This window comes from Bombus bifarius, unplaced genomic scaffold, assembly GCF_011952205.1.
Source record: "Bombus bifarius isolate JDL3187 unplaced genomic scaffold, Bbif_JDL3187 scf7180000008046, whole genome shotgun sequence".
In the NCBI taxonomy this organism is placed as follows: Eukaryota; Metazoa; Arthropoda; class Insecta; order Hymenoptera; family Apidae; genus Bombus; species Bombus bifarius.
In genome coordinates, this window is record NW_022884412.1 from 357,216 (window position 1) to 418,163 (window position 60,948).

The 60,948-nt window shown below is 35.3% G+C and overlaps 1 protein-coding gene and 1 long non-coding RNA gene across 4 annotated transcripts; one reads left to right on the top strand and one right to left on the bottom strand.

Annotated features, from left to right (window-relative positions):
- The first annotated feature begins 77 nt into the window (after positions 1-77).
- Positions 78-568, top strand: LOC117207823. The gene is made up of 2 exons (XR_004487597.1): positions 78-164; positions 291-568. It is a non-coding gene; the product is annotated as an uncharacterized LOC117207823 (long non-coding RNA).
- Positions 569-33,625: 33,057 nt separating this feature from the next.
- LOC117207838 lies at positions 33,626-59,670 on the bottom strand. 3 transcript variants are annotated; one of them, XM_033448460.1, is made up of 5 exons: positions 59,433-59,670; positions 55,163-55,677; positions 43,182-44,294; positions 36,420-37,100; positions 33,626-35,394 (listed from the first exon to the last, which is right to left on the bottom strand). In XM_033448460.1, the coding sequence occupies exons 2-5, from the start codon at positions 55,328-55,330 to the stop codon at positions 34,591-34,593; spliced, it is 2,766 nt and encodes a 921-aa protein (XP_033304351.1). In that variant the 5' UTR covers positions 55,331-55,677; positions 59,433-59,670; the 3' UTR covers positions 33,626-34,590. The 3 variants fall into 3 exon arrangements, with proteins under 3 accessions (XP_033304351.1, XP_033304352.1, XP_033304353.1); XM_033448461.1 differs by lacking the exon at positions 59,433-59,670 and having other exon boundaries at positions 55,163-55,879; XM_033448462.1 differs by lacking the exons at positions 55,163-55,677; positions 59,433-59,670 and adding an exon at positions 45,008-45,390.
- Positions 59,671-60,948: the final 1,278 nt, after the last annotated feature.

Genomic DNA, 60,948 nt, shown 5'->3' on the forward strand with positions numbered 1-60,948 from the left:
ACCTCCCACGGTAAGAGCGAGCGGATGTATAAAGGAGCCAGGCTACGGATGAAAGAATAGAAGGAGTTTAAAAGCGAATCAGTGCGTACTGTCATTCTGCCCGAATTTCTAACAAGTCTTTCGTTGTATACATCGTATACTTCTGCGGAAAGACAAGACTTATTGTTAGTACAAGATGTAACGCGCAGTTCGAATAAAATTAAAGGAAATAGCGAAGCAGAGATTTAGTTTGTTATTTCTCATTTATTTTCAACGTTAACGTTTTAACATACAACCTCTTTCCGCTACAGATTTAGTGCGTATAGCACCGGCAGTTCCTTATCATTTATCCTTGTGATTAAACACTGACAACATTCACGTACTTACGTAGCTACAGCGATTCCGCCCCATGGAAGATCGATTTTCTTTCTTACATCGCCGTTTCTTGCCTCGATTCGGACACGATTACGCCGCTAATCAATTACATGAGTTGTTAATGTAATGCAAAATATTTGCAGTCTTTTACTGGCAATATAACCCTCCATATTAAAAAAGTGTATTGGAAGTCATTAAAATTCATTTTTATGAAGATTAAAGATTAATTTATCGTTGGAACGAGGAATCGGCTATTCTTTATGACGCATGTCAGTTATCAAGACAGCTGTCCACTTAACTTTCTTGTATAATTTATACATTATGTTGGTTCTCTTTGACCTATCCTAATCCAACTTCATACGTAACTACGTATACGTTATACATACGCAGATGTAATTAACAAACATGATAAATGCAGCTTTTATCTTCGTCGTGCGTGCTGCTAAATTTGGACTGCTTTTCCTGCAATTAATCGTATTAATAATTTCAATTTAGATTAAGACAATCCGTCCGCAAATTTTAAATCTTTGCGACTGGCGGTCAGTATATCGATACAGTGCATGCTCAGAGACGTCTCTAAACTGTATGCGCTGGAAAGCAGTTTTAAAACGTATCCTTTATTGCAATTTGCACTAGTTTGCTAAATAATTCAGCAGATTTAGAAATAGCCGTATTTAGATAACAAGCAGTGAATCGAAAATATCATCATTATGATTCTTCATCGTGACTGTACATGTATAAGTTCTTTACTCGTGTAGTTGCTAATGATATAGACGTGCGTAGTTGACGTGACAATTCCATCTGCTTTTTATTACGTGCCCTGATTGAATTCGTACGTAACGCAACACGTTGCTATTTGACAGCTCTATCGCCGCACACAAATACGCTTCCTGTTAACTGGATTATTATTAATACCTTTTTAAAGAATCTGGTAGATTTAGTGGATTTCGATAACGTAATCTAAATCGGATCTTTTAAAATTATTGAATTCTACAATACACAACTATTAAAAAAGGAATACCAGAAATATTTTGGTGGAAGCTTTAAACGATCGATTCGGATTTGAACAGATGATAACGATATCCTTCGAGGGACGACAAATTTGGTCGTGTACTCGAAGATGGTATCACGCTAGGGTAGCCATCCACATGTTCGTTAGCAATTAAGCTAGAAAAATTTACCAAATGTCCAGCTGGACGAATTACATAATTAAAAAAAAAAAAAAAAATTTGGTCGTACATTTGCGTATGACGCATTCGCCACGCTTCGCTAGAAATGAAATGGTTTTTAATGACTAAGAACTAGCATTTTTTTTTATTTATTTATTTACATTTTACAATTTGTCCAGTAGGACATTTGGTAAAATATTATATATAATAATATAACATGTGGATGGCTACCCCCAGTGAGATACCATCTTCGAATTTGATTGATTTATTTCTTTAGTGAGGTGAGTGTTTGTTTGTTAGGTTATGTCCTTTGTGAGATCTGTTGGGTGTTTCCTTTTTAATCTTCTTTTTATGTTTGATGTGTCGACCGTTTCCGCTACCAGCCGGACTAAGAACTAGCATGACTATCAATCGTGAACAACCTAACGCAGTTTAGACTTAGATGCAATAAATATAATTGACACGACTAACGTCTATTGTGAAATTGGCGTCAAAACAATCCCGCGATCTTATCAGGGGATTACACGTATATAACGATTTTGATCGCGAGCATAGAAAATACTGCTGAACTGATAATTCGATCAAATGGTTCAACAAGGCAACAGGGAACAACTTAATCGCGCGAAATCGACTTGACCTTGGTACAAGATCTTGGATTCTCAACAAGGACAATATTATCTGGCTGGGGAAATTCCCTACTGCCGTCTGCCGAGACCGATTCGCTTTTTCAAGGGAAACCAGTCTTAGCCATGTTTCTGTATCGGTTTTCTACCCTCCATACAGATGTCGGTGTAAGGTCTTGCCATCGACCGGTTACCGACCAGTTATGTAGCCGTTTAAAACTTGAAAATCACAGCACGAGCGCAGCATTTCATTCGTTTCAAATCGTTTTCTAACCATTCATCTTCTTAGAATTGTCGGATCACTAACTGTTCATTCATGCTGAATCATACGGATCATTTACAATTTATAGTGAATTATTTACCTGTTGAAATTAATCGAATAGCAGTTAATTGACAAATGCTGGTAAGTTTGGTCTAAATGTCGATTACCGATTTACAGATAAAGCGGGATTTTCAAATTTCAAAGCTTTTCATATACCTATATATGTACTATGTATTTTTCTATGGCCATATGCGTACATGGTATGTCCACGCAAACCTACACAAATACAGAATGGTATGTGGTAAAAAAATAGCTTGCGACGTATACTTGATACAAGTATCGGTTTTCGATTACGTTACATTTCTTCTTTTTCTTTTTTCTCTATTCAGTAATAGATTAATATTAACTACGACGAAATATTGCGATTACATCGAACTTATTTACTGACAATATGAAAAAAACTTGCTTGTCATTCGTATTTTCCGCCTACCTTGCCATCATTTTCATTTGAAATTAGATCGAACAAGAAACGTGGTTTAATTCCTTTCCGATGTACCTTTCTAATATATCTACATTCTACGTCGTACTCAAATGACACTGAAAGCGCGGATGCAGAGAACTCCGACCGACCGAAATCAATACCACGTTGGCCTACTACGTCGTGGCCTTCTTTTCAGCTAAATCCATTTGCCGTGAAAGACAATAACGGACAACCGATACATCATTCCCCTTATTTTCCTTAGAATACAAAATATCTAATTGACGACATTTTTGCGCGTCTTCAAAGATAAGACTCCGTGTGTATAATCGATGCTAATTTCATCGTTGATATCTATTTAGAAAAACTATAATTATATTACCGTGTAAAATGAGAAAAATAATGAATAATAATGTTAACATTTAAAGCTAATAAATACAGAGAGGATTTGAAAACTTGCCTAAGGAGTAACTTATAGAAAGTGAGTAATTTATACATAAAGAAAGACGCGTTGTAGCATGCTAAGCAGATTTAACTCTTTGAGTCATTAGTGTAAGGTTTCTTTGGTGGAAGAGCGATTGAGCGCTCGTAGGAGGTCTCTCCTGAGCAAAGAAACGAGACAAGAAGTTTCAAATTTTCTAATGGAGACGATTGTTTGATCGGATTAGTACGAGTGCAGTTTAAGTCATTTTATTAAAATATTGGAACGGATGGTCACAAATGTTGGAAGATAACGGTAGGGTATAGGACTGATATATCTCTTTTTCATGTTATCGATCTTAGTCAAAGTTGTTGCGCCATCCTGGCGCCCGTGCCTGTGACTACGTCGTAGCCTTCTTCTATGATATTGGATCAGTCTTCATTTATCATTATTTATATAAATTTCAAACAGCTTACGTTGTTTTAAACGTCCATTTTTATCACATGGTTTAGCGTCTGTTTATATCGATCATATGTGGATAAAAAAAGGCTAAATTTTTATATTAATACCTAATTGGAGAGAGAGAGAGAGAGAGAGAGAGAGAGAGAGAGAGAGAGAGAGAGAATGATGTCCTTGCAATAGGTGATTAGTTCTTAATTAAAAACATTCCTGCAAATTGCATCATTTATTTTATTTAACCACCATATCAAACGAATGCCAATATCTTTTATCGAATAAAGTAGACGTATTAGATGATACACTCTGTATGTCTAGTTATATTTCATAACAACAAAGATATTATTAGAACATGGCGAATAATTGCGTTTATTGGTTGACACATTTGTTATTCACTAATTATCTTTTTAATCGAAGATATGTTTGTACATTTTCGTGTTAACCGACTGTTTTAGTAATCATAAGTAAGCAAAACTTTTCTTTAGAAAATTGTTAACTATAGATAGTGATATTCTATGAAAATTAAATGCTGCAAATTAAAAAGATAAACGCTTATTATTATTATATGTTACTAATATTATTATTTGTCGTTTCGGTCTCGAGCATGTCCTAAGATTCTTAGAAACCTTAACATTTTATTTATCAACTAACTGTTGCTTCGTTATCGCTTGTCAATTTTTTAAGGTCATTCTCTTATAGTCTTTACTGGATTTGAATGTTTCTTTTCTTTTTCATTAATTTTTTATCATAAGTCGACTATATTGTCGACGTCTATTATGACATTATATTGTCAGCTGAAAGCAATTAGCTTGATGACATCTATGAATGATTTTGAACTCTTCGACTTTGAAGTATTCGTTGATTACCGACCGAGGACTTAGGGTGTCGCTCGAACGATAAAACACGATGATCTTTGTGCTGGAAAGGAAAGAAACCCTTCTGCACGTTTTATCGTGCAGACTTGTACTTTCGAGTTCTTTCCGCACTCGTTCGCAATAGTTGTGGCTTCTGTTCGCTTATGAATTTTTCGTAGCTTTGTGCACAAAACCATGTATATTTAAACATTTGTGAAAAAATCGCAAAATTTGATAAATAGTGTAAGTACATTTAACATATATGGCAATATATAAAAATATACGATACATTGTTAACAACATTCGGTAGTTTTTAACTAGAATCTACCTGTATTATAAATTTTTTACCGCAATGGCGGTAATGTTTGTCGTAAATGTATACAATGATTAATTATAATGCGAATTGTTACAGTTTACGGTCTAATTTCATTCGATCTATTCAACTGTTTGATTTTGCATTTGCTCCATAGCATAGGTTAGATTGTTAAATGTAAATATGTATTTGTTTAATTTGTTCTCAATTATTTTAGACAATAATTTTTAACACACATGCGATGTATAGTAAACGAAATTAAATATTTGTATGTTTATATTCCACTTTTTGATTTGATTCATATTTTTGACACATACTTTTATGCGAAAATGCTGATTTGCAAAGTATATTAATACATGAATACTCATAATTCGTTTATGCAGGAGTATTATTTATTTTATCTAACTATATAATTATAAAGGAGTATTGCGTTACACATTGAGTTAGGTATGTTCATTGTTCACGTAGATAAAGCGCAATCTTTTTGTTTCTAAATAAAGAAATCTATATCAAAATATGGCCATTGTATGTGCATGTGTAACGGTTGTAGGAAATGGTGGTATTAAATATCGGTTGTGTTATTCGTATCTAAACGTGATCAACAATGGGAAGAATAATTTCCTCTTTGCCCGCATTCATGGGAGATATAAGCATTTGTGCATAGATAGATAGGTATTTAAAGATTCTCGCTGCATTCAGAATGTGTCACGTGACCGTTGGCTAGCTGCCGTTTCTTTGCCACAAGTACCTACGTCTACATACGTACGTAGCACATACTTACCTCCACGTATACACGCTGAATGTTGTGCTATGTAGAAAAAGAGAAATCTTCTATCTACAGGTCATTTCACGCGTCCATTTCGTTACATTTTGCAATTAATAAAAAAGATACGTGCTGATCGTCAGTTTTATTAAACGATGTTATAAGTTTAATTTTATTTCTATTGGCAAGATAAAGGCTCAACTGTTGCATTTCAGATGTGTTGCTGATCGAAGTATTAACGATTTATTTAAATATATTTGTCCCTTGGCATATAGAATGAATGATTACAGTGATTAATAGATCGGGAGTAGCTGGCGCCTGCTTGCCTGGTTATTAACCCGTGACCTTTATGCCACAATTAACAACGTGGTACTTTCCATTCAGTAAATTTCCACATTTATGATGCTTCCTGTGAACAAATGTAACAATGTTATGTATTAAAAGTTCAAATACAGGTCCTATATTTTTACCAATTTATGAAAACAAAATGACATACGACATACACGACATGCACGATTACAATCACATTCGTTTGTCATAGATTCTAGATGTAAGAGACACGACTATTAAATTATTCAACGGAAAAAGAGTTTAGTTTCTCTGTTTTCGATCTCGATTTCTGTGTGAAAATTAATATCGATAACTAGTCAAATTTATAGATTTCAATTTCGTTTCAATTCGAGATATCTCGTCGAGATGGTGCTACTATCGATTGGATACTCCTATCTATAATAAATAGTTCTTTTCTTTTAGTGGCGTAATGTACTTGCTACTAATTGATAGGAAATACGTAACAATGTGATAAATCACTGAATGGCAAGTTTTGCATATTTCTAGGTTAAATATGGTAATTATATTGTAACTAGATAGAGTAATTCATCTACTAGGTCTTATATAATTATCATTGATATCTAAATACGCAAGCATGTATGTACTTATGTTCTTCTCATTTGAAACTTCCTCTAGTTCGAGTGGTCCTTGTGTAGCACACGTTACAGCACGAAGAGAGTATTGACCGTCTCAGCGGGTACAGTGGAAATTTCCACTGCCCTACCCCAAGACTTTTAGTGACTACTACATACACTTTCTAGTCGCGGTCGTGGTGTATATGTAAGTAACTGAACCCTTAAGTCTACCGTCTAATTTAAAGATCTCTTCAATCTGTAGTGATTTTATGTTCCTCTATTGGATAACTATTTGATGTAGTATTATAAAATTTAATGATAAATAATTTCTCAGGTATTTAAATGTAAAATTTCATGTATATTTCGTAACTTACATAAAGTTTATAGACTGCACAAATTGATAGCAACATTGATGACAACAACAAAAATAAATAAGTTATGGTATTTTTTTATAATATTTGAAATATATGCAACGTTGCATTGTAAGACAATCACGAAATAATATTGCCTTTCGCATGATCAAATTACAATGAATTCAATGATATTTCATTAGTTAACTCTACAAGTATATAAGGAGTCGATTCGATCGATATTTAAATTTTTAACATTATGTATCTACAATCTATTTATGTACATATTTTGCCCACAATAATGCGTTTAGTGTTTTATCACCGTATTGATATACATATCGACTTTGGGTGTCAATGAGAACCACTGACAGGTATGTAACCATATAGCATTCGCTTCATTTGAAATGATGTTCAAGATAAGTTATATAATTTTTTTTTGATAGATTTTGATTTTAAATGAAATACTCCTGAAATATAATAAGTACAACATTGCGCATCTTTATGACTTTGCATATCTCTTAAGGCAGTAGTGTTAATCGCGGTAGAGAAAAAGGAAACCTAAGATTGGCGCTGATTCAATAAGTTAATCGAGAGAAATACAAGATACCAGTATGCGCCTATTTTTAGCTAAACACTGTCCTTCGGTTTTGCGCAACCACATAAAAAGAATGCTATTTGTTACACTCTGACTGCAACGTCATATTCAGATATCTATGCATGACAATATTTACATGCATATATTACAATACGTAAAATTATATTACGAGAAATATATGTATATATTACAGTTTTAAAGATATGTGTAGTAGCTCTTAAGATAATTTATATTATTTAAAATAACATGCCTAGTAAAAATAAAATTATTAAATTTTCTTTTTGTTCATCTATCATAAATATAATACATCAGTGGCAATAGAGGAGAACTATATAATGAATAGATTTCGTTTATATTTAAAGAAATTTAATATTTGTTACTGGCTACTGGTATTGTAGAATTCTCTTCACCAATATCTGCGATGGCATCATATTATAAATTGTAGAGGGCGTAAAAAACCTTTGAATGGTTGGCATTACAGAACATGAGACGCAATGTTCAGCAAGATGCCAAGTACAAATCACAGAGGGCGTAAGAATCACTTTAATGTTTCCCGAGATCGGTATTTTCAAAGGAACTTGCATATAATGTCAGAGACACGAGACAAAAAATAAAAATACTTTTGTGCTTTAATGAAAAATGAGGAAATTAAAATGTAAAAGCAATATTAGTAAAACGAAATTCATTTTATTTCTTTATATTATATTATACACATATTTACATCTATCAAGTTCCGTGTTATATTTTGTCCACGTCTGGCTAAAACTATATAATAAAATAATGAACAAATCTTTTTTACCATCAAACAACAAGTGAAAAGATAGTTGAATCGAACTAACAATCACTTTAATAAATAAGAACAAAGTCGATAAATAAGAACTGCCGAACTGATGGTTTTACTTTTACTTACAAACAGGATCCCGCATCTTACTTAATCCCCGTAGAAAATTGCCATTAGCGTCAGAGGATTGTCGGCTAATTGTTATTCTTTAACATTGTAATGAAAAATAGACAGGACTGTCTGCAATTTTGTTCGTGATTGGTATAGCGTATAAAAAGACACAGGAAAACGTAGGGTATTAAAGAATCATCAAAATAATCGAGTAATAATAAATATATCGCAAACGAGTGGAAAATGACGTGTTACATTATTTACTAAATTGCTCAACATGCATGGTGTGTCGAGCCACCTGCTCTCAAGCAGATGCTTTGGAGCACAGATTTTTTATTTATTTCCTCTGCTTAATGTCCAGATTACAGTAATGAGAATGTAGGGCGGAGAAATTTTGCTCTGTTTGTTCTCAATATTTTTGGTTACGTTCGTCCGACAAATTCATTTTACCAACATTTGCCAAGAAATTCTTAAGTTCATGACCCATTGATAATACACTTAACCATACCTCTGGTAATAAAAAAACAAAGGATGTATTACCAGATTGAGATTTTTATGATCTACGAACTATTCTCGCTTACATAAGGTACAAGTAAAACTGGTTTTCAGTTTCTTATTTTCACTACCGCCAATTTATACCACTGCAACGTTTAGTTTTATTTAACGCAAATGTAAACATAGACTTTTCCTTTTTTATCTCTAAATGTATTGCGGATTAACTCTCACCCCACGCACCTTTTCCTTTTCATACCATCGTTTTGTAATCGTATCAGCCACAATTTTATTTGCATATTTGTAAAAAAATAGCTTTTTTACTTTCTATCTAATATCGGATAATAATAAAGCGTCTAATGGCATCTCGTTGCTTTTAGATCTCTGAAATATAGGTATGTACTTGAGAGAAAATGTAGCTACCTTTTTCTTAACGAATTTCCCTTGACGATGGTCTTAAAGAATTAATCCTCTGTAAATTAATCAGAAGAAATAAGTAACAAGGTTTATTTTTCTTTTCATACCATCGTTTTGTAATCGTATCAGCCACAATTTTATTTGCATATTTGTAAAAAAAATAGCTTTTTTACTTTCTATCTAATATCGGATAATAATAAAGCGTCTAATGACATCTCGTTGCTTTTAGATCTCTGAAATATATGTACTTGAATGAAAACGTAGCTACCTTTTCCTTAACGAATTTCCTTTGGTCTTAAAGAATTAATCTTCTGTAAATTAATCAGAAGAAATAAGTAACAAGGTTTATTTTATCATACGTCTTCAATTGAAACACGTGATTTATAAGTCGATCTACATAGTTTGCTAGGATTGTTCTTGCACAACGATCGTTTCAAAACGCTAATAAAGAGGATCTTCGTGCTATTGGCTAGAGAAAAACCACCATACGAGTATAGAAATCGAAGTGAAGGTGAGATTGCAGTAACAATCGCTGCCGGATAAACATTTTCGTAATGACTCCGTGCATACTCCTTACGTATTGATATTTCGTTTGCATCAATATCTAGTGAATTGATAACGTTATCGTGTTTCTCGTTAATCGTGCCGTACATTTTATTCCATTGTCGTTTTCTAATCTTCTAAACGCACGTGAGATAAAAATACGAAAGAATTACAAGATAATTTTCATCTACATGAACATACCATTATAACATGGTTATATAATATTAGTTAAAATCCTGCACGATACTGTTTTTGGAATATAAAATGAAAGATATATTTGTACACACTATTGAACACGAAGAAAGAGCAGGAAGGACAATTTTTCTTGCAGACAAGTTGTATTAAATCATGCGATATTAGGTATTTCTAGATCATGTAATTCGTGTTAATATTGAATAATTGTAATTTTCAGAATAACTATCGGAATAGTTACTTAATACGTGCTTACTTCACTTATAATTATCCACTCTGTATGCTCATGACGAAATAAAATGACTTGTTCTTAGCTTCCAGTGTAACATGTACTTTATTCTGCGCTTAAAATACGTACAATTTATAATTAATAACTCACGTTGAAACTAAAATAAATTATATTACATTTAGTATAACTATAATATAAATGACATTAAATTAAATTATTACATTTCTCAGTATTGGCAGGAAGGACAATTTTTCTTGCAGACAAGTTGTATTAAATCATGCGATATTAGGTATTTCTAGATCATGTAAATCGTGTTAATATTGAATAATTGTAATTTTCAGAATAACTATCGGAATAGTTACTTAATAGGTGCTTAATTTACTTATAGTTATCCACTCTGTATGCTCATGACGAAATAAAATGATTTGTTCTTAGCTTTCAGTGTAATATGTACTTTATTCTGCGCTTAAAATACGTACAATTTATAATTAATAACTCACATTGAAACTAAAATAAATTATGTTACATTTAGTATAACTATAATATAAATGACATTAAATTAAATTATTACATTTTTCAGTATTGGCAGGAAGGACAATTTTTCTTGCAGACAAGTTGTATTAAATCATGCGATATTAGGTATTTCTAGATCATGTAAATTGTGTTAATATTGAATAATTGTAATTTTCAGAATAACTATCGGAATAGTTACTTAATAGGTGCTTAATTTACTTATAGTTATCCACTGTGTATGCTCATGACGAAATAAAATGACTTGTTCTTAGCTTTCAGTGTAAAATGTACTTTATTCTGCGCTTAAAATACAATTATAATTAATACAATTTATAGTTATTAGTACAATTTGTAATTAATATCTCACATTGAAACTAAAATAAATTATATTACATTTAGTATAACTATAATATAAATGACATTAAATTAAATTATTACATTTTTCAGTATTGTATTCAGTAGAGTATTTGCATTGAAAAGTTGCAAAGTATATCGGCTTTCAAAAATTAATTTAATCGGATTAAAAGTATAAAATACACTTAATACTTAAATGAAATAAACTAAAATATACTGTTATACATATGTAGCTATACCGATTATAAGGAATTAAAATAATTGAAGCTTGACTCGTCCATACTTTCGTTATCGAAGTACACAATTTTTCAAAAATAAACCGAATATCGAATATAAAAAAATAATATCCGAATATTTTTGTTGTAAAACTTGCGTGTATTCTAGTGTTTTGTAACAGACGATATTATTAACGTACTATACTACAGTAGCTATATAGCGTTGTTGTATTCGAGATAATACTTTCTACGAGGTAATACTGTTTATTAAATAATATCGATCATACGGAAATTTCCCAGTGGTATATTATCATTTAAATAGAGCATTTATTAAGTCTCGTTTGACATCAATTATTTTGCCGAGGTGGCGCATTGTGCCGTAGTTGTCATATAGTCGTGACTCTTTTTTTCTTCTCGTAGGAGTCGAATAAATTATGTAAAATGCTAAGAAGCTGCGTAACAGATCATTGGGTGTCCGAACAAATGGTAATGTCGATTGTATTACAACCAACGCCACGCCCTAGAATTATATTTACGGCCTCTAACTTTGCATGAGGATGTATTATTTATTCTATACATCGCAAAAATCTCTTAGAATTCTTAGAACAAGCTCCATATTTGTTTTAATACTATACTTTGCTCAGTGAAAATAGACGAAACGATAGCACTTTCCATTAGACAGAAAAGAACACGACGACGAACAAAAAGTAAAATGAATCGAAGGACTAGCAAGAAACAAAATCCTTGTCAAATTTTTTAACTTAACTCGGAACCACGATTGAACGATAATTTTGAAAACTATGTCCTGAGAAGTATACGAAGAAAGTGGTGTCAGAAGTAACGAGAAAATTCCGTGTTTCTGGATAAATTGGTAAAATTGGAAGAAGAAGGTAGAACGAGGTATCTTAGGTTCACTGTATCGAACGACAGAGTCGTTTCATCCGGATGATTTGCCAATTACAATTTTCAATAGCCAATCGATACTGCAGAAAGATTTTAAGTGTATTTTTCTATATTCTCGGAAGATTCGAGAGAACCTCGCTGGACACCTGATAATCATCGATCTCGATCGCAATCGTGTTATCGTTAATTACGAATAAAGTATGGTATAATTTAGGGAAAAGTATCGTGTAATGTGCAATTGTGGATGAAAAATAGTAGGATGCAATGTGACATGACTAATAGAGTAGAACATACTTCGATCTACAGCGATACGTATACATAAATCATACAATAAAGATAAGGTGAAGTATATATCCTTTGAAAAACTCGACGAAGAAACCTACCGCGACAAGATGAAGTCTACTTTGAAGACTTTCAAGGAAGTCCATAAATGGAACCTCGGTGCAGACAAAACGTAGGAACGACGTTTTCTTCGCGCATCTACGCGAAAGAACGCTGTATTCAATATTATAATAGGAAATGTTACTATTTATTCCAATGAAGATACTCTAATTACCACGAATCTATCGCAGTATCTTCGTTTTTGAACGTACGTATATTACTATTGTAAACGGGCATTGATAATTATAATTTAACCTTATTTAGGAATCTCATCGTTTGAATATGACATGATTTATTCAGCAAGCAACCTATTTATTCTCCAGGATGCTTGTCAAAGTCAAAGATAGATCGTTGGAAGGTTTAACTTTAACGAGCATTTACGAGTGGGTCAATGCTTCTTATGGTAAGCAGAGGCCGTAGCAAGTTAGCGGCGTCTCTCGCTTCATGAACCAAGCGACTTGTTCACGTTATTCTACTTAGTCTTCCTAGTTTACGGGGATGTCTGCTGCAAAGAAATGCTCATTATAACTGGTAATGTGATAATCAGATTGCGACAACGACGCTCACAAAAAAATGTTCTCGATGACATAAGTAGGCATGGTGATTAATTGGAGCAAATTGATAATTAAATTAATAATCGAATTAATGATCAAAGACAGTTCAATTTTATTTTTTTCCCCGTTGAACATTAAAATATTAAAATACGAAAGTAGAGAATCACACAAATCGTAGAAATACGAAAAAGTGTGTTGGCGATCGTATCATAAATAAACATCTGTACATTTCTTTGGTGAAATCAAATAACAAATATAGATGCTCTGCCCCCGGTTGCCGTGGATCACCGATCACGCGGCAAGAAACGAGATAGAATCGCCTAAAGAAAGAGCCTAAGTTCTCAGGATTAATAAAAACGTAGCGTTGTAAAAAAAGAGATGAATTAACTAAATGAAATTAGATCTTTCTGGATTGTACTTGCAGTTAGCTCAGACGTTAACGAGAAGAAGAATAGGTTTTACAGTTACGTGTAGTGGTCGAGACAGCAGTGAAATGAAACGCGCGGCCAGATATGATCGGCGTTGCTTGTTCACCCTTTAATCTCGCGGCACGAGCTGTTTCCTGTGCGCACCTCGTGAAGATTTTTCGCCGCGAATAGGATTCATGGAATTGCACGTGTAGGCAGTTGCGTCCGTGCATTGGCAATTGAACGAACCGACGACGATGATTATGACGATGACGCTACAATAGCACTGGTTTCTCTGTTGCGGCTTCTTCGAACGATTCTCTCGCGTTAGCTCTATTGCATTTAGAATGGCAATTTACAGACCATCGTCGTTTGTCTTCAAATAGAATTCTAATTATTACAATCTTGTTATCGTAAGATTTTATCGACCAACCAGTCGCCGAATTACATCGAACACGATCGTACAGAATTTACATAAATCAAGTGTTAACAATACGTGCGGAAACGGTGAAATGTTTCAACTTTCCATTCGTAACTTTAGAATGACCGATTCGTTTCGCGTGGATTGCCGCCGGATGAACGATTGCTCTTAAAACGGTCGCATTAATTCATTGTCATCCACAGAATAGACGCGATTTCTTATCCACTGTTGTTCGATGCAAGCACAGCTAGTTTTTCCAACGTACGTGCATAGCTGGAAAGTATGAAAGCCAGGGGCGATGAAGTCTTCGTTATTGGAGAAGTTGCACGCAATCGATTCGAATGCGTTTTCAGGATATTAGCTTGGGAAATAGGATTTGTTGCGTTTGTCAAAAACTGTAATTAATTAACGGGTGAAATTACTTGAAAGAATTACTAATTACTGTTAAATTACGAGGAAGCTTGAAGTTGTAGGAAACGTGAATTGTACGCGATTTTGTGATTTTTTTTTAATTATAAAAAGAACCTAGGAGAACTTGAAAATCGATAACTTGACGAGCTTAATAACAATTTCGAAAAGGATAATCGAAAAGCGTGAAAAGTTTTAAAAATAATCACTTAAGTTATGAGAGTCGATGATATTTAACTTAGAGAGAAATCACGAAACCGTTCTCTTTTTGTGGCCTTATGTAGAGCTGCAGACCATTTAATGACCTCGAATTGAGCGATCCTATATTTTCCATAATTACTAAAATTAAGAATTATTAACGATGAAAATTACAGAGTTGCACGTGGCGAAGGAGTGGAGGGGCACGAGTGTAAAAAGGAGACGATCGTTTCCGTTTATTAGGAACGGTTAATCGTTTCCAAATAAAAACAAAATCGTCGGATCGTTCGAAGAAACTTCCTTGTATGTAAATACGTCTTAGAAAATGCGCAATAGTTTCTAATCGTAAGTGAAATCCTGTCATTCTTGACAAACACAACTTTATCGACCAAAATTCTGTTACGTAGATAGCAAATTTTCTCCTTTTTCCTCTTTCATTTCTACGGTGTACATTTAATTACTAAAATCGCGTGCATAGCGAATGAAATCTGTTCTAAGATCAGGAAGCAAGGCTGTCAATATTTTGAAGGAAAATATCGGAACTGAAGCAATCTTTAAACTTCGTGAAATTATAGGATTTGCAATTAATTATAATCCTTGGAATTTTCTCTGAAAATATTAAAAACTACAACTCGATTATATAAATTGGCTGAGAAAAGATTACAAGTAAAATCCATGTCTCCATTATTCTATATGTCTAACTTGGCGGTTCATCCGATGATTAACCTTTTCTAAACTTTGTTCAACTCTCCAATTGTCAAATCACCCTAACTTTTAATTAATTGGATCAAACATGACTAAGAAACACGGAGGGCGTAGTCGATCTGTCAAGTACGCGTGAGATGTAATCATTTGCTCTTATGTAATCTTAATACCGTTAAATCAAGCCACCTCCAATCAGTGTTTCAAACATCATAAAAAATCAGAATGAATATGATTCATTGATATATCAGCAAGCTGTCCGCTGATCGATCAACAAATCGATCCCTCTATCGAAGTTACATGCTCGTAAGCTTTGTGAAAATCCTCGCTCTAATTCTTCGCTACGATTCATACACAATAATACGCAATTAATATACACTACGTTACAGGTTCTTTTTGTGCGTGTATCAGTGTAACGTGGAAGTTCACCGGATCGATTGCAGCGTGCAAACGTATCATCAAGTGGCCTCCGGTGATACGATGAGAAGTTAAAGGCCTCTTCTTGCGAGCGAGGAACACACCTCGTAACTTGAAATTCTTGTATTACCAGAAATGCCAGAAGCATTTCGAATTTAATTTGACGCTTGTTCGTTTCTCAGTCGTTTAACATCCAGTCAAGACGGATTAATCCCTGTATAATTGTGTATAATAGCAGTATATAGTATACTATTATTATATACTATACTGCTACTATAGTATACTATTACTATATACTACACTACTACTATAGTATACTAGTATATAGTGTACTATACTATAACAGTACTAGTATGCTATACTAGTATATAGTATACTATACTGTAATAGTACTAGCATGCTATACTAGTAGTAGCACACTATTGTTGTTATAGTACTAGTATATTATACTAGTAATGGCATACTATTGCTATAACAGTACTAGTGTACTATACTAGTGTGTTATTATAGTATACCAGTATATAGTATAATATTATAATAATATTATACAGTTATATTGTATTACTATTATCTATCACACTGTTATTATAGTATTATTGATAGCATAATTAATACTAATCATGACGCTGCTAATACATTTTCTGCATTTTTTAAGTTGTAATGCGTAATAATATTTCAAGCGATGTTTCTTGAATTAATCATAAAAAGAAACGAAACGATCCCGAATAATCAAACGGCGTTATTTTCAGCGAGGACGATGATCTCACTATAGTGTAGTCGTTTTGACAACTTCAATTTTGCCGAACAATAGTCTTCACGGAATCAATTACAATGGCTAATCGAGTCGACAGTTGCTAGCAAAGTGTCCCGTGCATGGAATTGATAGCATTTTCAATGCTAATATAATAGGGATACGTGTATTTAGATATGCATCTCGCATGCATATGGATGCCTTTAACGCGTATTCATTAGAAGAACGAAACCAGGCTACTATTCAATGTCTATATTCATTCATGAAGCGTTGTTCGGTAACAGATATCGTTTGGTATAATTGGACAAATAGAAGACGGAAATCGTGCTAATCAACAATTACGATTAAATTTCTTACGAGCAAAACGTCATATGGAAGTAAAGTAGGAAAATGAAGAGTAACTTTATTGAGAAATGAACGAAGGCGAGATAAAGGCGAGAATAAGATTAGATTTGGAATCAAAGAACAGACATAGTTAAGGATAAAATTGAAATAGAATTGAGATAGGAACAAAAATGAGTAAATAACTTTTATCGTGTAGACGCGCGTCTTTTGTGTTCGAATTAGATGGAACATAACACCGCGCCTCGTTTGCTTTACTTTATACTATTTACTACATAATTTGCTGAAACAAATTACAAGTCGAATGCTTTATAACTGTTTGAGGACGATATACGATTTTTTTCAAATGTTTTCGAAATTATATATAATAGTCGCAGACTCAGGTTTGTACGTTAAAGTTACCGTGTATACGTTCACGCAGCAAAGGTTGCTAGAATAAAAGGATAGAATATACAGGGTGGTTGGTAACTGGTGGTATAAGCGGAAAGGGGGTGATTCTGCGCGAAAAAAGAAGTCGAAAATGTAGAATAAAAATTATTTTTTCAATCTTTTTTCTTTTTTAATTTTTCCATCGAGACAACGATCTACAGTGAGATCCGTTATAACGTACCGCACGCGTACCGAGCGAAAATTCAAAGTCGATTTTCTCGAAAACAAAGCCTCGAACGAAAAATTTTTATTCTGTATTTTCGACTTCTTTTTTCGCGTAGAATCACCCTCTTTCCGCTTGTTACTAACCACCAGTTACTAACCACCCTGTATATAAAGCATCATTTGAAAAGTAATAAGAATATCGAAGACGAGAAATTTGAGAAAGAAAATATGAAAAGCAATACGTATACTTCCCAATACATGCACAGAACGTTCCCAAGATCTGAAATTAGTTTGTAGCGTGCGTTCCCCGTATTCATTTATCTCAGAATCTTTCTATGTATGTATATCCCCGAGGAACGAAATTCCATAGAATCTTCACCTTTCATTCTAAATCTGTGATCCCATAATCTACATTTAAGACATGACGCTGTTCGGCCAGCTTAATTAAAACGTAGCCACAATTTACAGGGTGTTACATTTTCAGTTTGTGGCCTTTCCTTTTGGTACCCTTTCCCATGATCTCTTCAGCTAGAGGCTGGTACAACGAACATTCAATAAAACAGAGGTCTTAATAGCCTGAAACAATTAACTCGCATGAGTGTGCTCTAGGAAACTGGACGGCGATCTTTACGATCTTACGATCTTCTAGGAACATCACATTTATCAAGTGGCTCTATTACACCTTGAATCGTGAACGTTAAACGGCCGACGCGTTTACGTTTAATTAGCCACCGAGTGCGTCCGGGACGTCTTGTCCAGTGCAATTTAGTAAAACAGCTGGACCAAGTTGAATGAAAGTGCCATTGTCACTGCTATTGGTCGGATAAGCCTGATTCGCAAAAGTGAAAATTTTTCACGCCAGTAAATTAATCATATTTTCTAGAGAATTTTTAACTGCACCGATTAAAGTATAACAAAGTATATGATTCTACTTAAAAAAAAAAAGATTGAAAATCTTAAGTAACCTTTACGCGCCCACCTACTTACGTAGAAGGTAATAACAGCAAAATATGATCCCTTTGAAACATTCAACTTTCATCTAAAACATTTCTCGATATAATTAACAGAGTATCGAAAATATTTCGGCTTAAACTCGTAGATAACTCATCCTGTATATTTCTAAATTCGAATTAAATCCGATATTCAAGATTCACTCATAACATACAATGGTTCATTCGTTGTACAATTTTTGACCATGGAATTAGAAGCACTCGAAAACTTCGACGCTTAAAATTATTTCAGTAAAAAGGAGAGGACATTTCTAGTGACTTCTAATGACAAGGACTCGTTAATTCTACGAACATTCATGTAGATATTTTATGATTTATCAAGCTAATATTTCAATCAAAATGAAGACAAAGGAGAAACAAATGCTGTAATACTTTTCTGATTGGTAGTAAAATCGGTGACAGGCTGTATTGATTGAACAATAGCTGGTAGTGGCAATCAATTCGTTATGGGTGAAGAGCAGCCGGCTGCTGGCGGAAATAATTTATTAATTATTCCGTGGTGGTAAATCGTGGCGAAAAAAGGGCATAAATACGGGTGTCCTTTCACTCTGGGAACACCTTGACATTTTGAGTCATGGGGACGAGACGGTTTTACGCGACAGACGATGGAAAGTCGGCAACTTGCTTCTCGTCCTCTCGAAGTGCACCCCCCCCGAGCCTCGACATTCCATTTTGATGTTAATTGCATCTGTAATTGGTTGCTATCGTTGCTCGATTCATTTCTTAATTTGTTGCCTAAGTGTGTCAGAAGTTAGAATCGTTCAATCTTCTCTGTCTTCTCTAACGTCCATTATGCAGCAGGAAAATTGCATTTAGCCACCATTTTTCCGAGTATTCAATTACGAAAATATGTAACAATCGAGAAATCTACCTCGCTATTTAAACAGAGCTGTTTTGTTCTGTTATTTTCAGCTTATTATAATTAAGTTTAGTTTTTATTGAAACATTCGATACATAGAGCTTGCTCGTTTAATGAAACGGTATCTGCATTGCTAAATACTATCATTACGTGTTAAGGAACTATTCATGCGAAGTTTAGTCACGATATTAATACAATCTTGACTATCAGAATTCGTATTAGAAGGTGAACGAAACTCATAAACACTCTATATTCCCTGTATTCGTTTAGATTTCTAAACATGTAATAAAATATGTAATCGTAATATTATCTTAAAAAGCTGAACAAATCTTGCGGAACTGCGATATTTCTCTCGTCGATATGCACTCGTTTATGTTTCCAATATGTAAAATGATCGTAATTATATCTTGAAAAAGGTGAACAAATCTTGTAGATATTCAACGATCTCCTCGCGAGAATTTCGTTCATACCTCTAAAATATAAAGTGATCTTCGCTTTATTATAAATTATGCTCAAGGAATGTCTTTTAGTATCCGATGTTAGCCAGAATAAACTGTCAGAAATTTATGACCTATTATTGAAATGTTATAACGAGAAAGAATGAAACCGGCTCCATGCAATGACCATTAAGCGATTAGCGCGCGTTAATGGTAACTAGATCATTATCAGACAATTAGTTGTCCCTCGTTGACGATGATCGTGAAGAAGTGGTTCGGTTGATTGGTTTAGTAATAAGTATTTAATGCATATTTTCAGCCTGATCCTGGTCGATAATGAAATAAAATCACCGTGATCTCATCGCTGACAGAATGAACGAGATCGACCTTTTTTTGCTCATAAATTTTGATTACGTCAAGGTGAGACGACATCCGGCTCTAACACTGTACACCGTAGCCGATGGTAACTGAAATTTTTGCTTATTCGCAGATAAAACACGAGTAGAAGGTGTGTTAACGAATAATTATTATAAATACGGAGAATTATCGAAATTTTGAGAATTACTGGGAAAAGTACGTTTATTAGATGTTGTTGAAATATATCCGGCATGCAAATGAAATTATAAATTAGAGAAAGCTTGAGTGCAGAAATTTATAAAAGATATATATGCCGCTACGTTTTATTTTTCTCGTCAAAGTGACGCGTCCGGGCATGTAGTTTACTCGAAATATATATTTCTTCTTGCACTTCTAAATAAAAATTAGCTGCAAGCGAAATAAATTAACTGTGCGAGAGAAACACGTTAAATGAATTTCTCGACCATCGCAGAATCATTTACGTTTAACGCTACTTTGTTGGCAAGAATACATCAATCTTCTACTTCTTCTTCTTCTTCTTTCCCTTCGAGAAAATTATCTCATTAAAATCGTTTGATATCCCTGAAACTGCTAGAGCTGTTGAATAAGCTGAGTATGCAAATGACATTGCAAAGTAATGAAAGTTTTCTGCATCTTACTAGAATAATTCCGAGTCATTTCCAATTTGCATAACTTTATTACAAAAAATACGCCAATCTTATCCGACTAGTAGTGGCATTAACGACTCGAAGGCATGCGTGTTACACGCGACAATATGCAGCTCCTTGAACATTTTTCGAATAAACCAGTCATTCGATGACGAATTAAAGGAAGTTCTTATTTATACGCAAACCAGTGTGATTTGTAACGTATACAATAAAATTGCTCGAGTCTTCTCGGCCAGATGGTAAGATTATCTCGTCGAAGTCATGCACTCTTGGGGAATAACCGATGTCGTGGATACAAGAGGATCGCATATCCCAGTCCATGTTAGGGCTGTGCAATATCTTTTTCTGTACAATTTCTCGTTCTTTGAAGTCACATAAAATCAAGCATGGGAAAGAGTGACTTCGCGTGGTGACTTATAAGATCGTTTGACCTAATATTATCATGGACAACCAGCGACGTGAACGTTCTCTTCTACATGGTCCGAGCTTTCCTGCGTGCTTCGAGGCAAATCGATTGATAAAAAGTTGCCGGTTCTGTTCGTGAAACAAATTACGATCGGCTACGTAGGAAAGTTCGTTTCTTCATGGAGCTGTTCTTAACCCAGTTCACGTGCCGCCCAGGCTAACTTAATTGATGATACGACCCTACTTAAAGGTACAGAATAGAGAGTAGAAGTAAACGCGTTTATTAATCGCGATAAATATTCTTCCTGGTTATCGATGATTTATTTCACTGTTCGACGCTTTTCCCGAGCATAATTCTTCCTCAACGAATACATCTTTCCTGTACCGACCTGATTACCGCACTATAATTCAGAAGAATTAGCAAAAACTTCTATGTTTATCGCATATTGCGTTATTTCTGTTTTTGCTGCTAATATCATGTCCAGTTCACTTAAAGTTTCAGAAACAAGATCAAAATCCAGGTTTAATTGATTGAAATTGAAATGTAACTCTTAATTACACGGCTCTCTTACACAACAATTTATCAACCAATGATATTTGTGAATTGACAAATTACGAGTTGTAGCCTACTTATTTCTCATCTACAATTCTGTAATTTCTCGTCTAATAAATCCAGTACGATCAAATGACTTGTAATTTGTAAAATTTGCTTGTAAAATTTTATTTCTTTAATCGCCAAAATTATTACCGCTACTCACGTAAGAGAATTTATGAATATTAATAACTCGTGACTTGTAAATTGTTACTAATAACATTAGCTGTATTGTGGAACAGGCCTCTGTTGTTCGTATTTCTGTCATTACCATAAAAGAAGCGTACTTAATTTCACAGATATGAAATTCTTCAACCACTGTATCACACAAAATCAATGCTAATATAAATATCTTATTGAATGATGTTTATGAATTTGTTACGGGTTTTTTTTATAATTGACGGCTCTTAAATCATACAATTTGTAAATTTATACTGTGATAATGCAATAAAGATTCGGATTGCTCTCTGCAGTCAGAGGCTAAGAAAATTTCTCTGCAAATATTCTCCTCGGAAAAGACGCGAATAACGAAAAAGTAAGAAAATTAATAAGAAAATTAATAAGAATAATGATAAGATAGATCCGACAACTGATATTCAAGATACGATTTTCGCATCGAATCAGGAAAGAGTTCCAAAATTTCAGACAAAAATGCAAACCAAAAGAAAGATCAATTTCCTTTATATACCTTGGGACATTTATAAGGTTCCGAGGAACGTATTTCATTCTAATCTTTCAACATGCCGCTATCTTTCCGCTTTAGCAAACGAAATCCATAATAAAATGCGTGCTAGGGTAGTCATTTCTCCCTAGTTGTCTGTGTCCTCGCAGCTCTTCGTTTTCTGGGTGTCAGATCCAACGTGCGTGGATCTTTCTCAAGGGAGATTATAATCCGAGGTCAAACGTGGCTGCATAGCATGTACAGGCATCTTCTCTGTTCTCCATACGGAAGAGAACGGTGAACCTGTTTCCTGAGAGAAAATATGCACCAGGGAATGCGATGCGTGACTTAACCACGTGCTAATAAGCTTCGGTCACTAAATTACGATATCGAAGAACCGTGCCGAGTATAAACGCTTTTTATAACGCGACAGTTCCTCGACGCCGAGTTTTTGCGGTGAAAGTCATCGGTTGTAAATTATCCAAGGCTTTGATCGTCCAGATCGAATTATAAGAAAAAGATGCTAATTATAGCGAACGGGATACAGTTTGATAATTTGATTGGCTCCCTTTAGTTTAGAGTATCTTTTAGATAGACCATAGACAATATTTTCAAGTAGGTAGTAAAATTTCCTTTAAATCGAGACATTTACGGAGCTGGAAATAAAGCAATAGTGAGCGCAGATAATGGAGCAAAGAATAAGGTTGGATAGAAAATATCCGAATCTTTATAATTCTAGAAATAAGGCGATAATAATTAACACTAGGTTTACGGGACCCGTCAATTTGACGGATTTCGAACTTCGAAATGAAATATCTCAAAAACCATAGCACCAATTCTAACCATTTTGCATCGTAAATTAATCGTCTCATCTAAAGAATTTATACACATAATTTTTTTTCCTAGGCTTCCTAATTTTTGAAATCTGTATGTAGTATACCTATCTCTACGGGACCCGTAAACGAAAATACGCATTTTTCTCTAAAAAATTTATTCAAATTAAGTCTGAAGGGAACAATATTAGGCTTCGCGTTTAAATAAATTATTAATAGATAAAAAGTCTTTTTTTAAATTATCACTAAAAAAATAACGATAACATTAACACTAGGTTTGCGGGACCCGTCAATTTGACGGATTTCGAACTTCGAAATGAAATATCTCAAAAACCATAGCACCAATTCTAGCCACTTTGCATCGTAAATTAATCGTTTCATCTAAAGAATTTATACACATAATTTTTTTTCCTAGGCTTCCTAATTTTTGAAATCTGCATGTAGTATATCTATCTCTACGGGACCCGTAAACGAAAATACGCATTTTTCTCTAAAAAATCGATTTATTCAAATTAAGTCTGAAGGGAACAATATTAGGCTTCGCGTTTAAATAAATTATTAATAGATAAAAAGTCTTTTTTTAAATTATCACTAAAAAAATAACAATAACATTAACGGTACAGGGTAACCATATCTATTGAGCACATTTTTTGCAAATATACTGAATGTTGTTTATGCATTTTCCGCATACGATCTTTTTGCAATATATACAATAATTATTACTTCTATTTTTTTTTTTTTTCAATAATCCACTTGGCAACTTTTTCGCACTTCTGATTTTGAAGGTGACAGAAATGAAGCGCCTGATCTTTGGCAAATGTTCTTCTTGTTTTCTCCAGCTAATTCCTCGGCTAAACAAAATATGAATTCCTTTCTGAATAATTTCTATCTGATGCACTCTTTATATAATATCCACCCGTTTATCGCTGCCAAATCCAAAATATTGAAAAAGACTTGAAGGGGCCATCGGAAACTCCCTGCTTTCACACTATATTTGCGTGCCATTTGGTCAACGATGTCCACACCAAACTTTGTATTATTGTAAAAAGCAATGATTTCTGGAACACGTTTATAATTATCTTCTATTCGTACACCTGTATGTTTGGTGCTTAGAAGGGGGACTTTTACTTTAGGTTTACTTTTATACACAGTAAGTGTGCAGTTTTTTGATTTATATAAATCTGAGGAAAACAAAGTGATCTTGTCCTTTTTTTCCTTCGCTGGTTTTGCCAGTTCTCTTTTGTTCGACCGGATGGTCCCAACCAAAGTTGTTTTTTGTGCTAGCAATTTTTTAGCTAGCGGAATGCTTGTAAAGAAATTGTCTGTCGTTATATTTCTGCCTCGTTGTGAATATGCTTTGACTAATTTTAATGTTACAAACTCGCTCAACGGTATTGAGCATCGAGTTTCATCTTTCCCCATATAAGGGAAACCATTCAAGATATACTTTGTTTGGACGTCAACTGATAATCAAAGTTTAATGCCAAATTTATGGGGCTTTCGTTGGAAATAATTGCTCATCTACCGAAATATTTTCATATGGCTTATAACAAGCCTGGCTATTACATATAAACCTGTTCCATATTTCGGAAATATGGTTAAAATTAATGGTTTTTGAGATATTTCATTTCAAAGTTCGAAATCCGTCAAATTGGCGGACCCCGCAAACCTAGTGTTAATGTTATCGTTATTTTTTTTAGTGATAATTTAAAAAGAAGACATTTCATTTATTAATAATTTATTTAAACGTGAAGCCTAATATTGTTCCTTTCAGACTTAATTTGAATAAATCGATTTTTTAAAGAAAAATGTGTATTTTCGTTTATCCATCAATTTGACGGGTGCTCGTAGAGATAGATATATACGAAACACCCGTAAACCTAGTGTTAAAGATAGTGGTGTATGTTCGAGGAATATAAGTTATAGGTAGTAATCGAAGAACACATGGTCATATAGGAAGTATTCTAATCTTTTACAAATTTTTCGAATTAGTAAAATTTACGAATCTGGAAATAAAATACTTACTATGGATTAAAGAGATTGAAGCATTTTTCAGAAATGTTATCGCACAGGTGTCAGTATTCGTCCAGCATTAGCAGATTTTATATTATGCTTCTTCTGAATTTTATTAGTATCTCCATAGAATACCATTAGATAGAGAATAAATGTTAGTTTCTACGAATTCCATAAAAATCAAAAGGTCCGAAAATCTACAATTCCAATAAATATGATCGCTGAGAGAAGGAATCTCCCGTTTTGGCTTCTAAAATTCCTCCGTTTGTTTACCGATCTAACACCATATCTCCGTAAACTTACGTTGCTCAAGTTCCTCTTTCATTCACTAAACAAGCGTTAGAAACATTAGAATGGCGTCTATTGGCTGCCCATCTGCTTCGTACATAGAAAGGTGGACATCGCGCTACCACTTCTTTTTATCGTTGACATTTATTGAAGTGCAAAGCAAAGAAAACGTACGGGGCGGCGGTCATTGGGCGATACCGATTTACGATGTTGCACAACGTGTGATTAACGGGGCTCTGACATTAGCTTCTCGACACGTCGCGTCGCTCTCGTTGCCGCGTTTCAATGAAAGTCGTCGGCCGGTTAGCGTGAAAACGGATAGAAAAGGAATACTTAACATATATATATTAGACTGGTACATTAGCTTCTACTGTCAATGAATCGTGGAAGTAAAATAATTTCAAGCGATTATGGAAAGTGAATCGCCACAGAAAATCGATTAGATCTTTCCTTGTTACAAATTATACTGCAAGTATCTAGTGCTATAGGAGAATAGATCGATAGATTTGATATATCGACTGTCAAGCTTTTGTTTCGTTTAAATCGCTGTACAAGGAGAGTGGAAAGTGAACTTGTCTCACTGGATTGGTATAATTTGTCTGTCGACTGTCACCAAACTTTCGATGGACAGCCATTAATATTCCTCTCGGGCGATTAATTCTTCCTTCTTCCTTTTGCATTCTCTTTTTACGTCTTTCCGCGCTCTGTGAATGTACGTGTATATATTGCACAGTGATATTGGAAATTCGATAGGTTCACGATTGAAGAAAATTTAGTAGAATCGATATTATTAATACCATAGCGAATAAACGTATTGGCACGAGACAGATTTTCCTATAAAATCGTGCGTAGATCTACGAAATATATTATGATTTTTTATCGAATTCTAAAGTTTCTAAGAATCTAAAATTTGAATATGAAATCATTCATTGTCGTGAAACAACCGTAAAATAAAAATAAAGAATAAAAAATATATAGTGAATAAAAAATCGATAAACCTAGATCTAAATTGGATACAAATTTTTCTGCATTTTATTTTGAATGATTTTACTTTTCCAAAACGATATTTCCTCGGTAAAAAGAATTATTTCACTATTTCAGAATTATAAACGAATATATGTATTATATATATTTCGGTGTGTTCAATGGTTTGGAAACATATTAAATACCCCGAAGCTTTCTCTCTGGTAATAGATACAAGTAAAATATCTAGACTGGCATAGAAGTAATAAAGGTAAAGAACATAAAACGGCAAATACTACGATGTAACGGATGGAATACTGGCAATCACTCGATAAGAGGATCAACCAGCAACCTCTTACCGTAATTTACTTGTACGCAGTGTGCTCGCCCTAAGCGATATAACAGGGGATTGCTTCTTCAGCTGTTCACGAAGATGTTGTTTGACTTGCCTGAGCAAATGTTACGTTATACTTCATCAATAGAATCATTAAAGAGGTAATCCACGGTTCCCGATCACTTAATTTCTGCCAGTAATAATACCTAACAAACATAATTAGATTATACAGGTTGCTATATCCATTGTTCAATCATCAAACTCAACGAGCGAGGAATTGGTATTTAAAAAAAAAGAAATCAGGAAAAATATTTAAAAAGGTAGATTCGATCGTTTCGCAATTGTGTTGTCAAGTAGTAAGCACGCTATATTTATCGTGATCTTAACAGAACGAGTTAAGAACGTGATCAGAAATTTTAGTGAAATAAGCGAGAACACGCGAATAAATGGCCGTTCACAGTGAAATGGTCGAAAGATTATCACGATGGTCGATTTCATTTCGAGGAGTATCTAATTAATCACTGATAACGATGAAGACAGAAACAAGCGATCGAGCAAGTTGGAATATCGCAGAAAGATTCTAATATGAAAGATTATAGCGAAGGTGCTATAAAACATGAAATTGCGAAGGAGAGATCGGAACATGCTACTTCGTACTCGATATGCAAATCGATTCGATTTTTTCCTTCGGACAGACAGACTCACGGACAATCCGGGGCAAGCAGGTTCCCTTGAGTAACCACGGCGAACTGGTTTTAACATAATATTTGGTCTGCGTTCACGGAGATATTTGTTACGCGAACAGGATAAAATTATCGACGACAAACGTGCTTTCCTTCGATTCTCAAGGCTACCATCCACAAGGGGATGCCAATCGCGCGATGTTAATCGAAGTGAAAATGTGCCAATATCGTGAAATTACTGTTACAATTAGAAATTTTTAGTCAGGTCGTACTAGCTTATGTTCTATCTGGGAAGCTGATTTTTTATCGCTAGACTGTGGATTTTTATGCAAATTTGTATTCTTACGGGCACATCTAAAAAGATTGAATTCAGATAAAAATTCGTTTCACCTATTAAAAACTGTAACAAATGCTGTACTTTGAATATTTTACATATTTCAGGATATTGTACGCATTCTATATATTTTTACGTATTTGAATTTTCTATAAATACATAAACATTCCCAGTTGCCACGTGTTAGGAACAGGTTCACTGTATTCCTTTATTAATATAAAATATAGTATAATTAATATTGGTAGAAGTCTTTCAAGCTACAAATGAAAGAGTAGAAGGGAAATTTAACAATTCTATCGAGATTAGCTGCTTAGTTCCTGAAAAATTACTTGAAAGAAAAAAGCTAGTCGCGTATATTTTGATATTAAAGTTAAGACACAATTAGGAAATAAAGTTGATCGGCTCGACATCTGATTATGAGTAGCTCAAATACATATTGTTACAAACACACTAGGTTTCTAAATTTCTATATTTTTTCCAAAGATAAATTTACGACACTTTTATTATAAACGGTCCATATTCTTCCTATACAATAGGTTGTATCGTCGTTAGAATTGCGGAAACGTAACTCAAAGGAGAACATTATAGTTTCGGAGAAACTTCATGTTCTTCAACCTCGTAAAAGATATCTTTATAATGAACAATTTTTACGCCAAATTCTCGAATCGACGAATTTCAACTGTGCCAAAAATTAGCGTTGGCCACTATGCGAGTATACACCGAGGCATTCGGACACAAGCGTCTTGATGCCGACGAACAGATGTCCATGTGCCTCGCAATACGCGAGTATCATGATACATACACGTATATTGTACAACTCAAAGTAGTAGTAAAGTAATAAATAAAACAAGGAAAATAAAAATTCTGCACTGAAGCGAGAAACAACCGTTTTGATAATAAAAATGTCATTATAGAATATCAATGAAAGAAGAAACCCTCACACACTCATGCTACATTCCTCTGACACTTTGGTCCCGGATAATAGCTACCTATATACAGTGAGATTTAAAGAGGAATATTTTCAGTTTATACGATCACGAGTTGGTGTTAGATTTCTAACTAAATTAAAGGAAGCATAAGGTGCTAAATCGGAGCGAAGATTTACATGCGCGGAATGTGGTGACGGAGAGAAACGGGCGCGTGACTGGCAGTTGTTAAGCCCGAAATTCGTGTGCCTGATCCCCAGACCTGTTCGTATGACAAGTAGCAGCATACGCGAAACGGGGCCGGTTCGATTATATTCAACGACTGCATGAACTTGATCCATTAGCATTGTGCAACGTCTCGTGGGTGTGTAGGCTACTCGTTTTATTATCGCTCGATATTCAACACGATGTAGAAGTTTTAGGCCATTTACGATAGCGATCTTGTAATGGAAACCAGTCTTATTTTTAAAGCATTTCCATATGCTATTATATAAATACGAATCTTTAAATGTTCTTTTCATAACGTTACTTGTTTGTAGCTTTTCCGAACACATTAATCTTTTTCACGAATACTTTACTTTAATAAATAGACTCTTAGATTAGATATAAAACTGGACAAGCCACAGAAGAGAAGATTACAGAACTAAAGGAAACATCAAATAGTTTGACAAGTTGTTCGAAAGGATCTGTCAACAGAACGCGAGCGTATTAGTTATATCAAATTTTTCTTAAAAAATTAACGATATATTTTAACATAACTTCTTTACGCTGTAATAAATTATAAATTAAATTATGCTGTATAAATATTTATATTCATCCATAAAAATAGAATATGTATCTCCGTTTTGTAGGTGGTCTAAGAGTCTTGCACAGTGCTATAATCGTGCGAGACGTAAATAGACCATTCGCCTTGTCATCCTTCGTGTCATAATATTCATTTTAGGTGATGAAATCTTTGCGTTATCTCTATTCCTTTTTTGCTCCCTCTTTTTCCACTCAAAATTGATCGAATAAATCGATTGATCGACAAATCCACGGCCTGTTTAAAATTCGCTATCGAGAAAGGGAGGGAAGCGAACTTTCTAAGAGAAAAGGAGATCAAACGATGCGAGAGAGATTAAGTTGGTTCCAACACGATTCTGTGATTTGACGTCGAGTGAATATTAATGCTCGGCGAGAGGTAAAGATGGACATGAGTAATGAACTCAAATTATTGTCTCGGTGATCGAGATTGACGAAGTGAATGGCCAATTTAACGAAGCCCTATGGCTGTGGAAAATAACTTGCTTCTATTTGACGATCAATTCGTAAAGCTTGACAAACCGACAGCCTTGTCTTTCGATATTGTGCAACTGTAGTCGTATTGCGATCGAATTTTACCTCTGTTGTATTAACGCACTCTGCAGGCAAAAGAGACACGAGCATTTCGGCGGAATAAAATAAAACTTAAATTTCGATCAAGTCGTTTCTTATCACGGTGCTAGTGAAATTTCACATATTTCCATGAGTCACTATCTAACGTGCCGCAAATGGTGCTGTAAAAGCGAAGGTAGAGAAAAAACTGGACCAATTCAGAGCCAATTCGTTAACCAATCTCTTTTTGTCGAACGAATTTCACGGCGTAACCGAGAACGATCGATCATCCGGCGGATATAGAGCAAGCTTTTCTCAGATTCGTCGTCGTTCACGTAAAGCCCCAATTATCGTCGATTCACGTAGAAGACGTAGTTTGAAGTTTTCAATCTAAAACTGGTCTGTCAGGTTTTATCGAGTTTTCTCTCTGATCATCGAGTTCAGGAGGTCAGTGCGCGATTCCTTAAAGGTGAAACGAATGCGCGGCCATCGCGGAACACCATGCCACGGCAACGAGATCGCGGCACGCCGCGTATTTACAAAGATAAATGAACAGATCCTCGAGAGCATTGCGAATCGCAAGCGTGTGCCATTTGACGATCGGATCACGAACCAACGCGAGAACGTCGACCTTAAAAACGGCCACTGGACTACTGGAGGAACGCCGCGGTGCCGCGCCGCCACGGTGACTCATCGATTTCCTCGCGTGCTAAGAGGAATCGTAATTAATTTTCAGGAGAATTATCGCGGTGCTTTCGCGAAATAACCCGAAGATAGCCCATCTTTAATCCTCTGCTTCCGTGTATCTCCTGTTGGGAATGTGTTTTATTTACATGTTCGAATTAGTCGAGTCATCGTGGTCATCACGAACCAAAGAACATAGAACGTAGAATGTATTTCTTGGTAAATAATTCTTAGTCTGAGAATTATTAGATATAATTCATTCGAACATTTTTTTCATTTCACGAGGAATGCATGTTGGAGGGATTACATAAAAAATTGCGTTCATTTTTCAAAGCAAACGTGTTAGCAGCAATGCACGATGAACTTATTTTCTTGAAGTCGATAAGGCACGATTACGCACTAGGATATACAGGCGAATAATTCTATGGGTCGTAAAAATACATTGATACATTAATTAACGTGTTTCTATTCCTTTCACCGATTGTACAATCGCAGAAACGTTGAACGCATCTATATCTATGATATTTTTACGCTTCAGACACCGAGAATGTATGAAAGTAAATCCTACAAAATATAACGAACCAAGAATACGACGAAGAAATGACTTTCGATGAAAGTATCTTCTCTTTTCCTGTATGCTCGTTATAAAAAGTCGTTAAGAACAATCGTCGAGTAATTCGGTCTATCGCTTACGTTTTATATAACATAATAAGGCGAAACTCTATCCAGCAGGTGATGTTCGTTTCTTAATTTCCAGCGTGTCTACGATATTTATCGATCTTCTCTAATTATACATTTACCTAAAAACGTCAGTCTAACGGAATCCAGCTAGCAATCGTTATATCATGGCAATTAAGAATATCATTGAATATTCGAAGGGGATTCAAGTCAGAAAATTCGCAGGACTAATCGCGATCGTTTAATAATTAATAACCATTAGTCACGAACGTTCGAACGATAATACGAATCTTGGTGAAAGCCAGACAAATTGACAATATATCGTTGGTCCTCCCTCTCATATATATACCGATATGTATGTAGAATTTTTTCTTCTTTTTCATAGAAATCCACCATTACTTCCATCCAAGGCAAAGACATTCGTCTATGAGCAAATATTAACTCGCCTGATGCTGGCACGTTTATCAAGCATTTACATTTGAGATTGAATGTAGAGTACGTTAGAAAATATGTACCGACTTTGGCACAAATTGATCTGGCCATGGCGATCCGATGACCGCGGGTTTCTTGGACTCATTGAATATGATTTTACGCGGAGACTTTTAAGACATTTTTATATTTTTAAGAACATAAATTCTTCGTTCATATGGTGGGCACGTGATCCACTTCGAATTCCAGGCTGGTTAAATATTATTCCTACCAGAATATCGTTTTATTATACTTCTAAAGGGAAAGCAACCTATTCGAACGTCGAAGATTGGCTAATCAAAGCAGGAAAGGATCTTGATAGGAATTTCAAATTTCGTCTTTGTTGTTCTGGGATACACTTTAGAATAAATTAGAGTTAATTAAAATCTTTTAGAAATCTGCGAGAACGACGTTGTTTTTCTTGTAAGTGAAACTATAAACTGTCTCGATATTAGAATCATTAGAGAACACCATACAAGAAAATCTACGTTAATAATCTTCTTTATCTCTTCGAAAAACGTTGAATAAGATTTAGTATATAAGTCTAGTCTTGAAGATTTACATACAGCTAAAAACGCAGCAAAGAGTTCGAATGACATACACGAAGCTTAAATTTCAATTGGGATGTATTCTCATAACTCTGGATAAAGGTAAACACTTAGATCAAACATGGGAAATCCTTGCCCGATCTCTCGCTGATTAATTCACAATTGTCCCCTTTAGATATAATTGATTTTCATGCTGTTCGTAAATATTTTCTCACAAAACGTGGCCTTGAGAGTCCAATAAACGTTACCCGACTCTTAAAACGGGACAAAGTAGGAATTCCGAGTCGTTTATAAATTTTAAAAAGTAGCATGTACCTGGCTGTAATATAACGTTTAACGGAGCTTTCAACGAATATGGAAGCGCACATAGACCTTGTTCTGTACAGAACCTGCTGATTCTTCAAGTGTGCATACAGGTAACCATTATTGTAAAGCTTCCGCGGTTCGAGAGAGAGTAGAGAAAAACAGCTATCTTCGAGGCGATACGATCTGTTGACTGGTCAGAAGAGATACTTCAGTTTGTAGTTGAAGAGGAAGTATGTAAGTTATAGTTGCAGTACATTTTCGATGAGGCACGAGAAAGTCAACGTATCTCTTGGACAGGAGGATACAATCGAGAATTTACTTCTAAACAGCCAGTCATTCTAATTACGAGCTTAATTGCGCCAGTGATTCATTAGATTTTTTCAAAGGATCTTCTTATCCAAGGGATCATGATACATTGTTAAACATTGAAGCTAGAAAGTTCCGAAGTCCAATGGTCATGCAAGATGATTCCAAGAAATAAAAGTAGTTAGAACTTTTGATTAGTAGTGGAAACAGAATATTTTTTGTTGAAAATAACATTAAACAAATACTTAGGAATACTTAGAGTACTTAGAATACTTAGAATACAAATACTTAGAGGAAAAGTATGAAGAGTAGGAAATTTTTGAAGGAGTTTGCCGCAATGGTCGATGAATGTTCGATCGTATTATCGAGATTAATAAGGTGTGGAATTTGTGAAGAATTTTTGAATATTTCTTAGGTACATTGAAATAAAAATAAAAATTTGATCTTCTAATTCGGTTCGCCATTTACAGGCTCAGATTTAATATTGTTATATTTTTTACATTGTAAATATACATCTTTGCATTTATATTACAAGTATAAAAAGGCAGCAAATATAGGGGTTGATTTATTACAGGTTAATGTACAAAATCAGATTCTCGCCATTGAACTTGCTTCTCGAGAAGCTTACAAATTTCTTAAATCGATATTCGTCATACATCGTGCATTGGAACACATGCAACAAGGTTATTTCTGTGTATATGTATTACCTTGCTCAAGTAGTAAATATACAGGCAACGAAAGGCAACCAATTTTTTCATCTCTATCAGATTGCGAATTAATGCCATGGATGATCTTTTCAACGGACCTATCTCAAGTTAAAAGACAGAAGAAGAAAGAAAAGAATAAGAGAAAAGAGAAAAGGAAACAAAAAAAGGATTCAAGAATGACGTATCGGTTTGTGGGTTGAATCGATACGTCCTATCGTAAAACGACAATTTCTAGGAAAAGGCGGCTGTTCGTACTGTTATGGTAGCTCTCGGATTACCAACTGGCAGTGCTACTTTCAAATGAATCTAATACTTTCTATCGTTCGATTACGATTTGCGGGCAGCAACAACCTGATCGATTTATCCGTCGAATTACCTCGTGCATTATCGTTTTAACCACTTGTCTTGAAAATCAGCCCGACAAAAAGCATCTCCGCGCAAAGAGGCTATTTCGTCGACTAAAAAAACTTACAACGAATTCTCCACGTCAATCGCATAAAATACAGGACGTGTAAATTTCACGTCACCAGTCTGATTCATAGCCGTCACATCACGGTGTCTTCACCAAGTATTTAATTCGACACGTGCGTATATTGATTTCATTGAGACGACGAGTATCTGTCGTATTTGTTTAGCTACGATAGTAATACCTCTTCGAACACTCTACACTCGTGTGGACAGGCTAATAGACCTCCCTATAACTTCATCACTACGTACCAATCCCTTCTATTCCGTTGCTTTTCGAAATCGGCGTTAGAATGCTTAATTCCTGGTCCGAATTGGGAGGTGTTAACGTGTCTGTAGGTGTCCTCGATACTATTCTCGCTTGTATAACCTTCGAAGAATTTATCACAGTACCTTCTATCTGCGAATCCTTTGCTTCTATCGGATTATTAACGGTACATTTCTTGAAATGAGTCCTCATGTTGCTACTTTGAGAAAATCTCAAGCCACAGTTCGGACAGGAATACGGTTTAGTTCCTGTATGGTAATTCAGATGAGTCTTTAGGTGATGCTTCTTCGTGAACGCCTTCGAACACAGCGTGCATTGATAAGGCTTTAAACCGGAATGTAATCTCGTATGTAACGTCATGTTCGATCTATCAGCGAAGGCTTTTTGGCAGACCTGGCACTGATATGGCCGTTCTCCCGAGTGGGTTCTAAGATGCTGCTTCAACAACATCTTCCTGGAAAATGCTTTTCCACACTGTTCACACTGATGCGGTTTCACTCCAGTGTGGATTCTAACGTGCATGTTGTAGGCGACCCGCTGATTGAAACTCTTGCCACATTCCGCACAGCCATACTCCTTACGGTTACGATGAATCTTCATATGGGAGCTCAGGTAGCCGCGGTCGTTAAAGTATTTGCCGCATTCTGGACAGGTGGCTGCGAATTCCCTGGTGCCCTCGTGAACGCTTCGGTGGTACTTGTAATTTCGTAGTTGGGAGAATTGTTTGCCGCAGTCGGTACAACGGAATGGCTTCTCTCCTGAGTGCGTTCTAACGTGCACCTAAATTTCCCATTACAGAAAAGAACAGTGAATATCTTTTTAAATTATATCTTTTATTAGTCGCGGTTGGTTGCTAAAGGTTCTAGTGACAATCAGATCGAATGGACGAATTTTGTAACATGCGTCTACGTTCGTAATTCCAAGAAGGAAATAATGAATTTTCGTTAATTATATCTTTTATTAGTGGTAGCTGGTCAGTACAGATTTCAGTAACTATTAAATTGATTGAAAAGTTTTTGCCACGCGTACTTGGAATTGTAATTAGAAAAAGGAAATAATGAATTTTCCTTGCGACTTTTCTAATGACAGCTGAATTACTCGATGTTTTAGTGTCTATTAAGTTGGACGTTATTTGTTGGTTTCTATAAACCGCAGGTATACGCATAAATGTACGTTTGTATGTATGTAGACGAAGAAGCGTAATGTTGTTGGAAAAAATTAGTTATTGTTGAGAACTTTGAAAATGAAAAGAAAATGACATTCTACAGTACCAGTGGTACGAGATCGATTAAGTAACAGCTGGATGAAGAACAGTCAGGGATAACAATGATTATCGTATCGAAGCCTAATTAATCAAAATTTCAGTTCAAATAACAAGGATAGAATTTTTCAATCAGCCTAATAATTTTGAAATTATGAAATTATGAAATTTTGCTAGGGTATCTAGCTGAAGCGCTACCTTTAACAATGTAAAATAAGGTATAACGAGGAAACTATAAATCGCGGAATTTTATTACAACGTGTTACGAGGATGAGCAGCAAGCTTAGTTAGACAAGATATGAAATTGTAGAGAAATTATAAATTATGGAACTTTATTACACTATCTTATTATAACCAGTGATATTATCATTCGTAATTTTAGTAATGCAGGATAGAGAATCGTAAAAAAAATTCTACATCGCGTAATTTTGCAACAATGTCATATAGCAACGGTGGTTAATCAGCCGTAACATCGGTAATATGCAAGTTATTAGATTAAAATGAAAAAAGCAGAAAAGATATCAAGCAGCCAGTCGATCAGTACCTTCAGGGAAGCTTTGGTAACGAAAGTCTTGCCACACTGATCGCACCTATGATTCTCCTGCGCTCCTTTGCCGCGTTGAACACCGTCCTGATTAACTACAGCATCGTTATTATTATTATCACTGTTGATAATAACTCTTTCAGCGAGTTTATCCTCGATCCTCGTCTCGTTCTCCAGCTTGTCGGCTTCCACGTTGGCGAAACGATCGATTTTACCGATCGACTCGATCGTATCGCACAATCTGCTAACAGGATGAGAAATTTCCAGCTTCTGCGGCGACTGAGGTAACGCTTGACCGAAATAACTACCCTTTCTATTGATATTCATACGACTACTCTCTGAGGTACTTGACAACGATCTCGTTGTCGTAGAAATTACGTTATTTTCAGATTGTACGATAGTCTCGTTGTTTCTGGCATCGTTATTCAACGATGGAGTGATTTGACCGATCGTCAATGATGCAATTTGAGATGAATATAATTCTTGAGGCCTTGGTCCCAAAGTAGGCTTCGCTTCCAGTAACTTCTTATCGTTATTGTACGTAACTTCGTGGGTGGTAGGAACTTCGATACCATAATAATGGTCCGCAGACGTCGAACTTTTGGCCAGCTGTCGATTAGGACTGGTAGAGATCGCTGGAGATCGCGTGACTTCTGGCACACGTAGATTTTCCCTGGTTTTCTGCAACAAGATCACATCGAAACCGCTATTTCCTTCCTCAATTTCACGCCTTAAATCTCTACTATTTGACTTTATCAGGCCAGACCACTTTTTTGCCTCTCTATTTAACACGATCGTCTTAATTACACATTATGCATATACACGTAATGTGTATAATTCATCCTCCATGGGTTACTCGACCGTAAAGAGCTCATACGGAGTTCTTGCTCGTACCAACCGTCCATATAAACCACCAATTATCATTAGAGAAAATCATCGGAAGCAATTAAGCTGATCTGGCTTGAAGAAGTGTTGGCTCTACATTAATCGTCGATTCGTGGTTTTCTAATTGTTGTTCTCAAGTTACGGCACCTCGTGTAACCGACGATCATTGATCATTCGTACCTTTGTAAAAGAATATGTGCGATTAGCACACGCATACTCGTACAAGTGAAATACAGGATCAACGGCTATTTGATTGTAATTAGAACGTTCATGCAATAGTAAGTTAAAATGGCAAAAAATTATAGATTTAATTTATTCATATTCCAGCCGCCGATGATCAACATGTATTTAAAATCTGAATTTTAAAAATTCTCAAACACATATGGTAACGAAGGATAATAGGATAACCATAAATTTTCATATGTCATTTTCGTATTTATATTTATAGTTAACTTCTACAACTTTTTTTATCGCACTGTATACGTTAATATTCCACGTAAATATTTTGTTTGCGAACGCAACCAAAATTGGTCATCTTTTATCAGCCTTTCATCGCTCTATGTTTCTGTATTTTCTGACGACGTTATGCTGTGACGCGAAAAGTAACTTACATCATCGATCACATTGGAGTATACGGTCTGTATAAAAGCGCAATAACGGAAAAAGTTTGGGCAAAGTTAAATACCGGCGTGTGCTTTCCGATGAAAAGCGTCCCACTTATTTTGCATTGCACGATACTCGAGATTGTTAATCCGTTTCTACCAATAATTCAAGTGCCAATCTTCGCATCGACGAAATCATGTACCTATATCAGCGACACGCTCTTTTAAAAGAAAGGTGCGCCTCGTTGCAGCGAGAAGTACAAGAAAAAAAGAAAGAAGAAGAAGAAAGAAGCGATTCTGCATGAAGGTAGAGACGGGGCCAGGTTGCGCAAGGTTGTAAAGTAATCGGAAAAAATCTGGAGCATATCAGTGCACGTGTCGAAAGAGAAAACGTTCCTCTCCAGATTGCGTGTAATAACGCGTAAAAGCGATTCTCGCAGCCGGCTGGTGCCACCAGCTGGTCTGGCACCACCTTCTGGGCTACTCTTCGAAAAAGAAACGAAGATGCGAAGTAAAAAGTGCACGAAGACAGAAAAAGAGGGGGGGAAAAGATGAAAAAGGATACAAACAGAGGGAAACAGAACGAAGAAGAAAAAAGGAAAAAGAGCAAGTGGTACGTGTAACTGATAGTTTCATTAATAAGAATGACATTGGCCAAGCAAGAGGAGGCAGCTGGTGTCGTGGACACGTCTTATCACCTGGCACCATCGAATTACCATGGTCCGCTAAATGAGCCAGCAGAAGTGCACACCCGGAGGAGCACTGATTCCTCTGCATATTTCAGCTGAAGAAAGCAAAATGAACGGCTGGCATATCGGGACGCGCACGGTTGAACCGCGTGCTTTCATTTGTGGTGAAAGGTCGACGAAGAATAAAGTGGGTCCTGCTTGTTCCCTCAGCTCTTCTTGCGTCTTTCTTGTTTCCTCTAGAAACAAGAAGCGATCGGCTGTATAGGGTGGTTTGCGAGACGACCACTATGAAATTCAAACTGTTCCCTTTATAATTTGTCGCGGACGTTTTCCAAAATGTATTTCATAAGCGTCTGAAAATGAATGAATGGTTCGTAAAGGGAAAAATATGCCAAGGTATACATCTGTTTCGTAAAAAATTGGATCGTGTTATGTCTTCAAATGTACCATGTAGTTCTCTTTTCATATTCCTGTGAGATTGATCGGTATCGAGTAATTTTACGGTTTTGGAAACATAAAAATTACTTGAAGAGAGATCGACTGCTGCTGGAAATTTGATCGATAGACTGTTCTACAACAAAGTGAGTCTTAGACGCTACATTTTGTAAGAGAGACAAAGAGAAAAATGAAATCCTTTCACCTTTTTTACACGGTTGATTAGTTGACAGTTCGTTTAAAACTTCGTTAGAAACATCTTGACGGAGAAGATATTCAACGCCAAGAATCGAACAGTAGAAATACAAAAAAAGTATTTTATTAATAAGAATGAAAAATCCAGCAGCAACGAAATAAATAAATTACGAAACAAAATGGATAACAATCATAAATAACGAGAGTAATATATCGAGCTCTAATACAAATTCCAATTGAAACGATTTACTTTTACCACTTCAAAAAACAAAAACGATAGAATTTTCTAGTTATCTTAATGAAACGATACGATCATCGTTCAATGACGTATTTTTCCTTTTTCGAAACATTCTACGAATTAAACTGTCGGAACAAGCTGGAATATCATAATAATTTATATTCCTCGTTACTTTTTCTTCCTGTATTCTACATCAAGATAACAAGTTTCGTCGATTGTGCTTTATCGCAGCGATGTAACTGTATGGATGAACATGCAAAGCAGCAGCATTCTTAACCCACTGAAGGTGATTCGAAACTGTTTCTGACAAATTTAACATGTTCGATCGAATTGACGAACAATATAGTTAATTATTCGATAACGTTTAACGGAGGCCTAGTTTCATTTTGTCGATATGAATCGATTCAAATGCCAGACGATTGCTTGACAGTTCAAAACAATTTCTGCTCTACTTGCACGCCAGCGATGAAACATCCTTTCTTTACGATTGATACGGTAGATAACGATTTCAGTCATGAAACGAGAAACAGGATCTGCGCGGATCGGCAGAACTGCCGAGTGGATTAACATTTTAACTAAATGATTTGGAATAACCAATATTTTATATGCTCGGCATGCGCATATCTAATTCACTGAGAACAGTTTGCTCTGATCGTAGGATCGCGTGTGCGTTTGTTGCAAATTCAATTGCCAGACACTGGTCTGGTATTAAGGATGGTAACGTGCTCGCCTAGATGCTTGCAATAAAGTTGAACCGATCATATAGAATATATAGTATCGTCCAAAAGTGTAGGCTCGGGTATCGTTAAGTATCTTGCGAGTAAAACGATTCGAACGGGAATTAGTTTACATTTAATCGTCAAAGGATCTTTAAAGAATCTTTAGAGGATCGCTTGCCTACCATGGTTAACTTTGGTTAAATTAAAAAGATGTAGAATCTTTATGAAAAGGAAACTTATATCTACATTAAAGATTGCTCGGATTGATTTCGCACTTTCTAAGAAACATACGACGTAATCTTCTTTCTACCGTTAACGACCGAGAAAATATGCTAACAATTAAAACAGCGGCCCGATACTTTGGAACGCAGTGTATTATTTAGTTGGACTGGAAAACACATTAGGGAAGAAATCGGACTCCGGGGAACATTCAATAAAGCTAAAATTTAATACAGTCGCGAAGAGACAAATGGCTGAATATATTTAAAACGTCTAAGGCGTACGAACTGTTCGCGGACTTTCCATAAGTGTTTTATACCTGAAACGGGGACGATCTCGAGCAGTACAGACGGGTGAATGTTATGCAATGACCCGAGCATGTTCGAGAGATCATCAAACGCGAGAGGGAGATGGAGGAAGAGAAGCAAAAGAGCGGAATGCCGAACGAGTGATTTCACAGTAAAGATTTGCAAATCGAAGGAAAGGGGATAAGGGGGATAGAGCGTAAAAGAGAGATAAAAGTAAATTAAATGGCTAGCTGATTTTACGACGAAACTACGAGGAATCCCATTTCTTTAATGGACTGTTTAATTTGCAAAATTAACGGCACGGGTTCGCGATAATTCTGGAAAATAATTACGGAAAGTCTGGAGAAGAGCTAGAATGTTTCACGCGTTCGATATGCCTACACAGGTTCTGCTTAATTAGCCTTTGAAGCGACTTATGCTGCCGGTAACACACAACAGTCATGGCGGAAGAATAATGCAAATATTTTCACTCGTTAATCTTTCGCTACACAACTTAGCTAAACCGGACTACTGACATTTCCAATCTCGTAAACGAAGATAAGTCTCGTGACTCGTTAAGATTTTACCTCTGTCCAATCATTGGATCGAATCATTTCCATTTCCTGTCCGGTGAATTTTATTTTTTGTGTCAAATCTAGCGATGGTGTATCGTATCTGATGGACATAATACTACTTCTATATATTTAATGCCGATACCGACGATATAATTTAACAATAAGAAAAGTATGCTCTAAAACGGGCAAGTTGAGCAAAGTGAAAAATATTCAGGAATGCGGTGGAATCGATTATTCGGTGAAATATCATCTCAAAGTCCTCGAAAGCTTGAAAAAAAGAATTAAAACTATTAACTTAATCGCTTACTCCCTATATAACGATACAAAATACTTAATACATCTGAAATTAATTTGCATACAAATTCTAATGCTTTAAAATATCTTGAAATATACGATATATCTATTAAAACAATAAACGAAGAAGTATTGTTATAATTCAAAGTAACCACTTTGTGTAGTAATACCGCCTCTGTGGTAGATTCCATATGGCAAGGAATCTCGAAAGATGAGATCGCCTAGTCTCTCGTTCTCGATCAAAAGCCATGGTAAACAAGTCACTTTCTGTACGAAAGGATAGCGATTGCTACCGAGCAAGATTAGTAACCCGATCTGCCGAGATCCGTGTATGCGACGTGATGTAACAATATGAAGGCACAGAACGGAATCGGTAATTGTATCTGGTCGATAATCGACCGAACAAATTCATCGAGGCTTGTGCAATTGAAAATCCGATGTGTTACGAAAAACTCCTCGAGTTACTGGATCGTGCCGAATTTTCCATAATATTTTCTCGATCTTCTCTGTATATCAGAGGCATTGCTCCAATTTTCATGAAAGCGGTGAAAGGAAATATGTTCCAACGGAGACGGAACAGTCGGCCGGAGGAAAAATCTCAAAACTGTTATATCTTCTAAACTAAAGAAAAAACGAAGAAAATTAGATTCGATCTCTATAATCGTAGTAAAACACGACGACAGAAAGCCTGATCGATTGCCCTAACTGTAATTGCTTTGTAATTACCCTACCATAAAAATAAGTAGACTCGATATTTATTGTATTTGACCGAAGAACTCGATTAATCAGCTTAGAAATTTCGTAGTTGATCGTCCAGTTGAAAGATAGCTTTTCAAATTATCGCGAGTCTGAAGAATAATGAAACTGAAGATACGACGATCGAAGATTGGCTATATCGAGCGTCTTGCCCTTTACTTTCTTCCAAACTCGGTCGCGATTCGAGGAAATAATTGGTCGATAATTGTTCACGGCCTAGATTCGTTTAGTAGATACTCAAAAACATCTATGGTCGCAGATATTACAAATTCCCGTTTATTTTTTCTATAACTGGAACGCATCCAGATCGTGCAATCGGATATTCAGAGAGCGATTAGTTTACGAGATAAATAATCTTCTGAAAGGAATACCACAGCTGAATGTAATGGGCACCTTGAAACAGAAATCCCGCTTCGTGTCTACCTCCCAGCTATACGAGATGTTTCCAGAATACTTATTCAATTTGTATCACGCTAATGGATGCCACGGCAGCCATTTAAATGCTCCTCAAGTATCTCCACAACGAAAATTACCACTTGCTTTCCAAGTAATTGTACTTTGTACAGTTACATTGCTGTTCAAACATACTGTATCAATCGTGGGTGAGAATACGACTGTTTATGTTAACGCCACGATAGACAGATAGATTCCCAGGTACCTGGCATTTCTTCAGTTACAAAGAATTATCGTGTAGTTCGCCTAAGTATCGGTTACATGCTAGATACTCGCAATTAACGTCTCTTGCTACACGATTTTCCTTGCCTAACAAACTCGCAATCTTCTCTAAGAACTTTTCGCAACGTCTATTCGTCTAAGGTAACATATAAAGAGCAAAATTATCATACGGAAGGCTGCATGAAAAACTTACGGCATCGTCGACGTGGGGCTGAAGGACTATCGGCTGCAACTTGGGCAAATGGTAAGGCCTGACAGTTTGCTTCCACGGCGAGGCTATGACTCTATTAGCCACTTGTCTTCTCGGCGATTTCCAGACGAAACAGTGATCACGACAAGTCAAATCTTCACCAACGTCCAAATTTTCGTACGATCTGCTACTTGCAGGCAACTGTAGAGCTACGGTTTTGCCCTGACAGGGATCGATTCGAGAACGAATTACACTGAGACGATCAGCAGGAATCCTCTCTTGCTCGAAACAGCTACCATATGTGGATAAATTTCTCCCGGAGGTATCTTCTTCGTTCGTAGCCTGGAAACGATCGTGGTCACCTTTCATTCTCGTCTCGAGTGGATCCAATTGCATGCTACGAAGATCGTACAAGCTCCTGGAAAAGCAAAATTCCTGGTGACGAGCTTTTTCCGAAGAATCGCAACCGACAAATGGATTTTCCGAGTGTGCACTGGCTACGTCGCTAATCCTATCGATCCTAGGAACCACGCTGATCGGTTGATACCGGCTGACATCTGTCTGATTCAACTTGTCCTTATCCATACGTTGATCTAGACCGTGAATAGTCTTTTCTTGAGTCGCACTCGGGAAAGGAGCAACGGGCCACGTTGTAGAGCAATATCTACTTGGTCTTGGTCCGTATCTCGATCCGGCAAAGTTCATCGATTCAGGAAGCGGTCTGATTTCTCTTGCGGTTTGCAAGGACTCGATCGCCGGATAGGATTCCTCCTTGCCCGCGGAATCACCATCTTGATTCCTACGTGGACGGCACCAGCGGTCACAGCGCGGATACTGGTCGCACTGGAGGTACTTTGGACTGATCTTCACGTCCTTGATGTCTTCCTGCTTGCAGTCAGCCTGCGTGCAGGTCATCACGACAGGCACCGGCGGAAGTCTAATGTGGAGGGCTTCGGCCGCGTGTAGAAACGCATTCAGACGAGGACGAGGTACCGTCGTGCTTCCTGTGTACACGAAACCAAGGATCGCCGCCAATTCTGGTGCCTCTACCCCGGCCAGGATCACTGTGATGGGCTCGCAATGCATCGACGTTCTACTGTGCGCCAGCAACACTTCCTGAAAACAGAACGACGAGCTGGGTTATTCAAAGAGGGCCAAAGATATTTATGGGCAACGTGAATGTGAACGAATGTGAAATTTTTGCTGGCCAACTTGTCGAGGTTCACTGTGACACGACGCGTTACACCGTTCTCCAGATCGAGAATTTAAATTCCGCGTGTGCGTCGCGGAGACCTCTTTCGGCTCTGGCAAAAGGTCACGGATGATTTGGTATCCTAGTTATTTTTGTACAGTTTTAATAATTCCGTTTTAATAATCTTGTTTGTTATTTGGAATAAATTTAGGTGACCGTTAAGATCTTACAACGATACCTAACCCCAATGAATTATTAAATTTATCTCTTAGTTTATTTTAATTAATTTGTATTATAAGTTTCATTTAAGTATTCAATATAGTTAGTGCGAAACACTGATCAAAGTTCTTTTTAACTAGATCGTTGCTCTTTTCAGTAAACATCACGTTCCACTTTGATCGGTGATTAATAAAATAATTTTCTATCAAAAGGTTAATTAAAATTCTAATCTCTCGTGGATTAATTCCATTAAAAGAGAGAAAGAGAGAGACTGAGAGACATTATGTATAAAGATCATAGATAGATATAAATTTCATAGAAAAATGAGGTTACTTGAAAATATAATTTCTACTCTCATCTAACATAAATTCGCTTGAAATTACTTAAAAACGCTGTATTTCGAACTTGAAATACTTACAATTAGAATTTCATATAAAGAGATTCTAGTTGTTACTAAAGATATTTCAATGAATTTCCATCGAGATACCAACTTCACCTCGTAATTTCATTCACTGATACGACTTCTGTGAAAACCGTTCTCCGAAACTTCGTCTTTCTTCTAACGAAACGAGTGTTTTCTTGAAACGAGAGCGAAATCAGTATCGATATTCTCGTTCAAGACGGTTAAAACGTGCCACTATGCTTCCTTCTATGCAACCGGACGCATAAATGGAATCAACGCGAGTTCTCCAAATGGTTTGCCTGGATCGCGATCTACGTCTACGTGCAATGCAAAACGTTCAACGACGTGGACGTTATCTGGGATCATAAATCTTGAGGATAAAAAAACGCAGAACTATCATGCATTCCGAATTAACAGAGAACATACTAACGCTATACAGCGATTTACATACTAACCTTTATAGAACTTATTCACCATATATACTATAGTCGCTATAGTTTACAATGGTTGCTAAAGAGCTTCCGGTGTTTCCATAAATCACTTTGAAACAGGAATAATCGAATAGTAAAAAGTAATAATTTAGAGCGATAAAATATATTTATACTATTATAGAAGAGATGTAACGTGGCTAAAGTTTCGTATGGTGCTCAGTATAACGGCGCTACTAACAAATTACTGACATGTGGCTTGATAAAAACATTACACAATTTTTACTCTCATTGCGTTTGCATTCATTGAGTTACAAGATTTTTTTTGCAACGTTTTCACAGTTACTGATTTAAAATGGTTTTATTTATGGCTTAAGCTGGAAACTTACGCATAATTCTATGCAATTGACGCTCACCAGCTTTTCGTTCGCGACTGAATATTACCATCACCGATATTTTAGTATCGAACCAGTTTATTGATTTTGTTGTAAATTGTGTGCGGATGTTTATAATGCGAAAATGCAAATATCTATCTTAACTACTAATTTGAACAAAAATCAGTCCGCGAAACAACTTTAAACGCGAATGGATTAATTCTATTAAGTACATGTTACATTTTTAAAAACAGACATATTATTTTCATGCCATTTTTACTTTTCTAAGTGAAAAGGAAAAAATTTCGTTATTTGACTTATTAATACAAAAATTTTCTTTCCGTTTATTTAGCGAGAATGGCTCAATTTATATAAGAAAACGCATATTACAATGCGAATGAATGTACAACATATTTTCTATAAGATACGTATTACAGATATTTTAGAATTCATAAAAATCAATGGCTGAAATAACTGGTTAAACTAAACGTAGGTAACTCATGGTCGTATACATATATCACATTAAATGCTTCATTAAATACATATTAAGAAAGCAACATGCAAAACAAGAAACTTTAATTGCTCTTCTAATAACAAAAGTAATTGAGATTGATTGTATCAGATATTTTCTATCCTGTATTAAAGGTTTACTGCTACATAAAAAGTTCTACGGCCATACTTATGTACAGTAATTGATACGATGTTAAAACTCACGAAAAAAGGGGGAAAAAGTATATCTATCTATCTATTGCCGAATGTATAAACGAAATTGCATCGTGAGATATTTTATTCGGATATAAATATAGCATCAGAAATAGGTTCATTGGCAAATATTGCAGCAATTTGTAGTAAGAAAAATTAACGTAAACTTCCCAGGGCCTTTAACACCCGTTCTTCACGGTAGAATAACTTTAAGAGATAAATCACCAGATATCAACAGCTTTCTTTGAACGTACCACGAGACGCATAATTATTACACCAATTTTCTATCAAGATAGAACTGCGAACGATAACACGACGTAAGTAATGGCAGTCATTAGAGAACCGCGGCAGACTTTTCTTTGATGCGTAACCAGTCGATGCGTCGGCTCGAACGACGAAGGGACAAGCACACGGATGGAGAAAGATCGACGATCGATTTCGTACTCCAAGGAATCCCACAATTTTCAAACGGATATAAAATTGACTAACCCGTGATCCTGTTCTCCTTTCATCCTCTTCTTTTTTTTTGTTATTATTCGATTCTGTCGCTGACTAATTCGTTTTTGTCTGAATAATACGAGCGAAACACCTGGGAATTCCACGAATATTTTAAAAATAATTGTTCCATTAATCTGCGTCGCAATTAAAACGACGAGCTAACACGTTTCCTCCGACTTGCTATAAATAAGAACTATTAAAACGAGGACTACCAGAGAAGATTTTTGTGACAATGACATATTGCCGGATAGAGTTATAAGTCCAACTCACTTTTTAACGTTTTCTGTAATATTTATTCTCTATTTTATAGGGGTATATAAGAGTATGTGAAAAATAATACAGTGTATGGAATTTTCTTATTATTTGTATGTGTAATGAATTATGATTTAGAAAAGTGTTGCTGTTTTTCAGGCAAACGAAACTATGGATTCGTTGTAATACAAAATTAGACTTTTGTTCAACTCGAAAAATTCCTCTAAACAATTAGAATAACACGTGTTCGTCAAAATTATTTTTATCACTGTAAATAGTAAATCATCGATAGATCTAACTATTTTGTAGAAACGTTTCAAGAAATGCGGTAAGATTTTACTTCGGTATATAAATTGCTATAAAAATCCTATTAAATAAAACGAACGAAAGTAATAACGAGATACCTCCAAGATTTCATACAATAAAAAATTTTTTGTCTATTTGGCTTAACAGCACATCTCGAAAACGCAACTTGCATTCCGCTTTATGCGGTACAGGAGTATCTTCGTTAGTTTCTCGATTGATAGCAAAATAAGTGAAAATTACCCACTCGATTCTTTACAGAATTCTTACTTTATTCCTCATTGTCCAGTTTAATAGGACTTAACATTTTTTGCCTACATCACTTCTGCATTAAACGGCTCATATAATATAACAAATATGAGAGAAACAAGTACGTGTTACTCGTCTTTGTGAACCGTAAGTGTATTTGATCTAGTCACCAATTTCGCTGCATTTCTAACGTTTCGAACGCTACGCTAACGATACGATCAGATACGGTAATTAGTGGAAATTAACTGGATATCAACAGATCCAGGAATGTAGATTTTATTCATGACATTGCTCCACTTTCGATTAGATTAAACCAGCTCTTTCGATGAGATTCTCTGTCTGTTCACCGTACAGAATAAGGTAATTACTTAGAAAGCTGCAATCTTTTTGTATTTCGATGACTTTTTAATATGCTATAGAAATCGATAGTATTATCGCCGAACTGTTTTAGTTTTCGACATATTTGTAAAAAACTGTCGCTACCACTATAGCAAATTCTGCCAATAATTGTACGTGACAGCGTTGTGCGTTAATATGGGCTAAAATATAAACAGAAGAAAAAAATTAGGTTTAGGTCAACCGTTCGTGTTAAGGTTATTTTATCTGGCCGACAATCAATGTTAAGGTATACTATGGTCACGCACGCACAATTATAGGCAGAATTCATTGTAATGGTACCGACGGTCTTTTGCAAATATCTCAGAAACTAAGACCGAGCGGCGGTTACATGTATAGGAAAAGCTGTGTAGAATCACGCAGCCAACAACGTATTTATTAAGGAATCATCAATGGCGGCAGCTTTCTAAATAATTACCGAGGATTAGTACTTGGTACTTAAGTACTTACACGTTATAGACTTGTCACGTTCAGATCAGATACTTTCTTTCGTGTGTAACAAACCGAGGTTGCTGTGTAGGCGATTTAATGAAATGCACAATCATAGACCTTATCGTTGCGTTATCTATATTGTAACAATGTTTCAAGCACGATATACAGATAAAGATATGTATCTTCGAGAAGAAGTAGAAGAAGAAGAAGAATCTTCAAGATTAGCGTTTCCAACCGTGTGGGTCTGAGATGTTTGATTTGTGGATAATTATTACTAGAAACAATTAAGAATACTCTTTGAACATAGCAAAGTACCAACCACGTTTATTTTACTAATAAGTGTGCAACATTAGAAAGGAAATTGAACCTATTCGTAATACTATTGTGATAAGAAATCTTGGCAGTGCTTGTAGTTTATACAGTATACCGTGAATTTAACTTCGTGGTACAGGCGAAATCAAGGGAAATTCTAATAGATAAATCTGAATCATTTTAAATATTAGAACACATTATTGCATAAACTCATAAATGTTCGGAAATTTCTAACAAAATTCCGTAGATAAATATGGATATTATGTATCGTTTGCTATACTTAACTTTTTGTTAATACACTACAATAATAATACGACAGATTCAATATTATTTCGATAGTATAAAAAGTGTCTACAAAACGGTAACGAAAAATAATAGTATCTTTTATTAAATGAAAGAATTGAAATATTTTGACGTCTGTTCGTAATATTAGGTCGTCCGAAAAGTTTCTTTCGTTTTATAAGGATATAATAGGTGCACAACATTTTCCGTTTTATATTATTTTATCGAATTACGTATGATCCCTTTTTTGCTCTATCGAAATAAAGATCACAACGTTCGACAGATTAGGTTTGATGTTTGTATAAAGATGCGTTGTTGCAAAAGACGTGTCTGTAAAAGAAAGCCACTTCTCGGACAATCTAATATATTAAAGTTTAAAAAGTTTTAAAAGTTTTTAAACAGTCGTGATTTGCGATAAATATTCCCGAGCCCAAAAACAAGTAATTTGAATCTCAAATACGAGATACGTACGATACACACGTAGAACACGTACGATTACGTTCTCCTTTAAAAGAGAAGCGTCGAAAACAGCGCGGAATTTCAGATCAAATTCAGATCGATGACTTTGTTATTAAAAAATGATACGAGTAAGGCCGGGAGAATGTAATAACATAATCTCGTATATTCATCTTAATAGTCGTCGAGTTAACCAGTTGAAAGTATATTTGCTACATGTAGCAAAGTGCAGTTTCTGGATCATTTTATTATCCGCGCTTAATCTTAAGTGCTCTTCTATGATAAATTATTGTACTGAATGCAGTTGTATATTAGCATAGTACATAAAAAATATGAGACCTGAAAATCGAGGCAAGATTTATTATAAAGTACCTAATTGCCGACGTCGCGTCGTCGCATCGCGGTCGTTACGATTAGAAATCAATCACAATTTTACATAATAATATTTACGAACTATTTTTATATACCTAATAAGAAATTAAATTGTTTTACTTTCAGTTTGTTACTTAATCACTCGAGTTTTACGGAATTCCGCAGCGAATGTTTGTTCTTTTTAGAAAGCACCTCTTCGGTAGAAAATGGTGTAACGGACGATTACATACAAACAAATACGAAAACCTAGAAATACGAGCATATCTTTAGGGAATGGTGATTTAGATATTCGACGCAGCAAGTATTCTCCTGTCAGTGTGTAACATCTATTTTTATTTTTTTTTTTATTTCTATTTTTATTTTTATTTTTATTTTATTTTTATACAAAACTCATATAGTCGTTTAGCATCGTCTTATCAAACGGATAGACGGTAATTTACATAAAAATCGAAATGTATACTTGGACACATGCTACTCTAATAGAAGAACATTTTGTCACGAATTCATGTCACGTATTACAATATATACCGTTAAGATGCTTTGCACAAACGCCATTAGTTGTACGGGACGTTAAGCGACCACCTGGCACGGCATCTGATTTTAATTTTAAATTTTCGGCCCCAATCGAAGATAAACTCACGCATTCTAACGCATCGATATTTTCGACGATTGAAAAATCAATTACTAATTCACGCCTGACGAATTACAAGCAAGTCGATTTGTCGAATCTAAGACAGCTATATTATTTATCTCCAATTATTTCTTTACCTTTCATTGATTTTCAAGCAAGTATTTGTGTTTATATATCTTTGCGAAAAAAGATAAATTTCATGAAAACTACAGCTGTTCTTTATTTAAAATATGATGTGATTAACATATCTATGCGACTACGTGCTTAGATAAAAATTTGTAACTTCTTGTCCTTCTTCTCTAATGGGAGCAGTGTAAATCAATTTGAATTTGCGAGAATATATATTCACGAATTTCGCCGTTGACAAATTGATAGAGAAGAAATACCCCGATACTTTGTTAGACGTGAATATTATATTGTAAGAAATATTTCTAGTGAAGAAGCGTAAATACACATTGTGCTTCTGTGAACATAAGAAATTTTTACATCTTTTAAGGAGAGAGTAAAGGTGGAGTAGAAACGTAAAAGGAAGAAAGAATAGAAAGAATGAGACTGAAGAAGAAAGAAGGGTAAAATGAACATAATAGTCTCAAAATAAATAACTAAATAAGTGTATATTCCAAAAGGAAATTTGAAAATCTTAGAAATGGACCTCTTAACAGTGGAATATGTATGTGGTATAAATTTGAACAACGAGTCTAGTGATCTCAATTCGTGTATAAGGTGTATATATTTATCATAAGTCATAGTTCGAAAAGATCAAGTTCATCTAATATTCACAAAAGATTGTACATAAAATTAGAGCGGTATGCTACGTACGCGAGGCATCGTCATTCTTTTCAAGCGAAAACACACACGTGTACGTAAAAGTTGTTTATGACAATCCACAATAGAGGCGAGAACGTTGTACTATCTTGGGAATATAGTGAATCAACTGCTATAAAATAGCTGCGTGCAAGTATTTTAATGGTCCTGTAAGCTTCTATCTGGAGGATCAAGCGACGGCGTTTAGCATGCATCAACTCGCATAACGCATACAGTGCGTCCTACGTGCTAGAAGCTCTCTCGTGCTCTTTTCAGGAGACCGAAACGGTAAATGAAATCATTAGGGTGCGCTGACCCACGAATATCGAGCCGTATTTTCAAGATGAGCGCACGCCTATAAATGTCATCGAGCTATTTCTTTCAAGACGTACCTCAAAACGTTACACTGCAATTAACTGATGGAAATTATGAGTACTAATTACTCGTAGTTTAAAATAAAGGTTCTTCACGATTGAAATAAGCTTCTTAAATCAAACGAGTACTTCGCTTATTTCATATCAAAATTTCTAATATTAATGTCAAACGTTAACGACAGAATTATTCTCGCTTTCTTTTTTTCTTTAACATCCATCTTGATGAAAAGACGATAAGAGATCGATAAGAGACGAGAAGAATCGTGTAGTCTTTTATAAATTAAGTAACATCGTTTTCCTCGTTGTTGATTGCGAAATAACTTGCTGTCCATGCAGCTGTGCATTAGATTCCATCTAAACTGTCACCAATCCCGCCACGTTCCCATACCGTCTGGTCAATTATTTCAAACGTGAAACACGTTCCAGCAGATTTTGGCGTTGCCTGTCTGGAAATGGATCGAGTCAGGAAGCGTGACATTGAACGGTGTCCATAGCGGCGTGGAGAAAACTTCAAATCTAGTGTAAAACGAAATGTTTAATTATCTAAGGTTTGTCATCGACGTAACAGAAGTCGTAACAAGGTGTGTAATATGGCAATCAGTCGGACGACAAAGATGGTAATGGAAGAAAACAGATTCCGTAAATAGTATTCATTATCGACCGGTTAAACGTGAAATTCGAAATTAGCGGCGTCCAGACAACGATATTCGTTATCACGAGGGCGTGTTTTTACGTCGAAGAGAAAAGAAAAAGAAAATGAAATAAAAGAAAAGAAAAACGAGACGAAATGGTATCGCGCGTGCGTCGGGAACCTTTCACAGTCGAGATTTGCAAGATGTAATTTTTAAGGCACGTCCTCTGGCGTTTACCGGCGAGCAATCGGACTGAAAACGATTACCAGAAAATTGTACCTCCGTCGACGAGGAGAAACTTTACAAACATGTGGAATAGAGCTATGGGGATTATGTAACGTGACATAGATAGATTAAAGTTCGATGAAATACAAGATATTGAGAAAGAAAAACGAAGCGATCGAAATTTCTGTAACACTTCTTGTATTATTATAGGAAATGAAATAAATCTGTCATTGAAGATTTATTAAATATAATTTAAACTTTAAAGAAAAGGATAGCAATTTATAATAAGCTAATATATTGATTTAATTATGCCCAGAAGCGTTGGTATACATTGGTATTAAAATTTAATAGCGCGATATCATCCATCCTTCAATTTCAACTCGATTTTACTATATTAAAATCACTTAATATCGCGGTAATACGAAAAGTGATAGATGGATTAGCTTTTCCACCACGGAAATTAGTTTCTATCTATGTTTCGAATCGCCACTTATCGAGGCAATTATTTTAATGCGTGCTCGTTAAATTAATACGATAGGAACTGTAATCTTCATATTTATGACGTACAAATAAATCGATTTTATCCCGTCGTAATTCAATTGTTTTATCTGGTCTTGTTAACATCCAAATGCTTGTTAATTATCTTCTGCTTAACGTTTGATTAATAAGCGTTCTATAGATTTTCTGGTCGCCTGTACCGTGTTTAGATATCGTTTTATTAATTATTCTTCAGTCGTTGCAAAAATACGTACACATACAGTAATAATGGAATCGCATTCGGACGAACTGGTTTATAATCAATCTGTATCTTTTTGATAAAACACCTGGCAACACTCGTTTTCTATTTTCTAGCATTTCTATCGGCTAATTGTCGGCTCCTCTCTACTGTGAAAAACATATGTTATCAATAGAACGAGGATGTCTACGCAAATGCACAATTTCGTAAAATGCAATAAAAGAAATAAAACTTAAGTAGAAAGTTGTTATATAATTAAAAGATTATTAAAAAGCGTGGTGTATTTGTCGTTTTTCGTGGAATATAAATTGTAACGGAAATAATATGCAGCATACTAAAAACTCACTATCGATTCTACACGTTTTACGAGAATAAATGTGATATGCTTTTTAATGTCATCCGCAATCTAGTTTATTGCGTTCTACACGTTTTGTTGCATCGATAATCTCGTCGACTAATCGCTGATCTCGTACTCTGTAATTTTAACGATGGTTAAACGCAAATGCCTTAAATTCTGTTTTTCCAATATTAGACCATTTGAAGCGTTTAAATGAATGGTAGTGGCAGGAAAAATACAGTAGAAGTCAAATCATTATTAATCAAATGAAAAGAAATTTTTTAATTGGTAAGATGATAGGAAAAAATTAATTTTAATTCGCTTTCGCTATTTACCTTCGTTCACTATCCTCTATTCATATCTACTCGTTTATTATTATCGAATTGGGATGTATTATGATTAATGATTGGCACGTTTCTTAAATATCTTTAAACAGAAATTAACTCACGTTATGGTCGATTTGCTTCTATTAGTTACATTGTAAATACGTACTCGGTTGTAACGACATATTTGGAATGATATTTTCACTGTTTGATGCACGGACAACAGGAAGTCATATGTCATATTTTCTTCGATCGGTAGTATTACGTATACGCGTTTCTTTCTTCGTTTTTTAACGGTTGGCACACGATTGTACACACGTATACGAATGATTGATGTTTCTTATTACGGATGAATTTAATGTGACTAGATGGTGCTACTATGTAGTCGCTTATTAGCATCAAATTATCGTGAAACAAAAACTTTTATAAAACAAGGCCTGAATAGATTTTCTATTTTTATCCTGTATTTCATACGTATGCCCAAAATAAAGGCATACACGACTAAGTATTTTAATTAATAAACCAATGCGAGACGAAAACTTAATCGTAAGTTTTTTCAAATTGGCAATAATAAAGAAAGTAATATTCATTCACTCCTCTTAATTTTTCATAGATTTACAAAATTTTAAAATGATCATTTTAAATCATCAAACTAAATTAACGTCCAAGTCCCTGACTTAAGGTCCCAAACAACTGAGATTCGCGATATTTTGCGGTATTTAACGATTGCAAATTAAAAAACGACTCGTTAGAGGTCGAAATTAAATAATTTAAAATAGGACGTTACACTTTTGCGTGTTTCGATCGGTGGATTTTCTCATCTATACAGTAAGTCGTAAGATGAAAACATTTTATTATTGAAATTTAACAATTGCGAGAGTATAAATATTCTTTTGTAACTCATTGTACAAAAGTAAACCGATGCACACAAATACTTAATTTAATACTTAGTTTAATTTTTTTCTGCCATCGTTATAAATGTCCATTTTGCGTAAAAGTAACCATTCCATTTACCTGGTAAATTTGCAAAGGATAAAAAACAGAGCACCAACCTGCAAATAAGGGCTGGCCGCAGAGAGAACCAAACGATGCGCCAGAAATCTTTGTCCGCCAGTACAACAGAGAGCTACATCGGCGAACCTTTGGGACAGCATCGCCTCCTTGAGGAATTCCCCGACATCCGGTGCCCTCCCAGAAACCCTGATCACCTCTCCCATCATGCTCCAACTTGATAGCGATGACACACTATTTGCAGTACTCTTCAGTCGCTATAAACCAGTTCGAAGAATCACCACGTGTTTCAACTTCTCTTCATAATATCACGCTTTATTTGCCAAATATGTCCTTCGTTTAAATAGTTATACACATCAGTCAAGGCCCGATTTCATTTCGTCGGATTTATACATGCGTGTTGCATTCAAGTACACTGATTTCCATAAAACACGTGTCCACATGATGAAAACGGATCGGCGCTAGCTTATCAGAGTCCCTCGGTGTTTCGTTATAAATAGAAATGAATTATCATAGAGACAATTTCAACCATCGATGTCCAACGTAGCCAGCGTAGCTACAAGAGAAACAGAAGAATTCTAAAACTTGTAGATGAAGCTTCCGAAGTAATTCGATTATCTAGCAGCTTTCGTCAAGTTTATCTTTCTCCGTGTAACTTTTTACTCGTGCATCATTTTTCATACAGGAACTTTCTAAGGAGTTAACAGTCTGCCTCTTTTTCTTGAACTTTCGACCGGTCTCTTATCTTCGAAACTTTCTGCAAAATATCTGTCGCTATCGATTTTAGAAAATTGTTCTCTTACCGAATTTAGATTCTATTTTTGGAAACCTATCGAAAACTATTCTATACAATTTAAAGACGAGAAATTCAAGAACATCGGCATCTCCCGTCCAATTTTATTTTTAACATAGGAAAGTAAAATTGAAAATACATTCCATTTAATTCGATATCTAACAAAAGGAAGTATTTTAAGATCCAAGTATATATCTGAAACAAGAACTTCAATTTCAAGATTTATTATATCGTTTAGCAAAGAAATGGATTTTAAAAATATGCACATCTATCTTTGGCAGATCCTGTACATATCACAGATGACAATAAATATGTCACTCGTCTAAAAGCTGTTATCCACGTACAAAGAAACAAATTGTCCAGTGATTTTAGAAGTGCGATGTATCGCCTCGTATTATAACAGCAGAAATTGACGAGCTCCTTTATTACAGCTTATTAAGCTAGCGGTTTTGCGTGGACCACGGTTCATGCTACTGTACTGTGAAATTACTTTGTGGCTATGGAATTGATACCCTATATAAGATAACACCCCGAGCGAAGCGTGCAGCACGTTGAACGGCTTGTCATTGTCATACGTGTGATTGAACGAAGTTGCTCGAGCTGCTTGCGATTCCAGTACCGCTGCAACCATTTTGAACGCGTTTATCGATTGTAAATAAAAATACGCTTGTACCATTAATATCGTAACATTAAGATGAACGTGCTACTTACATCCATCATATAAACAGCTCAGTGTTAAGAACAACTCTTATCTATTTACTGCTAACTCGTAGTATGAAAATATTGATTTCTTTTCAGTTAACGAAGAGAATGAGAAGTTGTCTTAAATTTTTGAACATCCGAATTTTTGCACCTTTTTATTCTTGGGTTTTTCAATTACTGAACTATCGGGGCTAGAAATCTGTAGACTCTTAAGTTCATAGACTTGTTGAATTTTGAAACTTTCGCGTGTTGATATTCTGGGGACTTTTGCATCGAAGAATCATCGAATTTTTAGACTGCATTTTCAAACTTTTGAGTATTACAATTTTTGGGCTCGCGGGTCCTTATGTTATGAATCTGACGATTTTTAAATTCTCAGATTTTTACATTTATAGATATAAATTCCTGAACTTGCAGACTCTGGGAACCTAAGACTCTTAACTTTCAAATTGTTAAATTTTTTAACCTTTGGATTACTTTAGTTTTGGATTCTCGTTTTAATATCCAGCCAACTGCTGCGTTTGCGCCATCGCATAGGAATAAACAAATGCTCGCCTGTCAAATGAACGGTATCGAGAGACAGATTTATAGACGATTCGAGTTGCTTGTCATTGCCGAGTGATTTAGAAGAATGATCCGCTAGCCTTGATATTTTGTTTAATTATTATCGCGATAACAGTGCCGGTTCATATCGGTACCTTTGGCAAGCGGAGATACCGCTTTCACGTTTGTTTAATCCAGAAAATTGAAAAAATCTATCGAATACACTTTGTGGAAATACGATTTTGTAATTTCGAATTTATGGGAAATATACATATTTTGCATACGCGATACAGAACTTTTGAGAATAACATAGATACAGAGCAATTCATCCTCATTCTTTGCAAATATTACTATCAAATGCAATAAATATCAAATGTTTTGAGATGGCTAGATTTCACTGTACAAATTAAAATCGTTCAGTTTCATGGTAAATCATCTACATATTTGAACGACCTAAAAAATTCGAAAAATCAATCATTCATGAATGATACATTAGTATGTTAATAAACTTCGATATTCGATAATAACCTGAGAAATTATTGCTGATTTTCTTATCGAAATAACGGTCTGCGTTTTACTCGTTAGATACGGCGAAATAGTTTTGACACACTACACGATTTTCTGGTAGATACATGGATAATGCAAATTTTTAACGATAGAGAGATAAGTTAGAACGAATGTCCTACTACACCCGAAACATAACTCAGATTAGTATAACACGACACCTTGTCTTTTGATAAAGAACAGGAAATGATTATTAACGTTTCTTTGTTACATCTGTTAATCCTTTTGCAATCGTTGAATTTTTCGTTTTAAGGGACAAAACAGGATCTTGCATGTTTTAAAAAAATATTTGTCTTAAGATTGAAACGAGGGAACATATACGTCAATAACAATTTCTTTTGCACTTAAATATTTTCTAATATCAGAAAAATACAATTGAATCGAAAATGGCTAAGAAAAAAGGCAGGGTTAAAAAAAGCTGACAGAGAATAATTTTGAACAACGATATATCAGTTATAATTTACGAATTACTTCTTAAATTAAATGTTTTTAACCAAATGTAAAGGTACTTTTGATGTCTTATTGGCTGACAAAATATTGAATTTTAAAATTGCTCTCCTATAAAAAACTTATCGTGTTTTGAATCTGTAGCTTTCACCTGGTACTTAAAAGATGAAACAAATCACATTCTACATTTTCTTCCTTTAATTATGTTCATAAAAATACGAATTTGTATAAACGTCGATTTAATTATCACGGATACAAGCTTTTGCATTGTTGCAATAAAAATTTGTGCGTATCAACCAATACCTCGACGTCCTTTGATCCATGTTCACGATATCATCGTTTATTACGGTATCATTGCAAAAATAAATCGATTTTTACGAGGACTTTGTGAAATACTCCATTAACTCGTGAATTTCGCCCAGAGTTTTTTTGCACACAATACAACCTCGTTTTTTTTTGTTTATTTCTCGCTGCACTATTTTATTCAGGATACAATAGTTTGCCGATGCTTGAAAATTTATTATACACACTTGTCTCAAGGTTATTACGATTTTGTTGCACATTGAAACATATTTGTCGATTTAATCAACGATTTATTATTTCCCGCACTTCACCGGCTTCGCACTAAAAACACGTTACTTTTTAGTTTATTTAATTTTATTAGCCACTTTGTTCAATTCAACCATAATTTTACACCAACGATAAGATATAAACGACGGACATTCGTTTGAACTTCAACGTGCACAAAGATGCGTGCCAATCTGACATTTCGACAATCGAAAGAGGTTTGGCGAGTCCGTTAAAGTGTAAAACCTAATCAACGCGCGTTACTGAACACGAATTACCTTATTAAGATTGTACGAACAGACTTCTCAATCGAATGTAAGATATAATTCTCTGTCGCGTGATAAATCACTCTTTCTCGAAGTGGTTCACTTTCTTTTGACTCGATATAAACAACTTGTTTCGTATCCGCATGTAATTTTTTTACGTCCAAATTTCAACAGCTACGGTTAGCGAATTAGGTGAATTATCGAACGAATTACTCGATCGATCATTTCCAATATTTTCTTAATATCTCGCCTAAATGATCCCTTATAGTCCGACTAGATAATCGTTACGGTGGAACGTTCAAAATAGAAATATCAACGAATGATTTTGCTGCTAGACAATGATGTGCTTCGAAAGGAAGTGGACAAATAATGCTTCCAAAAGAGTTAGAAGCTATCAAGTGGAAATCATCGATAATAGGTGAAACTAACCGTGAAAAACGCGTGTACCTCGAATGATTCAGTATCGTACTTATTAGAACGAACGCAAGAATCCGGCATGATAAAATTGTTATGCAGAATGGAACGAGAACTCAACTGAGAACTCGCGGCAATTCTGTGGATCACAGAGTGTTTACGAGATACCCGTCGCTGAACAACTCAGCAGGGCGACTGCCACCTGAAATCCTCAGGTGAGCAGAGGCCACCTCTGCTCCTTGCAGTCTCTCAACGGAGAGAGAACTCGAAGGAACTCCTCCCATATCGGTGCTCTACTCCCTCCTTGAAGTATAGGTATACTTGCGTTTCCCATCGTGCTACCACAAGCCACCGACCACCAACGTGGACATTCGAATTTTCGAATTGATGATTAGATGAAATGACATCGTTGTACTAATTGTATAACCTTGCTTTCTCGCTGAAATATTTCATTTGGCTGATTGATATTTTATTCTCCGAGTTCGATTATATATTTTTTTTTTAAACGAATAATCGAAAAAGAGATATCGTAACATGTTGTAGGAAATTAATTCCTCTGTGATGTCACACCGAAATCTTTTATGAAATCCTTTACAGCAACGTGTTTCATATATATAAATTTCATTTATTTAGATAACTTCCATATAAATAAATAAATTACACACTCGCCTTTACTTTCTAAAAAAAACTATGCACTGACATATGTATATTGCTTACAATAAGACAAGTGCGACAAGAAGATACGAGCTGGATTCTGAACAGTAAGAAGATCTTATTGTATGTACATAACAATTTCTGAGACTTAAATAAATATAATTTTTAAAAGTTCGTTTAGAAAGCATGAGTTTATTTTGAGTTTCAGCTCACGCGTATAAATCCCTAAAACTTCGTCTTCTTGTTATATAAGAAAATAATTGCAAGAGTAAAGCTTCTTAAACCTTTTCTTAAATATCTATTGTAATACTGAACTATTGTAGACATCCAAACGTATTTTAATTTCCTTCAGAATTTTGGACAGTCGAGTGTCGTTCGAGGTTCCCGAAAAGCAAAATACCAATAGAGGATTAAATGTTAAATAATGATGCAAATTACACATAGTCATAGTTTTATATGAGACCAACGTGCAATTTAAAAAGTTATAAATTCTGAACAGTAACTATTATTTTCGACACTAAAACGCTTTTAACGGTAATTTTATCTGTCTACATCTGTCGATGTAATTTCTTGACATTTTATCCATAAAAGAAAGTGGGAATCTATTCATTCGTGTTTCGTTGAGAACGATTCTATTTCAGATAAGATTTGATTGCTACTTTGCATCGAGAAATACTGATGAGTTCGTTGGGATATCAAGGAATTGTTAAACGGCCGGAGATAAAGTTAACGTACTAATTAAATTTACGATCCTCGCCTGGCAGATGCGTAGGGCGACGGATTTAGAGTGAAAGCGACAACGTCATACTCCGCAATTCGCGTTTGTTTTAGAAAATACCTTATCACGGTCGTGATAATTAAGAGAATAGGACAACGT

What these genes read in the sequence shown, in the direction of transcription:
- LOC117207838 (XM_033448460.1), bottom strand. Translation starts at nt 55,330, where the DNA reads ATGATGGGAGAGGTGATCAGGGTTTCTGGGAGGGCACCGGATGTCGGG. An exon ending in CGGCCAGCCCTTATTTGCAG is followed by an intron (nt 44,295 to 55,162) that starts GTTGGTGCTCTG and finishes TTCTGTTTTCAG; the next exon opens with GAAGTGTTGCTGGCGCACAG. An exon ending in AGCCCCACGTCGACGATGCC is followed by an intron (nt 37,101 to 43,181) that starts GTAAGTTTTTCA and finishes ATCTTGTTGCAG; the next exon opens with AAAACCAGGGAAAATCTACG.